At 42.1% G+C, this 72089-nt stretch overlaps 1 protein-coding gene across 1 annotated transcript; it reads right to left on the reverse strand.

Annotated features, from left to right (window-relative positions):
* Positions 1 to 18951: 18951 nt before the first annotated feature.
* CCR3 (C-C motif chemokine receptor 3) lies at positions 18952 to 20197 on the reverse strand (the record flags this gene model as incomplete). The annotated part of the gene is made up of 1 exon (XM_081246259.1): positions 18952 to 20197. One exon carries the CDS (start codon positions 20195 to 20197, stop codon positions 19127 to 19129), a length of 1071 nt encoding a protein of 356 aa, XP_081102385.1. The 3' UTR covers positions 18952 to 19126.
* Positions 20198 to 72089: the final 51892 nt, after the last annotated feature.

Genomic DNA, 72089 nt, shown 5'->3' on the forward strand with positions numbered 1-72089 from the left:
TCCCCATCATATAAATGTATGAAACACAAGAACAAGTTTATTATAAATAATTGAATTCAGTTCCAAACATACATAAGCATTTGGAAGTAACTTAGAGTGAAAAATCTCTTTGTGTGCTGTATATGTTGAAATTCTATCAACCGGTTGAAATATAAATGTACATTGAATATTGCAAGTGTAAGATGCTGCAAAAACTGATGGTAATAAGCTGTCAATTTTATGTACAAAAATTAAGATGTTTCAAATAGTTAAATAAATAGAAAAATTAGACTGGAGTTAAAACAAGAAATCAGGGAGAATTTGTTTTATTTGGATACTGTAGGAAGTACATTGTGTCAGTTTTAGGCTGAGAAATGTTTATAAACATATAAATAACATTAAAAGGTAGAACAGAAAAAAAGAATAGAGATTATGGAGAGTCAGTTATATAATTTGATATTTGTAGTTGTTGACTTCCTAGAATTATTCATAAAATTAAACAAAATAAGCTTTAAGAACTGTAATTGATTCTTAGTTTAGTTAATTCAATTTTAGCCAAGAATCTTTCCATAAGGTTTTTGTGTATTTGTTTTTAATTAATTTATTTATTTTGTTTATTTTATTTTTGGCTGCGTTGGGTCTTCATTGCTGCATACAGGCTTTCTCTAGTTGCGGCGAGCAGGGGCTACTCTTCGTTGCGGTGCACGGGCTTCTCATTGCAGTGGCTTCTCTTATTGTGGAGCATGGGATCTAGGCGCGTGGACCTCAGTAGTTGTGGCGCGGGCTCGGTAGTTGTGGCTCATGGGCTCTAGAGCTCAGGCTCAGTAGTTGTGGCACACGGGCTTAGTTGCTCTGCGGCATGTGGGATCTTCCCGGACCAGGGGTCGAACCTGTATCCCCTGCTTTGGCAGGCAGATTCTTAACCACTATGCTACCAGGGAAGCCCCTCCATAAGGTTTTCTATTTGAGAATTCTTCTCATCCTGTGAAGATGAATTAAAAGCAAAATGTGAAGATTTTTACCTTAAAATTTCCTGAAAGAACTTCAGAAGAATGTATGAAAATATCCATGATAAATTTTCTTTGATCCAGACATAAAAAAGAATATGAGGTATTTTTTAAAAAGAAAATGTTGAAGGGAAAGGGAAACATTCTATTTTATTAATCAAACTTTGAAACAATCTACTTCACAAGATTGTTTTACAAAGGCACAATCTTTGTTTTCAAAAGACAATTGAAAACAGAGGCTAAAATTTAAACAAAAACCTTGGCAAAAAGATTGCTAGAGGTTCCCAACCATTTTCAGAAGTTGAAGAATTTTGAGAAATGTCCAGGCTGTGAATTCTAGATGCAAATATCCTTCTAGAAAACATGGATTACTGACAATCCTAAATTTTGCGTATGATGCACCTGATATTTGGGCGTGCAGAGACAACCAGATAGCTTTTTTTTTTTTTAAGTTTGAGAGCACCATGGAATCAGACGGAATTCTATTATGTTCTACTTTATTTGCTTGTCAAGAGATTTCTAAGTCTCATGCGGATAACAACTTAGTGAATCTGAAGGAAAGAAAAAACACGTATTGAATGGAAAATCAACAATGCAAAATGTTCTATAATTGTCATTGATAATGGAAAACACATGGTGAAACTATGAGTGATTTAGGGATCACAGGCATGCAGTGTTTTGTTCACACCTTTCAGCTGTGTTTTCAGAAAGTACCTATGACACTGCATAATGTAGCAGAATTGCTGGTCATAAGCAAAAAAGGTAGACGGCCGCTAGTATTATTCAGTGTTTAGCCAAAGGTAAACTATATGACATACATGAGATAGTAAAACTGCTTTGATACACAATTCTCCAAAATGCTCAAATGGCATAGCATCCTTGATGTGTTAGAAAGGCTGTTTGACCAAAAGAAAGTGGACTAATACACTTCACAAATAACAGTGCTGACACAGTAAAACTTGGTAACAACCAATAGGTCCTTGTGGAAAAATAACTGATTTACTGGAACCTGTTGAAGAAGTCATCTTGAAAGCACAAGTATTTCTTTCTGGCGCCATACTGCTGTGAAGATCCTGCTATCCTTCCATTCCAGAGGTGTGCCTGCAATGAGAGCTGAGGTGCAGGTGGAATCTGAGACAGTTTTTAAAAATATTTAATGCCAATCGGATTGCTTATGGCATATTATTAGATTCAAGGCTTAAGAACAACCCTTTCTCGAGTGCTTATATGGAACAAGCATGGGTAAATATTAGAAATTTAAAATGAAGGTGAAGGCAATAATCGTAATCCCTTGTCTTCACTTGGGTTTCCCAGAAGGCAGAGCTCAAGATCAAGATCAAGGTTTATGTGCCACAACTTCATCAGGGTATGTGATCTCAGGCAGCAGAGGTGAAGGATGGGGTAGTAAAGCAGGGAAAGAGTAAGGGCCAGTACAAGGATGCATTGTGACCACTGCCATGCTTGCTGGAAGCTATGAGATGCTTCTCAGGATTGTCTATCTGGGGGTGGAGGCAGACACATTTCCCCATCAGCTCCTATCTTCCATTGGTCAAGGCTTTGCCCCACTGGACATCAAGTCGCCTGCACTCCCAGCTTGCACATGCATGGTGCTGAGTGTCAGTGGAGGAGTCCTGGGGTAGGTGGTGAGAGGCATGGTCCGAGCCCAGACCAGGTGCCGTCAGGCTGCACCTGTGAGAGGCTGACAGGCGCCCCAGCAGAAAAGGCTGAGAGGATTGGAAATGGCTCCTAAGAGGTGTCCAAATAGTCAGCTTTTAAGAACGTTCTTCAGAGGCATCCTCTTCAAGCAGTGCACTAATAGTGAAATTGGATTATCAATCAGTGATGGTATCTTTAATTCCAAGAGTTGAAGAGGAGACTGTCACCTTAGTTGATTACCATGAGAGATAAGGAAAGGAAAGCTTAGTGAGTCTGTGACAACATCACTGTGAGCACTTCCCCACACTGGTACAGTGAGCACAAGACCTTGCTCCTCCGCCAGCCTCGGCTGGAAGCCATAACTATGTAGGATCTTACATGTGCCGCGTGGTGACCACTGGAGCCGCTGAATGCTGACAGTGCAGAAAAGTGATTGTCTCTGCACCATGATGTCAATCTTTAAAAATGAGAGCACTCACCTTTACTAATACAACTGCAATTATAATTAAATTTTAAAATAAGATTTCAGATTTATGTAAATCCCAGCAATTTTTTTCTGTGATAGTGACCATCAGTTTTGGACTTAGCTGTGGCCAGGTATTTTAGCCAATGTTATACCATTCAGCATTTACCAGAAATGTGTAGTTGATTAGCCTCTAATTTAATATTGTTCTGATAATCTAATTATGTTTTAGTTACTGTTCTGGACAGTGTTTTGTTCTTTGTTTGGGTTACTAAGAAGTGAGGGCATGGTCAGGTTTGAGCTCAACTCTTCCACCTGTCAGAGCCTTACTTACATGCAGTAAGGGATTCTGTGTATGGCTTAATCTCACTCTCCTATTCTTATTTTCTGTTTGCACTTGCTTTCTCATATAATAACATCAAAAATTTTAAATTTGTTTTTATGAAGGTTATAAGAGTGCATAGTTAAGAAAATTAGATCCTGGCCTACAGAGGACAGAAAAAGAAAGAAATTAGAAATAGCATCTCCTGCTCCACCTCTCCCCATCTCTGCCCACTCTTCCCAGGCAGCCACTTTGATTTCTACTGGCCATTTCTCTTGCTGCTTACCTACATGTTGTTAAGTAATATGCTTATGTTGCTTCCTCATGGTGTACCAGTTTTAGGCGTTATTATTGATTTCCTGTTCTTGTAGGTGAGGACTAACTCACTCACACTTCTTCCCCTCTCTACATCTCAGTCTGGTTATTTTCTGGTTTCTGGTTAAATCACTAATTAGTGTTCATGCCATGATAAATAGTATTCACTGTGAAGCCAGTGTGTTGTGTTCCTGCAGTTTATTGGCTCCCCACACCCTCCATCTCCTTAGTTGTTTTTACACCTATCACCAATTTTCCAAAATGCTCCAATTTGATCTGTCAGTTATTACCCAACGATAAGTTTTCAGAATGTTCAAAACCCACACGTTCTATGTTTCATCCTCGAGACTAATCTGGACTGTCTCTGGGGGTCCTGGAGTTCCTTTTGCTGCTCACCTGTATTAAACCCTGTTTTTAGGATCCTGGGACCCCCTCTTTCTTGCTAACCCCTCATTTTACTGAAGCATATCTCTTGTCTCTTCCTGAGAAAAAGGGTAAATTGGAGGAAAAGTTTAAAGTCCTCTCATGCCTAGAGGTACTCATATTATACCTTCATACTTGATCAAAACTCTGGTTCTGTATAGATTTCCAGGTTGAATGTAGTGTTTTATCAAAACTGTGCAGCTGCTGCCCCACTGTCTTTTTTTTTTTTTTTTTTGTGGTACGCGGGCCTCTCACTGTTGTGGCCTCTCCCGTTGTGGAGCAGAGGCTCCGGATGCACAGGCTCAGCGGCCATGGCTCACGGGCCCAGCCGCTCTTCAGCATGTGGGATCTTCCCGGACTGGGGCACGAACCTGCGTCCCCTGGTGGACTCTCAACCACTGCGCCACCAGGGAAGCCCTGCCCCACTGTCTTTTATCAGTCAGTGTTGTGTCGATGTTTGGTCTATTTCTGTTCCTTCCTGTTTTTTTTTTTTTCTTGTTTTTTTAAATTATTTTTTTTATTAGTTTCTGCTTTATAACAAAGTGAATCCGTCATACATATACATCTGTTCCCACATCCCTTCCCTCATGCATCTCCCTCCCTCCCACCCTCCCCATCCCACCCCTCCAGGTGGTCACAAAGCACTGAGCTGATCTCCCTGTGCTCTGCGGCTGCTTCCCACTATCTATCTACCTTACGTTTGATAGTGTATATATGTCCATGCCTCTCTTTCGCTTTGTCACAGCTTACCCTTCCCCCCCCCCCCATATCCTCAAGTCCATTCTCAAGTAGGTCTGGAATAAAGACACAGACCTACTTGAGAATGTTCCTTCCTGTTGCCCATTTTTTTCTCCTTGAAAGCTCTCAATATACTTATTTATCCCTGCAGTTATGAAAGTTCATAAGGATGTGTTATGGAGGGGATTTCTACATAAGAGGATTGTTATGAGGATTAAATGAGTTAATATATATAAAACTCTTAGACCAGCTCCTGGGAAAATAATAAAAGTTGTATTATGGTCTATTACCTATTAGTTTTTCTATTCACCTTTATCTTTCAAACCCTCTTAACTTTTCTTTAAAATTTATATTTTTAATTTCCAAGAGTTTTTTTCCTCTTCTCTGAGTGTTCTCTCTCTCTTTCCCTTTTCTGCTTTCTTCCGGGAGCCATACTTTTCTTTATCTCTCTGAGAATTGATTACATGTTTGGTGGGTTTTTTTTTGTTTTTTTCATGCTCCCATATTTCTCTTGACTCTGAGTTCCTTTTCTCCTAGACTCATTCCAGATGCTGTCTTCCATGTAGGCAGTTGTCCTCAGAGTCTGGCAGTTCTTGACATTCCATTTATATTTAAGAGTGAGATACCAAAGCTGATGGGAGGCCCTGAGTGGGCAGGACTTGTCCGCTGGTGGCTTGTCACAGGTGTTTAGTGAGCTGGTCCTTATGTTGGGGGACCCCTAAACTGCAGAACCTGTAGGTATCTTTCTCTGGGGTCATTTGTTTCTGCAAAGAAGACTCTTATCTCCTCCGCTGCCTGGCTGCAGAGTTTTTGAAAGTGGTATTTTTGAAGTGGGGCTAGCAGTCTCAATATTTGGCACAAGCCAGTGTGCTAAATCCCTTTGGTTTGAGTCCAGCACTCACCCCTGCCCTCTACTGTGTGCCTCTGAATGTGGAGAACCTTGGGTTTAGTTACTCTTGGAGATACACGAGTGTCTCCTATGGGGATGGGTAAGATAGTCACCTGGCCTGGCAGGGTGGAGAAGGGTGTGGGGCATCTAACTACTCCTTTTGCAGAGTGTGGGGCATCTAACTACTCCTTTTGCAGACTTTTAACTAACTGTCCTGTTTTCAGCCTTGAGATTCAATCCCAACTTCCACAGTACTTGGTACCCCTGAGTCTCAAAAATGGCTAAAGTTCTGAAGGGCTCAACTGGCTTGCTTCTCATTGTTCTTAGCAAATTCTTCAGTAGGCCTTCCCACCATTCTGCAGGTCCAATTGATTCTAAATGAATGTGGGTTCATACCAGAACCAAGACCAAGAGGCCACATCAGGCATCAGCCTAAACCCTCCACCTTATGCTGTGAAATAAACTCCTTGCCTGCGGTTAGGATACTGTGATGATGTATAAGGCCTTCAGAAGGTGTGGGGATAGATGGAGTTAGCAGAGGCACGACGAGTAAGGGAAGCAGTTCAATTATAGAATATTTAGTCCACTGAGGGCAAATCCCATCTCCCTCCTTGATACATCTAGAAGCTGGCTGGTCTGCTCTGAGCAGCTGCCATATTGTAGTTTTATCAGTCAATCAAATTGGTTGGTTTTTCCTGAAGGAAAATTGGCATACAGCCAAGGTAGAAACCAAGATAGCCTCAACCAATAGAAGTCCGCGCTTTTAAGTCTGTGCTTTGTCTCCTTCCTTGTACCATTGTTTACTTTCTTCATGAGCCCATGGTAAATCATCTGGCTGCTATAGGGAGGGCAACCAGCATACCATATTATCAGAGCCGCTTCCACTATGAGAGTCTTTTATTGAGCGTTTACATGAGATATGAATATTTTTAGGTTTGGAGCTCATTCCAAGACATCTATTGACATGGTCCTCTGTACTTTCTTGACCAGAATTTTTAAATCTTATTCCTTCCTTTTTCAACATTTGGCCAGATCGTAAGCTACTGTCTAGGAATAGGTGTAGATTCTGACCCTAGATAATCTCTCCTTCCAGGCAAAGTGGGTGATATCGTAAACTTGTCGAATTCTACCACCTGGGAGGCGTCTCTCCTTTACTGTCCTTTAGGGCTACCCTGAGAGGGCCTGTGACTGACGCAGTTTACTTCATGCTCATTCAAGCAAAGTGCAGGGCCGTCTGTTCCTGGGCCAGGAATAGATGGCCCAGGAATAAGGATTTCCATCCTAAGTCAGCCAGTCAGAGGGGACACCCTGTGAGGTCACAGGTCCAGATTGAGGGACGGTGGTGGCAGGTTGTTGGGGTTAGGGATGCTATGGGTGTGAGCAACCTGCCCATATTTCCTTCAGCACCTGCTTGGATTAGATCCTGTATACATCACTTCCACTTTCCGAGGCAGTGTTCATAGGTCTCCCTACTTTGTTGCTAATTGGGTCAGATGGCAGTTAGTTCAAAATAAACAACTTGAGTGTCATGGTAACCTGGTGTTCTGTAGTCAAAAACTCTTAGTCTCCCCTGGAGTCCAGTAGCAGTCCAGGAGTTCTTTCTTGCAGTTGGGGACATGGCCTTACTCCACTCCCCTAGGAGCTGCTGCCATTTTCATTCAAGGCTGGCTGCAGGCTCCACACAATATCCTGATATGCTCTGTACACTGCCCACAGCATTTCACCTGATGGGTTGTCACAGTGGTGACAAAGCCACTAGACTTGCACCCCTGGTTATCTTTAGAACTTTCTCTTGCTCTGGACCCCAAAAATGGAAGTTTTAGGGGTAACCCAGTAATTGGGTAGAGCAGAACACACAAATATGGTATATGCTCCTCCATCATCCAAAAGACCCCTCAATTATTGATATTCCTTTATTGGTGGAATAAAGGTATATGTGGCAATTTGAAAACATATCTACACATTCTTTAGCATACTTCCCTTCAAGGCTAATCATCCTCCCCTAGAATGTGGGCTGGAAGTGATGCTTTGTGACTCATGAGGCCAGTTTAGAAAGAGGGGACAGCTTCTGCCTGACTCACTCTCTCCTGGGATGTTTGCCCTTGGAATCTGGTCACCATGTTGTGAGGAAACCCAGGTCACATGGAGAGAGCACATGTGGGTGTTCTGGCCAACAGTTCCAGTTAGACCCTAAGCCAGTGGAAGCTGCCATCAGCTGCCAGACATATGAGTGAGTGAGCCTTCAGATGATTCCAGCTACAGCCTTTGAGTCTTCTGAGGACCCAGACATCATGGAGCAGATCTAAGCTGTTTTCCCATTGTGCCGTGTCCAAATTCCTGACCCTGAAATAATAAATGAGTGCTATTGTTTTAAGCCACTGTGTTTTGGGGTAATTTGTTTTGCAGCCATAGATAACCAACACAATGCAGCAACTTGTCCTTCAGAAATATTTGACAGCCCCTATTCTAGATAAATATCTACATGCTAATTACCAGGACTGTAATGATTTGCTTCAGCAACAGAACCAAACTTAAAAGAACACATACAGTTAAAGGCACTATCTGATTTAGTTGTAATATTCCACTGTTCTTCTCTAAGACCCACTGGTTTTTTATGTCGGCCAACTGGAGAATTATAAGGAGCTACTATCATAGGAATCGGTATGTCTGCACCTTTCTTATCTGTGATGGGACACTGATTTCTGCTCTTTTCCTCATAGGGTAGTGTTCTGGTCTTGATTGGGAGGACAGGATGCCTGTAATGGCTTCCACTTGGACCATCCTCTCATAGTAACCTTTCCGTACTGTCTGAAAGCCAGTGTGGGAATCCCACCCTTCGCTGAGTATATTTCTTCCTGCACTGCACTTGAGGTCTGGTGAAAAAATCGCAAGGTAGGTTCAGGGCTCTATCCAGTCCACAGTGATACAAAATCACATCAAAACTCTGCCACCTGACTCTCATGAGCACCTACTCTGAGGCTGACTTCAGTGATTCCTTGGGTCTTTTGGAATTACTGTAATTTACAACTGGCATCCACTAAAAAGTGTATTCCTTTTCCCAGTGCCTGTTATTCCAGCAAAATTGGCTGTGGGTCCACTTGAGAAAGGCTAGGGCAAAGGTTTTCATGACTGGCAATATTTTAAAGTTCTTCCTCAAAGATGTGTGTTTTCCTTTTCATTCAAGAGGCCCTGGTTTTGTGAAATGACTCACTTCTGAGAATTTGGACAGTGGCCGCATTCTCTACCAGAGCAATCAGGACAGGTCTGATTTTTGCCATACTTGAAATTTTCTTAAGTAAGACATTTAATTCCTGGGATACCCATGATGAATGAACACAGAGTTTTCTGGATGTCAGATCACTCCTTGGGCCCAGATCACCGTCCTTTTCCTGTTGGCTTCCATAATGGCCACACCTGTGTCGTTTCTGGCAGGTAAAACATCCACACTTAATATACTCCCTACTCATTGAGGTCAAGGATTGTATTTCAGTTATAGCCCCTCCTACCACCATTCCAGATGACCTTCCCTCTCCAATCTTGTCTTCAAGACAAAAGAGAGAAGGGTCTTCTCTGCTCTAGAGAGGAAGAGAGTGAGGTAGACTAGTCAGAACCCACGTGATAGAGGTAGTATAATGTTCAGTCTTCCTCTAGGTTATTCCAGAGGATCCCTGGCCCTTCACACTTGCCTAGCATGGACAGGCATTTGGTCTAAGTCTGTATCCGCCCAATCAGCAAACTCATAGAACTTTAGCCATCCAGTTCACTATTTCTAATGAGTGCACGTATCAGTAAATTCAGCCGAGTCCAAAATTCACTTCTCACTTTTATTAAGCGCTCTCAAAATCCAAACTCAGATTTTTGTTAATATGTATTGAACAATTTCTGTAATTCCTTATGAAATTTTCTTCCCTTCTCTGATTCTGCATTTTATCTTCTGGCTCATGTTGAATTTGAATCCTGTTTATTAGGTGAGCAGCCTTGAAGAGTGGGACATGGGGTGAACTGTTAACTTTGTCATACTAAGGAAAAATGGTTTCCTTCGGAAAGAAAGGTATAGATGAGAGTGTGCCAGAGAGCAATGAGGATCAGGGTTTCCCAGGTCCTCTGCGTCCATCCAGATAGCCCCATTCCTGCTGGTTCTTGGTCTGTCTCAATTAATGCCTTAACATTCATACATGCTTTTTGGCAAATGTGTGAATTCAACTCATATTATAATTAAGGCACCTGCCAATTCGGGCTCTGAATTGGTTTCCAACAGTCGTAACCTGGCAACTTCAAGTAATAAGAGTTTTGTTTTGTTTTTCCTCCCGACTTGGTCACAGAAAGGCTCTGTTTCACTCCAACTTGAAGATGAAAACTTCAGTATTTGAGTGTTTGTTATTTTTTTCCCTTGCTTTAAGTTGCTCAGTGCCTTTGGAAGCAGCCATCCTACCCTCTGGTTCTGGCATCCCTCATCCTTTTAGGTTGGTAAATAGCAGCACCTTCCTGCCACCTGCCCTCACCCCTGGCCAGGCTCTGTCCTCAGTGGGCACATAGTGCAAGGTGATAGCCTGACTAATTGTTCGATTGCTCTATCCCATGGGCTGCTCTTTTCCCATTCTGGGATATGGATGTGAGTCTCATTTCCCTGGAAGTCTGATGCCTGCAGCCTGCTTTCTAGCACTCATTTCCACATCAGTTTATCTTGATTTATAAACGACCCCAACTTTAGCCAAGAATGACTGTATGCACGTGGTTTGGACAGCTCACAGAATGTGAGAAGGACCTCAGGAGGAGGTCATGGAGCCCCTCTCTAGGCCACAGCCACAGGATCAATCAATGCCACCCATCCATCTCTATGTGTCTTCATTTGAGTTTTCAAATTCCAGTTGGCCTAGCTTAGGTCAGGCTAGGATCTATCACTCTTGGATCAAACAAGTCAAGAGGAGCGTGGTGATGGCCACTGTAGGAATCATTATGAAACAAGCAACACCCCCCCCCACCCCGCCCTGGTTTGTATCTATAGCAGTGTTACTTCCCATTGCCAATAGGGTACATCCGAACCCTTGGCACGTTCTTAATTCAGGCATCAAAGTGCCCTTGCTTCTTCACCTGCTGATTTCTCCCATCCACATCGACTGTTAGTCTGTATTCCTTAAACATCCTCTGTTCATTTTCAACTCTGCCTTTGTATAACCCCTTCCTACAGCTTTACTCAGAGGTGTAGTTTCCTGTCCTTAGGACCCATCCTCACCCCTCCTCTTTCAGGAGGGCTTCCCTGAACACTTACTTGACAGTTTCCTTATTTTTTCTTTTGTTGCCAACTTGTTTTCCTGTGCCATATACTGTCTCCTCATGTCACTCAGGGTCCCAGCAGGAAATGACACACTCAAATTGGGCAGTCTGAGGAGAGTTTAATCAGGGGACCATATACAAAGATGATAGCAGGGTGGAGGGAGAATGCAGTCCCCTGAGATGAGTAACAGAGTTTATTACCAGCCCTAGGTTGAAAGGGGCTAGGGGTGGGAGGATGTGGCAAGGTCCGGAACTCAGAGTTGGGACCTGCTGTTTCATCAGCCCCCAGTGCTGCTGCAGGGAGGGGGCTGGGGGAATAAATACTCTGATCTCACTCTCCTCCCTTCTTCCAGTCTCCTGCAAGTGTTCCACATGGACCTAGTCCAGAGAACAAGGGAGAAAACTGGTGTGGTCCATACAGGGCAGCTTTTCAGGCACAGAGCAGGGCAGAGCAGGGCGGAGAGTGGATCTGGGTGGAGCAGCAGAATATCCCACACACTCCCTAATTTGATAAATTCTCGTCTTCTTGAGGCTAGCAACCATGTTTTTCTTTTACCATCCCCTTTACCTCCCTGCATAAAGACTAGGACAGTTATAGATGTTCAATAAGTGTGACCAGTTGGGGTTCGACTGATGAACAGCATCCTGATTGAACAACAGTAGGATGAGCAGAACATCTGTCTCTGTCCATCTGTCCATCCTCACTCGTCCTGGGTCAGAGGAGTGGCTGTTCTGATTTACAGATTTCAGAAAATGGATTGGGCCACACTTATTAGCAGTTGGGGGTTTTGTGTGTTAAAAAGTCCCACATATGCACTAGCAAGTCTAGTCTATTTCCACCCTCCAAGCAGCAGTATGTGGAATCAGGGTGGGCCCCATGGAGTCAGGTTCTGCCATCCTGCATCTCTCTTCTGGTGGCACATGTTTTCAGCCTACCCATTGCTTGTGTGTGGCCCTCTGGAATTAGATTTGAATTTTTGTTTAAGAGGAGATGAGGTAATTTCATAGGCTTTGAACTATAAACAGCTTTACCAAAGCCCTACACCTGGGAACTAGGAATTAGCCCTGGTACTAACAAAGTGAAACCATGTTTCCTATCCTCTGTTCCTCCCTCCTGTGGCCACTGTATTGCACAATTCCTAGGGATATAAATGGCATCCCCTAGAGTTTTGCAACCCAGTTGGACAAGATCAGATATAGGCATTCCTGATTTCTTGCTGTGATATCATCAAAACCTCACCTCCCACCTAGCATATGGGCATATTTTCTGCTTCACTATTTTCTTGAATGACTGCACAGGGCTAGCTGCAGCTCTAGCATGCAAAGGCCCCCTTGTGTTCACATTTCCCTCTACACCTGTAACTAAAGCAGGTGTTAGCAAGGGACAGTCTTAGGCTTGGGGTCAATTTCCCAGGACCCAAACTAAGCCGGGAAGAATCTTGTCCTATCTGAAAACTGAGAGGCTTTCCTCAGTTCAGAAAGTCTAGATTGCAAGAGGCAACCACTCTTCTTATGGCATTGGGAAGTGGCCAGTGGACTAGCTCTTGCTTAGCCAGGGAAGGTTAACTTTGAAAATAGGCAAAATCTAGGTATGTAGAACTTTACAGGCATTAATAAGTATTTCTCTATTCAAGCCCATATTAATATCCATATATATATTTATATCTCTCTATATATTAAATATCATTGCTTTTTTCCCCCCTCTGCCTTATTTCTCAGCCAGGATCTGGGGCTCTAACATCCATTTCAGTCCTGCAGGACAGTCCTGCAAATTCATGTAAGCTGTCTGTGGACCTCAAGAGCTGAAATTTGGGGACTTTAATTTGCCACCAGTACATTAAACCAACAGGGCTTATGAGGTATTAACAGAAAGAATCTACTTTTGTGTCTCACATCTCTTCAAAATGAATTAAAGGCTGAAGTTCTTCCAGCCACAGTGAAAAGTTGGGCAGTCCCATGACTTTTATCATCACGCTTAGGTACAAAAAAGTCCCATGATCATTTGAACTCACTAAAAGGGGAGAGTTTCAGTTCAGAAATTGAAGGGTTGATCCCCATAAGAATATCAAAACTCAACTTGACTTGACATTTAAATCTTCCCGCCACCTCCCAGCTGGCCGAGGGATGAACCACGTTCAGGAGAGAGGAGTGAGGGGTGCTGTCCTACTTGTCTCTCTTCTTCCCTGGCATTTCTACTCCTTCCCCTACTTGCTAAGCATGGTTTCTAGTCCCCTGACTGGTAGGCACTGGGAAAGGAAGGAAAGTTTTTGCTTGACTGGCCCTGTCATAAAATGATGACTTCACCTCCAGCTCCACCCCTGGGGCCAGCAGGTGTAAAAGTTGATTCTGTCTCTCAAGGACTGCTTTTGTGGAGTAATTGGAGACATCCCTAGGAATATTCATATTCAACATAACAGGGATACCCTGCTGTTTCGGCAGTCTACTGCACACATTTTTCTCATCCTACAGACAAGCTCCATCCAGGCAGTCTTCTTGGGCAAGGTTAGAAATCCTCCATTCAGCTCTTTCTCATCTGGCCCATGGAAAAGAATCCCACGTTCTTTGCCAAAATCAACTCTGAAAGCATAGATCCATCCCAAAGTAGTGGCAGTTTTTGTCTACTCCACCCCCAAAGCAGCTGACTGGCCTGTCTCTGTTCTCCTGATTTCCTGGGTGAGAGTCAGATCTTCTTTAACCTCAATGAGTTGTATCAAGCTCTTGGGTGGTCCCATTGGCATCACTCTTATCAGGCTTGAGGTGAGAGACACCACCCACCATGACTTCCTTCCTCCCATCCCTGGTGTAGAGGTGGCACCATCAGCCCTCGACAAACAGCTCCTATTCAAGTATCTCCCTAATTTTCACAGTCCAATCTCTTTGTCCCCAGTATAGGTGAGGGGTCTCAAGAGTTGTGAAATGTGTTTTAACTATTCCTGTGTCAATTCTGTGTATAGCCTAGTTTGGAATACAGCATCTGTGGGGTCCGGCTGCCCCAGTTAAAACTTCCAATGTGCTATGTTGGTACAGACTGATAGCATTTTGCATTAGTGAGCAGCATTTGACTACTACACAATCTAGCCCTATTTTGGTTGTTTAGAACTGCATCCAGGGTCAAGCTAGAACTAACCTGGGGATTTAAGCAGCTTCTCCACAGACCTCACATCCTTAGTTTCCCCCTGCCCCTGTCAAATCTGGTCTCCCTCATCATGGCTATGCATATCAGAGCCCCACATCCTGTAGGGCATGGGTTATCAGGGATCAGGAAACTTCTGTAAAGATAAGAAAGTAAATACTTGGGGCTTCCCTGGTGGTGCAGTGGTTGAGAGTCCGCCTGCTGATGCAGGGGACATGGGTTCGTGCCCCGGTCCGGGAAGATCCCACATGCCGCGGAGCGGCTGGGCCCGTGAGCCATGGCCGCTGAGCCTGCGCGTCTGGAGCCTGTGCTCCGCAATGGGAGAGGCCACAACAGTGAGAGGCCCGCGTAACGCAAAAAAAAAAAAAAAAAAAGAAAGAAAGAAAGAAAGAAAGTAAATACTTGAGGATTTGTGGGCTGTACGGTCTCTGTCACAGTTACTCAACTCTGTTGTAACACAAAAGCAGCCAGACAATTCATAAACAAACAAGCATGGCTGTGCTCCAGTGAAACGCTATTTACAGAGCAGGCAGTGGGCTGCATTTGGCCCATGGGTCACAGTTCACTGACCCTTGGATTAGATCCGTGAATAGAGAAAGAGGGAAATGGTGACCTTAACTATACTGGGGATTTATCTGGGCAGAAAGGGAAGAAAATCTCAGTGATTGAAAACCCATAGCCTGTGGAGGACATAAACCTGCTTTGTCCAGAAGATGTGAAGACTTTAGAATTTTACCCTTGGAATTCTGAAAACCTCAGAAACTCAAGCTGGAAAAAGATGATATTTTTTAAACCAGCAGATTATGATGCACAACAAAAAAGAGCAGCAGGGAAGTCAACACTGAGGTGTGTTCAAGGTCACCTGCCACTGTCAAGGTCACCCTAGTTTTCACCACAGCAGGCTCTCTCTAGTGCAGACACTGCTCTCACTTTCACCCTTTGGTTCATGAAAAAGTTGTTCAAACATGTAGCAAATGCTTTATCCCTCAAGCCTTAACTGAGTGTGCCTAGCTGGCGTCCAACATCCAGTATCTGTATCTTGTTGCTGGGGAGCTTTCCTCAAAGCTGGAAGGCCTCTTGAGAACCAGGCAGGCTGGAAATCCTGAGGAATTGAGCGCCAATCAGCCAATGACCAACAGGAGTGGAGTGTTAATACCCCAACTGTCTTCCCCCTTGAATGGGATAACTGAGGAGTGTGAGTTACCCTGTTTCCCAGAGTTTTCTAGTGGTTTTGAACTCCAGTCACCCCTCAGTGGAAGGTACTTCGTAATGTACCCTTTGTTGGCATCTTCCTCTTCTGTTGTACTTCCCCACTCCCTCCTGGAGTTTCCTTTCGACTAAACTCTTTGCTCTCCACTTCTTGCTCAGGAACTGCTTTTGGGGGAACCCAACCTAAGCAGAATATCACTTTCTCTGTGTAACTTTCTTCAATGACTCCATTCTACTTTCTGCTGAGGGGACTTTGGGCACCTGTCACATTTCGTTATAGTCATTTGAGTCAGATGGATCTTTTCCACTGAATGGTGAGTTTTCTAGAAATGAATCTTATTCATCTTTACGTCACTGGCATTTTCTTCAGCTCGTTGCACAGTGTTCAAGACATGATTGCTGACTACAGGAAGCTTGATGCATAGGCAGAATTGATATGAAGAGGCAAGTTTGAAGGGGCTAGTGCTGTACCACTAACCACATGCACTAGCCACTAGCCACATGTTAGCTATTTCAATTAAAATTGAATCGGAGTGAAAAATTCAGTTCCTCAATCTCACTAGCCACATTTCACGTGCTCAATAGCTGCATATGATCAGTGGTGATTATATTGGACAGCATAGATGTAGAACTTTTCTATCATTGTAGATGGTTCCATCGGACAGCATGGGGCTGGGGAGCACGGTGGAGCACACTGAATCTGTGATTTGGTTATGTGCAGTTTTGTGTCGGTCACAGAGCTCCTAAAAGCTTTCAGGGATCAGGGGAGTGTGAACTAGTACCTATATCCTGCACTTGTGATTACCTAAGGGCAAACAGTACTTCGCAATGCAAGAGAGAACCAGTGATGTATAGTTTTTAAATGATTGCCTTATTTACATTTTGGCTGAACCACAAAAAAGAGAAAAAGTAACTTCAGAGTTTCCTAGCCAAATTGAGATTCATGTTGCGTGGTTTAGTGTTCCAGAGTTCACATCCTGTGCTGCCCATGTAGGGTTGGATTGAGGTAAGACCTTTCAGACAGGGGTGAAGGTAAGAAAAATTAAGGCCACTCACTAGCAGTCGAGGCTGGATGGCATGGAAGGCCAAGAGCAGGTACATCCCTTCTCCAAGCATTTGATTAGGATGTGCAATGTTCTGGAAATGGAATGTTTTCTGGTCTTCACAGTGGAAGTCTCTCTCATTTGGGTTGAATTTAGGTATTGGCAGTTTTCTTTATAAGACATGATTTTGATCTTGGGCAGTGTAGGACAGAACAGTGTCCAATTCAGTCTGACAGTGAGCTTCCTGAGGGACTTAGCTGAGAACATGGCAGGTGCTTAGCAAATGTTTACTGAATGAATGGGTGATAAGTGACCAGATGGATGAATGAACACATGAAACTTGAGTATACCTTAGTGAACGATGGAAAATGCACTTGGTCTCATGGCCAGTAGGAGGTGATGCTGTGGAATTGTCTATCATGCCCCAACCTCCTTTTTTTTTACAATATATTTTGTAGACTTTGAGCATCCAGCTCCTAAAACTTTAGCAAGATCAGAGTTTACTTGGGCTGTAAGGGGGCTTAGAGATAATCTAACCAGGTCACAGAGTTAGTTCATGGCAGAAGGCTTCTAATCTCTTTATGGCTAGAATGGATACCACATCTGAGTAGTAGTCTAGCCTTTTATTTTTTTATATAATTCTAAAGTGCTGTTTATTTTTTGAAAAATGTGTTTCCATGTTTCAAAATCTAAAAGACGCAGAAGGGTATTCAGAGAAATATCCCTCCTTCTATTCTCTACGCACACCCCTCCCTAAAGATGACCTCTGTTACTTCTTTCTTTTGTATCCTTAAAGAGGATGGTCAGTGCATCTAAGCACAACGAAAAAAGTGTCTCCTTTTTTTTTTTTTTTAAACATACATTCTGTTTTGTCCTTTGTTTTTTTCAATCAACCATATACTGCTCCTGGTGCTTTAACTCTTCCTTCACACTGTCTCTTGGCCAAATTCTTCTTGGCATGCTCTTGGCACCTCTCTTGATCAGCCATTAATCTTTTTTTTTTTTCTTTTTTGCGGTATGTGGGCCTCTCACTGTTGCGGCCTCTCCCATTGCAGAGCACAGGCTCCGGACGCGCAGGCCCAGCGGCCATGGCTCATGGGCCCAGCCGCTCAGCGGCACGTTGGATCCTCCCGGACCGGGGCACGAACCCACGTCCCCTGCATCGGCAGGCGGACCCTCAACCACTGCGCCACCAGGGAAGTCCAGCCATTAATCTTTCCTTGCCTCCACACTTCCATTTGTCTCCTAACTTACCTCCCTGACTGGTTCTGGGGCCTCTACTCCAGTGGTCCCCAACCTTGTTGGCACAAGGGACCGGTTTCGTGGAAGACAATTTTTCTATGGACCAGTGGCGGGGAAGGGGGAGGAGTGGTTCAGGCAGTAATGTGAGCGATACAGAGCTGCTCACCTCTTGCTTGCAGCCGGGTTCCTAACAGGCCGTGGACTGGTACCGGTCCATGGCCCGGGGGTTGGGGACCCCTGCTCTACTCCTTCCTCTGTGTGATACCACATTTATCTTCCTGACACACCATTTTGACTGCTTTGTTCCCCTTGCCTTCCCAATAAAGCCCAAGATGCTCTGTCTGAAAATCACCCCCATCCCAGCCTTCCCACCTCACCCTGCCATCCACACATGTTGGTGCCTTCCCCACTCACCTTTGTATTGGGCGTACATTAGCTCAGGGTGCCTTTTCCCCAACCCTCTCCCTTTCTAAATCCTGCCCCTCCTTCAGAGACCTACTCAAAAGCCACTTCCTCCATGAAGTCTTCCTCCCTCAGATTCCAGCTGGAAATGGTCTTTTTCTTCCTGGCCCAGGCGTAGCATCGAGTGTGTTCCTCTTTGCACTAAAGTTATTTGTTTCTCTCTTAAACATCCTCTACTACAGGGAAAGTTTCATGGGGGCAAGGATTGTGTTTGTCTTACACAGTTTTGCATCCTTCACTTAACCTAAGGCAGTGTTTGTGAATCCTGTCTGTGTCACCTAACGCACAGTTACTGGATGAACAGTGAGACTGGTGTAAAAGAGGACAGTGTCTGCACATTTCAGGACTCTTGAGAAGTTTCTATGAGCAGGGCCTTTATTCTCTATACTGAAAATACCAAATTGCTCTTCTTCTATCGAGTAGCTCATGGGAAATGTGGTCATTCAGTGTGAATAGGAGATCTGTTCATTATTAAGAATATTCAAAACAGGTGTGACATGGCATTATGGTGCTTGAGAGTACATATGCATAAATTTTTTACAAGTCTTTTCATCAAGCAAGGAAAGAGCTAGGCACATTAAGAAGTAATGTAATTGATTTATTGTATTTTGTGAAGTATGTTTCATTTATATCAATAACTGGCTGAAGTTAAGGTTTAAGATATAAAAAGCTTTACCTGTGTGTAGCTGCACATAGTAACTGTGTAACATTCAGGTGCGTTAAAATATATGTAACTCTTGAAAGAATCAAGAAAAGCTCTACTTCTCAGGTTTGACAATAAGTCACTGCCCAGCTGCTGACCTTTGATAATGCCTTTGGGGTGCATAGATATACTGCTACTATTGGGTATATATTTTAATGTCTTTAAGAACTTCAGTGTTGCGCTGGAAGTTCAGAGGACTGGTTCAGAGGTTGATGTGTTTGCTTCATCTGCCCCGTCCATCTTCTTTAGGCAGTATGCTGCATCTGACCTAAAATACAGCAGAGAGTTCCTGCTCCCCTGTTGATGGGGAGACAGAGCTGGCTCTTTCCAGTTTTTCACTAGGAAGAAATGGGATGAATTTGCCCAGGTAGATGGCCACATGCCTGTGGAAAAAGTGGCGGAGGTGCTTCTGGAACCTCTCACCAACGAAGGCGTAGATCACGGGGTTGACACAGCAGTGGGTGTAGGCGATCACCTCCGTCACCATCAAGGCCACGTCCAGCTGTCTGCTCTGCTCACACTCAGTCTCCAGGTGCATTTGAAAAGTTGAGAGGAGGACAACCAGGTTGTAGGGTGTCCAGAAAATAAAGAAGACCACCATGATGACAAAAATGAGCCGGATGGCCTTGTATTTTTTTTTACCGGGGCATCTCAGCAGTGTTTTAACGATTCCTGAGTAGCAGATGGCCATAACGAGCAGAGGCAGAGCGAGACCCAAGATATTCATCCTCAGAGCATGGAAACACTTCCAGGCATTTTCTCCATTCTTTGGGTAAAGAGGACTGCAGAAAGTCTGTTCAAACTCCTCTTGGGACTCATGGAAGATAAATTCAGGGAGGGCTGCTAACCCTGCCAGGCCCCAGGTGAAGATGCTGGTGATGATACCAAAAGTGACGGTCCGGGCTCGAAGGGCAAACACGGCGTGAACGATGGCCAGATACCGGTCTATGGTCAGGAGTATGATGAAGAAGATCTCACTGTACAAGCCCATGTAATAGAGCCCAGAGAGCAACTTACACATATGGTGGCCAAAAACCCACTCATTCCACCCAACATAGTGAATCCAGAACGGCAGAGTGAATAAGGAGAGCAAGTCGGAAATGGCCAAGTTGAGCAGGTAGATGTTGGTCATAACCCGGAGCTTATTGTACTTTGTGAGGATCACCACCACCACTGCATTGCCCAGCAGGCCAACTGTGAACACCAGGGAATACAGTGGGGGCAGGAACTGAGCCCCCAGCTCCTTGATGTTGCTTTTTTCACATGGCCGTGCCCCCTCATAGTCATAGGGTGTGGTCCCAGCAGCTTCACCCACAGTCTCATCGACTGAAGTCGCCATTTCCCTTGTCCCTGTGATAGAAGAAGGAAAAAGCAACCCCACGATTAGCCATGATCACCCCTTGTGACCCACACCAGTTGGTTTATACGTTTACTCAATAAAACCACATGGGATAAACAGCCTATACATTCCTCAGCATGTATTTCCAAAGGTATATCAGAGATGCTATGGGGGGAGATGCCAGGAGTGAAAGATCTAACGTTTTGAAAGTCAGCATGATCCGGGATGGGAAAGGAAACAGAAGAGTTGTGGGTGGTGGTGAAGAGTGGGCGTGTTGCTTTCAGAAAGCATTTGAAGGAAGAAATACAAAACGGGAAGAGACAGGTCAGGTAATGATAACAATAATATTATACTAATTTTATTATTACTGTATCTTTTAAGGTATTTTGCATTTTATGTGTTATGGTTTATATATGACTCTCAAAATCATCTTACCTATTTAAAAACCAAATGCTAATAATAATAGTGGTAATAATGATAATAGTGATTATTATCATTAGAAATATCTACCCACTCTCCATGGCCCCATAACAATGTGCTGTTCATCATAGCTAATGAGGAGATTGAACCTTAAAGAAATTTGATAATTAGCCTAAAATCCTCTAGTAAGCAATTGTAAAAGTTCAAGCTAGATCTTCAGTGTCTATGTCCAGTTCTTTCATCCCTGGATTCAAGTGCAGTGATTTTTAACTTTTTTTTTCTTACATCTTTATTGGAGTATAATTGTTGTACATTGTTGTGTTAGTTTCTGCTGTATAACAAAGTGAATCAGCTATACGTATACATATATCCCCATATCCCCTCCCTCTTGAGTCTCCCTCCCACCCTCCCTATCCCACCCCTCTAGGTGGTCACAAAGCACCGAGCTGATCTCCCTGTGCTATGCGGCTGCTTCCCACTAGCTATCTATTTTACATTTGGTAGTGTATATATGTCATTGCCACTCTCTATGACCCAACAATCCCACTATTGGGCATATACCCCGAGAAAACCATAATTCAAAAAGAGTCATGAGCCATAGTGTTCATTGCAGCACTATTTACAATAGCTAGGACACGGAACCAACCTAAGTGTCCATTGACAGATGAGTAGATAAAGAAGATGTGGCACATATATACAATGGAGTATTACTCAGCCATAAAAAGAAACGAAATTGAGTTATTTGTAGTGAGGTGGATGGACCTAGAGTCTGTCATACAGAGTAAATTGAGTCAGAAAGAGAAAAACAAATACCGTATGCTAACACATATATATGGAATCTTAAAAAAAAAAAAAAGGTCTGAAGAACCTAGGGACAGGATAGGAATAAAGATGCAGACGTAGAGAGTGGACTTGAGGACATGAGGAGGGGGAAGGGTAAGCTGGGATGATCTTTAACTTTTGAAGACTTAGCTATTATAATAGTTACTAACTATTTTAATAATTATAAGCAGCATTCCCTTTTCCTGTTAGTGACAATGCTGACATAAGCCAGTCATGTGCCAAGAGCAAACCCCTTAGAGCTTCTCCTTCATAAAGGAGCTGAGCATAGGCCAATGGGACTTCACATTAGATTTGTTATTTTTTAGAGCAGGGTCCCTAGGGCCAGTGCCTGCTTTTCTTAAGATTACAGACTTGGCTGGAGAAGAAGGAAAAACAGACAAGGGAGGAGTCCATGAAGGGCAGTTAATCCCTGCACTGCCTCCTCAGAAGGAGTCCTACTGACTTTCTCCTTTCTATGAAGGCACAAATGTGAGGTCATGAATGTCAGCAGGCATTTCTCAAGATAGGTCTTCGAACTGCAATAATTGGAGCCAATGTCAAGGACTGTCTTTGCTTCTTAAGAGAATACTGGGACCCCAGAGGTCAGCACCTGTCAGGGTTCTGTATAGTCCATGTGAGAGTAGAGACACAGGAGCTGTTCCTGGCTGTTCTGCTCGCCAGCGACAGGACTCGGACAGGCCTTTAACTCTGAGCCTCGTTTACTCATCTCTAAAATAAGGATCATGGTAGCACCCAAGGTTGTGGTGAGCATCAAATCAGACAGTCTACATGAGATCACATTTTAAATTAGAAAAAACCTGTAAAATTGGTAGGAAGCAGAAGTGAAAGAAAGACAATGAGAAGCCATTTCATATGAAATCAGGAAAAAGTAGGGGCTGTTGGATAGAACTTGATCTATTTTCATAGCTCTGTCCTGGTACATCATCTACTGATAAGTGACACCTTCAGGCTTTTGAGGTGAAAAATGGAATTGAGGAACAACTGATTTGTATGATCTTATCAGCATTCTTATTCCTAATGGCAAAATCCACAGCAGCTGAGAAAAAAATACCCGTCACTTTGTCTGTTATGCATTTTCAATCATGAGTGTCTCTCTAAATCTTAATGTCTAAAGCAAGAAAGGAAGAGAGCCTCTACTCACCATTAATTATTTGTATATTCTTTCCTTTTCTCCCAGACTGATCTAAAAACACGTCAGACTTCTAAAAAAATTTCACTGAAGTTTCGTTCAACTTGAGGATTGTCTTTAATTCATGTGTCACTTCCATAAATCCAACATGATCAGTATAAGATTATAGAATCTTGGTGGGGGGGAGGGTGTCTATACTGCAAAGCACAGGGAAGCAAGCAGGTTCTGTAGAGTCAGAAGCCAAGTCGCTGATTACTAGTTACATGGGGTCAGAGACACAAAAACAGATAGGGTTTTTACTTGTCTGCAGTCCTAATCACAGTCCTTGCAGTTTGGACAAATGATACAGTAATAGTAAACAACATCAACAATAAAGAAAGGTGCATGCGCGCGCGCGCACACACACACACACACACACACACAGTAAAAAACACCCCAAATCTCACCATGATGAGTTTACCACCAATAACATTTCTCTATGTAGATATGCATACGCGGATACAAAGTTTTACAAAAATTGACATCATATTTCTTTAGCTGGTTCACTAAAATTGCTCACAGTACAACTCAACCGTGCACTGTAAATGAAGTTTCTTTAGTCCAAAACTATTTGGATCTCTGTTACTAGCTTCCCACCTGCTGGGTAGCAGGAAAAAGTATTCACAAATTTTAGTCCTAAGTGGTTTAAATTTAGTCTGATCCATCCATTGATTTGAATGATGACTAGGTTTTACTCATCCTCTGTTGCCAGCTTCTAATTTCGGTTCCTTGTCTTCTCTCATTGGTTCTTTCTAAGATGGCAGTGGAGATATGGGGGAAGGGGCAGCATGACTCGATTTGTGGGCGGAGGGAGAAGGGGGTACCCTAGTCTCCTGTTGGTTCTTGATTTACGTGGCTTGTGTCTGCTGAGGCGGGTCAACCTAGTCCCAACCCTGAGCCTTGTGCTGGCATCTGCTGCAATGGTTTGTAGCTAATGGCTTCAGGATCGATTCATTCTCAGTCCTTCCCAGGCACAGTGACCTCTCCCAGGTGATGGAGTGTTCCCTCGGCTCTGGCTGAAATGGAGAACCACATCTCCATCAGGTTTCTGGCCCAGGCTATTCTCTTTCTTCTGAACTGGCAGGTGCCCAGGCAGACATGCTCCTCCTTGACTCCATGTCCATGCCATGTACAAACCAAGGGACATGCAAGACTGCAAACCAGATCTTTTTTCTGCCTGACCACCAGCTTAACTGCGCTAGCCACCCCATGTGGGTAAGGAGGTGCCTTGCAGAGAGACATCCTTTGGGGGTACCTCCAATTTATCAAACAGCCCTCCACACCCCCCAACTCTGGTCAAAGCCTGGATGGGAGAGATAGGGATACACAGATGTGACTGCTTCCTTCCATAGTCTCTTTTCTCACAATTCCTGGACTCAGAAGGAGAGGAGCCCTCTCCCTGCCATTCTTTTCTGGCCAGGTCCAACTAAATATATATGCAACCCTCGTTTATACTGTGGTAAATGGTATGAGGTAATGGATACCTCATAATTTCACATTCACCAGTGTAAAATTTTAATGAGTGTTGCAAAACTGAATTGAAAAGAAATATTTAGAATTGGAGACCCTTCTTTAGAAAATATATTTAAGTTTGAAATGCCATTTTAATTATCAAAAAAATGTAATGATGATACTCAATGCTAGTGAGTTTTCAGTGAACCTTATTCATTGCTGGAACGCTTATTCATTGATGATGCAATGTAACTTGTTTTAATAAATTCTGTATATAACAGGAACCATCAAGCTACACATGGCTTTGATCCAGTAGTTCTAATACTGGGAATTTACCCTAAGGGGAAAAGGTCCAATACATAATGTGCACAAAGGTGTTCACTGTGGCTTTGTTTTTGTAGTAGAAAAAGAAGAAATGGGAACAATCTAAATGTTTGACACATGAAGGATATTTTGAATAAATTGTAGTCCATTTACACAATAGATTATTATGTAGTCATAAAAACTAGTTTTGGATACCAGATAGAATCACAGACAAATGTTCATAAAAATGAAGAGAATGTAAAGTGTGTAAACGAAGATTGAAACAGCATGAAATTATATGTACATGTAAAAGGCAACAGGCAAATAATCGAAATAGCTGTGGAGGGTAGGTGGATTATCATTTTCAAAGCTGTAAAATTAAAAAATTTTCTATATCCCCTTATCAATTAAACTGTCGTTGAAAGCTAGTGTTTTTAGGCAGGGACTGCTGGAAGATTTGGCAGACACATTTTCTAAAGGTAATTGGGTTGAAAACCCAGGCAAATTAAAAGATGAAGGGTTTCCTCATCAGAACTTGAATCCACAAACTGAGATCTAAGAAACTTGAAGAAGAGGGCACACTAGGTAAAGCATTTGAATTTTGTTTTGAAATTTGGAGATCTTAGTAGCCAGGTTCTCCCCTTTGATCTTGGGTGGAGCTGACCTACAACCCCCAGACTGGGGTAGGGGAGGCGGCTTTTAGGGTCTTGAGACCTGCTTTGGCTGGGGCTCAGCGGGCCTCCACGGGAAGAGTGAGAAGGCCTTTCGGATGACCACGGTGGGCACCTTCGTGTGGACAGGTGGGCCGTGAGGACACCAGCTCCCAGGATGCCTCCAAATTATTCAGTGTGTGATACTCTCATGCCCACATTTTCTCTTCTTCCCACTCTACGATTCTTAGCGCTTTTGGCAAATTCTGAACTTGGAGGATATTCACGGGGCTCCTGCTCTTCTCTTGCTGGGCCAGCCTTTCAGCCTGTATAGCTGGACACTGTGCTTAAATATCCAGAGTGCACATCAGAAGGCCACCCTCCAGGGTTTACAGTAATTCAAACCTTCCTGTCTTTGAAGACGTGGAGACCATTTCTCTGGACCCTCCCCAAATGCAAGCCAGAGCCCCTCCTAATGAGAACCCACTCAAAGAATCTTACTAAATTCTAAAGACACCCCAAATCAAACCAGTGCACTGGGCCTCCAGCTCCTTGGTCCTGAGCCCCAGCCAGCACAGTGCCTCTGACTGAAAGAAATATTTATTTCTCAGCATGGATCAAATAATGCATGATATCGTCAGAAGCTTTCTTTGTATGATGTAGTTTTTTTCCCCTTATTGTCAGCAACCACCTGGGAAGGAAAAAATACTGAGAAGAAAATGGCCTCTGAGTTCAGGAAGTTTACGTTCTTTACACATAACCAGTGTGAGACAAGAGTGAGTAATAACTGTGCCTTCCTTAGGCCAGCACTTTATACAGGCTTGTTTGTCTTCACAGCTTTGCAAGGTAGGTTTTTATATCCCCATTTTACAGATGAGCAAACAGAGGCTTGGCAAGGCTCAGTCACTATTCGTTGATGCACGGTAGGGCTGGGACTCTGTGTCTCCAAAGACCACACTGTTATATCTTAGGGTTCCATTTAGTAAGGGCCGCCACACCCCAAGATTACATAAATGTTTATATATATTCTAGTATCTTTATGGTTCCATTTTTATACATGCAGATCACTAATATGTTTTAGTTTGGTTTGATATATGGCGTGAAGTGCATTTCTATTTTATTTCTCTCTGAATGGTTGACCAATTTAAAGACACCATATGTTGAGTAACTACCCTCTCCTCCGTGGGCTGGAAACATCACCTTTGCCATATGTTCCCTCAAGTTCCTGATTCTGCTTGTGTGCTTTACATTCCATTGATTTCTGTGCCTGAAACACTCTTTTAATTACTGTAGATTTATTAGATTATTTATATAGATTATCCGATTATACAACTGCCTTTCATTATTCATTTTGCAGTATGTCTTATCTGTTAGAGCCATTTGTCCTATTAGGTAAACTTTTGGATCACTTGGTCAGTTACTTACAAAAACATAATTTTGAGTGGAATTTTGTTACATTTGTAAATAAGTTTAGGAAGAATTGATAAGTTTATATATCAAACGTTTATATCTGGGAACATGCTATGTCTGCTTACCATAGGGCTTTGTTATTGGTCTTGCACATTTCTTTTTAAATTTTTATCTGCCTTTATATTTCTGAGGTTACTGTGAATGATATATTTTTCCCTAACAAATTTTCTAACCAATCATTGGTAGTATAAAAAAATTATTTTACATGTTTTAAGCTGATTACCTTAGTGATTTTTTTTTAATTTTTTAATGTTTTAATTTTTTGCTTTATAACAAATTTAATCAGTTATACATATACATATGTTCCCATATCCCCTCCCTTTTGCGTCTCCCTCCCACCCTCCCTATCCCACCCCTCCAGGCGGTCACAAAGCACCGAGCTGATCTCCCTGTGCTCTGCGGCTGCTTCCCACTAGCTATCTACCTTACGTTTGGTAGTGTATATATGTCCATGCCGCTCTTTCACTTTGTCACAGCTTACCCTTCCCCCTCCCCATATCCTCAAGTCCATTCTCTAGTAGGTCTGTGTCTTTATTCCTGTCTTACCCCTATGTTCTTCATGACATTTTTTTTTCTTAAATTCCATATATATGTGTCAGCATACAGTATTTGTCTTTCTCTTTCTGACTTACTTCACTCTGTATGACAGACTCTAGGTCCATCCACCTCATTACAAATAGCTCAATTTCATTTCTTTTTATGGCTGAGTAATATTCCATTGTATATATGTGCCACATCTTCTTTACCCATTCATCTGACGATGGACACTTAGGTTGTTTCCATCTCTGGGCTATTGTAAATAGGGCTGCTATGAACATTTTGGTACATGTCTCTTTTTGAATTATGGTTTTCTCAGGGTATATGCCCAGTAGTGGGATTGCTGGGTCATATGGTAGCTCTATTTGTAGTTTTTTAAGGAACCTCCATACCGTTCTCCATAGTGGCTGTACCAATTCACATTCCCACCAGCAGTACAAGAGTGTTCCTTTTTTTCCACACCCTCTCCAGCATTTATTGTTTCTAGATTTTTTGATGATGGCCATTCTGACTGGTGTGAGATGATATCTCATTGTAGTTTTGATTTGCATTTCTCTAATGAGCAAAGATGTTGAGCATCCTTTCATGTGTTTGTTGGCAGTCTGTATATCTTCTGTGGAGAAATGTCTATTTAGGTCTTCTGCCCATTTTTGGATTGGGTTGTTTGTTTTTTTGTTATTGAGCTGCATGAGCTGCTTATAAATTTTGGAGATTAATCCTTTGTCAGTTGCTTCATTTACAAATAGTTTCTCCCATTCTGAGGGTTGTCTTTTGGTCTTGTTTATGGTTTCCTTTGCTGTGCAAAAGCTTTTAAGTTTCATTAGGTCCCATGTGTTTATTTTTGTCTTTATTTCCATTTCTCTAGGAGGTGGGTCAAAAAGGATCTTGCTGTGATTTATGTCATAGAGTGTTCTGCCTATGTTTTCCTCTAAGAGTTTGATAGTGTCTGGCCTTACATTTAGGTCTTTAATCCATTTTGAGCTTATTTTTGTGTATGGTGTTAGGGAGTGATCTAATCTTATACTTTTACATGTCCCTATCCAGTTTTCCCAGCACCACTTATTGAAGAGACTGTCCTTTCTCCACTGTACATTCCTGCCTCCTTTATCAAAGATAAGGTGACCATATGTCCGTGGGTTTATCTCTGGGCTTTCTATCCTGTTCCATTGATCTATCTTTCTGTTTTTGTGCCAGTACCATACTGTGTTGATTACTGTAGCTTTGTAGTATAGTCTGAAGTCAGGGAGCCTGATTCCTCCAGCTCCATTTTTTGTTCTCAAGATTGCTTTGGCTATTCGGGGTCTTTTGTGTTTCCATACAAATTGTGAAATTTTTTGTTCTAGTTCTGTGAAAAATGCCAGTGGTAGTTTGATAGGGATTGCATTGAATCTGTAGATTGCTTTGGGTAGTAGAGTCATTTTCACAATGTTGATTCTTCCAATCCAAGAACATGGTACATCTCTCCATCTATTTGTATCATCTTTAATTTCTTTCATCAGTGTCTTATAATTTTCTGCATACAGGTCTTTTGTCTCCTTAGGTAGGTTTATTCCTAGATATTTTATTCTTTTTGTTGCAATGGTAAATGGGAGTGTTTTCTTGATTTCACTTTCAGATTTTTCATCATTAGTATATAGGAATGCCAGAGATTTCTGTGCATTAATTTTGTATCCTGCAACTTTACCAAATTCATTGATTAGCTCTAGTAGTTTTCTGGTAGCATCTTTAGGATTCTCTATGTATAGTATCATGTCATCTGCAAACAGTGACAGCTTTACTTCTTCTTTTCCGATTTGGATTCCTTTTATTTCCTTTTCTTCTCTGATTGCTATGGCTAAAACTTCCAAAACTATGTTGAATAAGAGTGGTGAGAGTGGGCAACCTTGTCTTGTTCCTGATCTTAGTGGAAATGGTTTCAGTTTTTCACCATTGAGGACGATGCTGGCTGTGGGTTTGTCATATATGGCCTTTATTATGTTGAGGAAAGTTCCCTCTATGCCTACTTTCTGCAGGGTTTTTATCATAAGTGGGTGTTGAATTTTGTCAAAAGCTTTCTCTGCATCTATTGAGATGATCATATGGTTTTTCTCCTTCAATTTGTTAATATGGTGTATCACATTGATTGATTTGCGTATATTGAAGAATCCTTGCATTCCTGGAATAAACCCCACTTGATCATGGTGTATGATCCTTTTAATGTGCTCTTGGATTCTGTTTGCTAGTATTTTGTTGAGGATTTTTGCATCTATGTTCATCAGTGATATTGGCCTGTAGTTTTCTTTCTTTGTGACATCCTTGTCTGGTTTTGGTATCAAGGTGATGGTGGCCTCGTAGAATGAGTTTGGGAGTGTTCCTCCCTCTGCTATATTTTGGAAGAGTTTGAGAAGGATAGGTGTTAGCTCTTCTCTAAATGCTTGATAGAATTCACCTGTGAAGCCATCTGGTCCTGGGCTTTTGTTTGTTGGAAGATTTTTTATCACAGTTTCAATTTCAGTGCTTGTGATTGGTCTGTTCATATTTTCTATTTCTTCCTGATTCAGTCTTGGCAGGTTGTGCATTTCTAAGAATTTGTCCATTTCTTCCAGGTTGTCCATTTTATTGGCATATAGTTGCTTGTAGTAATCTCTCATGATCTTTTGTATTTCTGCAGTGTCAGTTGTTACTTCTCCTTTTTCATTTCTAATTCTATTGATTTGAGTCTTCTCCCTTTTTTTCTTGATGAGTCTGGCTAATGGTTTATCAATTTTGTTTATCTTCTCAAAGAACCAGCTTTTAGTTTTATTGATCTTTGCTATCGTTTCCTTCATTTCTTTTTCATTTATTTCTGATCTGATTTTTATGATTTCTTTCCTTCTGCTAACTTTGGGATGTTTTTGTTCTTCTTTCTCTAGTTGCTTTAGGTGCAAGGTTAGGTTGTTTATTCGAGATGTTTCCTGTTTCTTAAGGTGGGATTGTATTGCTATAAACTTCCCTCTTAGAACTGCTTTTGCTGTATCCTAGGTTTTGGGTCGTCGTGTCTCCATTGTCATTTGTTTCTAGGTATTTTTTAATTTCCCCTTTGATTTCTTCAGTGATCACTCTGTTATTAAGTAGTGTATTGTTTAGCCTCCATGTGTTTGTATCTTTTACAGCTCTTTTCCTGTAATTGATATCTAGTCTCATAGCATTGTGGTCGGAAAAGATACTTGATACAATTTCAATTTTCTTAAATTTACCAAGGCTTGATTTGTGACCCAAGATATGATCTATCCTGGAGAACGTTCCATGAGCACTTGAGAAAAATGTGTATTCTGTTGTTTTTGGATGGAATGTCCTATAGATATCAATTAAGTCCATCTTGTTTAATGTATCATTTAAAGCTTGTGTTTCCTTATTTATTTTCATTTTGGATGATCTGTCCATTGGTGAAAGTGGGGTGTTAAAGTCCCCTACTATGATTGTGTTACTGTTGATTTCTCCTTTTATGGCTGTTAGTATTTGCCTTATGTATTGAGGTGCTCCTATGTTGGGTGCATAAATATTTACAATTGTTATATCTTCTTCTTGGATCGATCCCTTGATCATTATGTAGTGTCCTTCTTTGTCTCTTCTAGTAGTCTTTATTTTAAAGTCTATTTTGTCTGATATGAGAATTGCTACTCCAGCTTTCTTTTGGTTTCCATTTGCATGGAATATCTTTTTCCATCCCCTTACTTTCAGTCTGTATGTGTCTCTAGGTCTGAAGTGGGTCTCTTGTAGACAGCATATATATGGGTCTTGTTTTTGTATCCATTCAGCCAATCTGTGTCTTTTGGTGGGAGCATTTAGTCCATTTACATTTAAGGTAATTATCGATATGTATGTTCCTATTCCCATTTTCTTAATTGTTTTGGGTTCGTTATTGTAGGTCTTTTCCTTCTGTTGTGTTTCTTGCCTAGAGAAGTTCCTTTAGCATTTGTTGTATAGCTGGTTTGGTGGTGCTGAACTCTCTCAGCTTTTGCTTGTCTGTAAAGGTTTTAATTTCTCCATCAAATCTGAATGAGATCCTTGCTGGGTAGAGTAATCTTGGTTGCAGGTTTTTCTCCTTCATCACTTTAAATATGTCCTGCCAGTCCCTTCTGGCTTGCAGAGTTTCTGCTGAAAGATCAGCTGTTAACCTGATGGGGATTCCCTTGTGTGTTATTTGTTGTTTTTCCCTTGCTGCTTTTAATATGTTTTCTTTGTATTTAACTTTTGACAGTTTGATTAATATGTGTCTTGGCGTGTTTCTCCTTGGATTTATCCTGTATGGGACTCTGTGCCTCCTGGACTTGATTAACTATTCCTTTCCCATATTAGGGAAGTTTTCAACTATAATCTCTTCAAATATTTTCTCAGTCCCTTTCTTTTTCTCTTCTTCTTCTGGAACCCCTATAATTCGAATGTTGGTGCGTTTAATGTTGTCCCAGAGGTCTCTGAGACTGTCCTCAGTTCTTTTTTTTTTTTTTTTTTTTTTTTCGGTACGCGGGCCTCTCACTGTTGTGGCCTCTCCCGTTGCGGAGCGCAGGCTCCGGATGCGCAGGCTCAGCAGCCATGGCTCACGGGCCCAGCCGCTCCGTGGCATGTGGGATCTTCCCAGACCGGGGCACGAACCCGTATCCCCTGCATCGGCAGGCGGACTCTCAACCACTGCGCCACCAGGGAAGCCCTGTCCTCAGTTCTTTTCATTCTTTTTTCTTTATTCTGCTCTGCAGTAGTTATTTCCACTATTTTATCTTCCACGTCACTTATCCGTTCTTCTGCCTCAGTTATTCTGCTATTGATCCCATCTAGAGTATTTTTCATTTCATTTATTGTGTTTTGAATCGATGCTTGATTCATCTTTAGTTCTTCTAGGTCCTTGTTAACTGTTTCTTGCATTTTGTCTATTCTATTTCCAAGATTTTGGATCTGGGAAATAGAATCTTGGATCATCTTTACCATCATTATTCTGAATTCTTTTTCAGGTAGACTGCCTATTACCTCTTCATTTGTTAGGTCTGGTGGGTTTTTATCTTGCTCCTTCTCCTGCTGTGTGTTTTTCTGTCTTCTCATTTTGCTTATGTTACTGTGTTTGGGGTCTCCTTTTTGCAGGCTGCAGGTTCGTAGTTCCCGTTGTTTTTGGTGTCTGTCCCCAGTGGCTAAGGTTGGTTTAGTGGGTTGTGTAGGCTTCCTGGTGGAGGGGACTAGTGCCTGTGTTCTGGTGGATGAGGCTGGATCTTGTCTTTCTGGTGGGCAGGTCCACGTCTGGTTGTGTATTTTGGGGTGTCTGCGGACTTTTTATGATTTTAGGCCACCTCTCTGCTAATGGGTGGCGTTGTGTTCCTGTCTTGCTAGTTGTTTGGCATAGGGTGTCCAGCACTGTAGCTTGCTGGTCGTTGAGTGAAGCTGGGTGCTGGTGTTGAGATGGAGATCTCTGGAAGATTTTCGCCGTTTGATATTATGTGGAGCTGGGAGGTCTCTTGTGGACCGGTGTCCTGAAGTTGGCTCTCCCACCTCAGAGGCACAGCACTGACTCCTGGCTCCTCAATTTGGGATGATTTGTTGTCCATTCATGTATTCCACAGATGCAGGGTACATCAAGTTGATTGTGGAGCTTTAATCCGCTGCTTCTGAGGCTGCTGGGAGAGGTTTCCCTTTCTCTTCTTTGTTCTCACAGCTCCTGGGTCTCAGCTTTGGATTTGGCCCCGCCTCTGCGTATAGGTCGCCGGAGGGCGTCTGTTCTTCACTCAGACAGGACAGGGTTAAAGGAGCAGCCTCTTCGGTGACTCTGGCTCACTCAGGCCGGGCGGGAGGGAGGGGCACGGAGTGCGGGGCGAGCCTGCAACGGCAGAGGCCGGCGTGACGTTGCACCAGCCCGAGGCGCGCCGTGCGTTCTCCCAGGGAAGCCGCCTCTGGATCCCGGGACCCCGGCAGTGGCGGGCTGCACAGGCTCACGGAAGGGCGGTGTGGACAGTGACCTGCGCTTGCACACAGCCTTCTTGGCGGCGGCAGCAGCAGCCCCAGCGTCCCACGCCCGTCACTGGGCTCCGCTCTTTCAGTCGTGACTCGCGCCCGTCTGTGGAGCCCCTTTAAGCAGCGCTCTTAATCCCCTCTCCTCGCGCACCAGGAAACCAAGAGGGAAGAAAAAGTCTCTTGCCTCTTCGGCAGCTCCAGAGTTTTCCCGGACTCCCTGCCGGCTAGCTGTGGCACATTAGCCCCCTTCCGGCTGAGTTCTCGCCACCAGCCCCAGTCCTCTCCCTGCGCTCTGACCGAAGCCCGAGCCTCAGCTTCCAGCGCCGCCGGGGCGAGCAAACCTCTCGGGCTGGTGAGTGCCACTCGGCACCGATCCTCTGTGCGGGAATCTCTCCGCTTTGCCCTACCCAGGTATGTGGGGAGTTTCTTGCCTTTTGGGAGGTCTGGGGTCTTCTGCCAGCGTTCAGTAGGTGTTCTGTAGGAGTTGTTCCACGTGTAGCTGTATTTCTGGTGTATCCGTGGGGAGGACGGTGATCTCCGCCTACCTTAGTGATTTTTAAAAATAAATTCCTTTAGGACTCCTAGATAGATAACCATATTATCTGTGACGCAGTGATAAGATTATATCCTCCTTTCTGGTATTTCTTATTTGTTTCTCTCACCTTATTGCTTTGGCTGGAACTTCCACAGTGATGTTAAATAATAGTGGTGTTAGTACGTTTGTCTGGTTCCTGATTGTAATTGGACATCCTACCCCCCAACTTTTCAAAGTCCCCAAAGTACAAGAAAGATGCTATTAATTTGAAATCCGTTTTATTCTAAAACTTTGCTAAAGTGGAAAACTGTCAGGCCTATGATGAAGAGTGCTGATCCTTGACAGTAGCGGGAGTTTGGTTAAAACCAGACATGTCTGATAGAAGGCCACATGCTGAATGATATCCCAGTTTAGTAACATCACTAATCGTGTGTGTGTGTGTGTGTATGTGTGTGCAAGTGCTTAGTCTCCTTGAGGGGATCCGCCTCTCAGGTGAACTTGATAAATCATCTAAAGAATATAGAGAAGAGAGCAGGTGTGAAGTCAGTGCTTACCATCCTGAAACTGCCTGTCCATCTGGAAGAGCTCTGCCTACAGGTGACTCCCAGTGGCGATCACTCCTGTAGGACCACCTGCTGTTAAGATCAGGTTCCATGCCTAAGGCCCTAGATACTTTTGGTTTCATGGGTATTTGGTGCCAAGGAATCATAGTTGTAAGATTTTCTTGCTTATATATTCTTGGTCCTCCTCAGTCTAGGATAATTATTCAATTCCTGAGTCTGAAGAAATGACTGTGTGACCTAGAGCAAGTAGGTTAACCTCTCTGTGCTTCAGAATCTTTATGTGTAACTTGGTGATAAGAAGAGTTACTGCCTCATGGGGTTCTCCAGTCATTCATTCAGCAAATACTTAGTAGCACCTATGATATGCCAGGCACTATTCCAGGGACACAGGCATATCAGTGAACAGAATAGACAAAACTCTCTGACCTCATGAAGCTTATATTCTAGTTGGGGAATAATATATAACTAAAATCTACAGTGTCTCAGATGGTCATGAGTGCTACAGAGAAAGATAAAGTAGGAGATGAGGAAAGGCAGTAGGATGGGGTTGGAGAGGTGCAGTTTAAATTGCAGGGGGTCAACAAGGAGCTCGTGAGATGACATTTGAGAAAAGTCTTGAGGAAGGTGAGGGAGTGAGGTTATAGAAAACACAGTGATTGGTATCCAGTAATGTTTTAACAAGACATTTCAGCCTTCATTAAAATCTTTAGTTACAGTAAATGAGGATTTTGAATTTCCACAAATGGTTTTGGATCTCAAGCAAATTAAATAACCTAATGGGAACCCAAGATTATATTAATCCATTTACTGACTGACATTACAATGAAGAATCATCGAGGTTAGATTATCTTTCACAAAGATGACAGGAATAGATAGGTACGTAGGTAGGTAGATAGATAGATATATGATACACTGCACCCTCCTAAATTTTTTGAATCTCTTTACTGTCTCTGAGTTACATCCCTCCAACCTCCTTAAGCTTAAGTGAGAAGAAAAGAGGAAATTTAGGGGTTGAACTAAGAGTATCCTCAGTTGCAGGCTCTTTAGAAGCCAACCCCAAGAGCTAATTCAGTCTTCGTCTATGTTAATAGGTCATCCAGAACAAAGGAAATCTACCCATCTGATTCTCCATGTTCCTCTCTACCCAGCTAGCCCTTCATTTATTCATCCAGTTACCTATCCATCTAGCTCCTCAAATTGCTTCCCACTTACACAGTTTTAAACCAGTCCCCCTCCCCTTGCACTTCTTTCCACAGCAAACCTGGGATAGTCAGAAAAAATAATGATCTGGTACAGCAGTATCCAATAGAACTTTTCTGCAGTGATAGAATGTTCTGTATCTGTGCTGTTCAATAAAGCACTTACAAGGTACATGGCTATTGAGCACTTGGAATGTGGCTACTGCTGCTGAAGAACTGAGCTTTTCATGTTATTTAAATTTAATTAAGTTCAGTTGGAATAGCCACATGTGGCAAGTAGCCACCATATTGGACAGTGCAGGACTAGTGCCCCGTATAATGCCTGACAGGTAGTAGCTGCTTAATAAATGCTTCTTAAATGAATACAAGGATGGAGCAGAGTAATTTTACCTTGCTTTTCACTTTTCAGACTATACATTTGAAATATTAGGTACTGTCCCAGGTACCACATTTTAAGAGGGAGCATAGGATCAACCTGGAGCATAGGACAGGCTAGGATGATAAAGGTCCAGAATCATCAGCTGTAGTTGGCAGAACTTGAATGTTTTGTATGAAAAAGTCTTCAGATTTATTTTAGTTTCTTTTCTTTTCTTTTTTATCCCAATATTTATACATCTTTGATCTGGACCAAAGTTTTCTAATCTTTTTTTATTAAAGAATTGGATTAGGCGATGTTTTGGATTCCTTTGAGAAGGGAAAGCCTGTAATGGAATAGCTTTTCCTGTAGAGGAGGGAGTAGACTCTCCAGAGAACAGGAATCTGATGGTATTGGAAGAAACTACATTCAGTCACATATGGGGAAGAACTGGCTGAGAACCAAGTTGTGCAGGAACAGAATGGGCTGTCTTGCGAGCCAGTAAGCTCCCTCCCTAGAAATACACAAGAACCTCTCAAGGTTGAAATCATGAATAAATGCAGTCTTCTTCCCAGCTGCAGACATCTCCCAGCCTTTATGTTTTAGAGCAGCACATGGGCTTGCACAGCTGCCACTCATTAGTTACTAGAGCAAAGTTTACATGCTCTTCTTGGAGTATAGTCAGTTAAGTGACTTGGTTTCATCCACCTGCCAAGTGACTTTGGATATTTTTACCAACTTCCTTGTTCAAAGATTAGATTTACACGTTATATTCCAGTAGCAGGTGTTTCCAATGTGGCTGATTTTTAGTGTTTGTATACAGGCTGATATGTTACTTAGTTGAAAGAGATGATCATGAAGAAATGTTTTATGGGGAAATTATGCCTATGCAGTCAAAATAACATGGTTGGGATGTTCAGCATACTGGAGGGTCAGCTTCCTGGCCCCTGGTATTTCCACCTCCACCTGTGCCTTGGAGAGAGAACCACTGCCTCTTTTCTAGGCCCCATGTTTGTTACAGTTGATATCACACTTGTATGCCCTTTTGTATTCTGACACTTAAAATTTTATACACTGCCCCTAGTTCCATGTGGTTAAAAATTATTTGAAAATATAATTTGTAAGAACTTCAACATATTGTATATTTATGGTTATTTAGTCATTGTCTTACTGTTGTGTGATTAAGTTGTTTCCAATTTGCACCTTTACAAATAATGCTGCAGTAAACATCTTTGTCTGTATTTTTATTATTTCCTTAAAGTAGATTTCCCAAAGCACAGTTTCTACTGCTAGTCATATTTCTAAGACTCTTGATGCATTTTGCCAAATTGCTTCCAGAAGGTGTGTAACAATATATATACTAGTAGGTGATGGTGCCAGGCTCAGCAAGCATCCATCAATACGGAGATCTAAGAGAAAAAAATTCCTCAGCCAATTTTACAGGCAACAAGGATGTCATTAATTATGTAACTAACACTTATTGAATTACTGAGGTTTTTTTTTTTTTTGCGTTACGTGGGCCTCTCACTGTCGTGGCCTCTCCCGTTGCGGAGCACAGGCTCCGGACGCACAGGCCCAGCGGCCATGGCTCACGGGCCCAGCTGCTTCATGGCATGTGGGATCTTCCCGGACTGGGGCACTAACCCGTGTCCCCCGCATCAGCAGACGGACTCTCAACCACTGCGCCACCAGGGAAGCCCCGAGAGGTGTTTTTTTTTTTAGCTGTTATTATTAATCATTTGTATTTCCTTTTCTGCGAATTATCTGTTTGTGCCCTTTACCCATTTTATTCTGCTGGGTATATCTGCTTTTTTCTTATTAAGTCATGCAGTTATTCCTCTAGGAGAAATAACTCTGCCTGCATAGTTCACAGTAATCATCACCATTTTCTGAAAAGAGCTTCAGATACGCTCCAACTCCTATCACTTCCATGTACCAAAGGCCCCATAATCCCACCGCCTCCCCTCGAAACACTTATCACACAACAGTTAACTTTCATCCCCAACCAATTGAAGGTTTCCCAGAAAATTAGGAAGGCTTTCTTTTCCTACCCTCTAATATAGATCCAGGAAAAGCAAACAGTCAACTTTGTAGATCCAGATAAAAAGACACCAAATCAGCCGAACAACTGATCCATCTAATAGCCAGAGTTAGAGTGGATTTTCAATGAAAAATTGAAATACATATGTATATATACAGATGTAATGTATGAAAGTATGTACACACATATGTCAATTATACTTTCACTGAATGTTTCTTATAAATCAATATCAATAACCCAAAGCTACTAAGTATAACCCTTTTGGAGTGGTCATCCTCTCAATAGTTGAGAATTTATGAAAGCCCAGGGAAGGCAGCATGGACACAGCCTTGGGCATGTTGACCAAAGAGGATAAAAGGCCAAGTTTGGATGAGTGGAAGGGGCAAACACATCATGGTATGGGTGAGAGAAAGGCAGAATGGGAGAAAGCAAGAAGAAAATGGATATATTTCACAATCTGCTCTCCCACTTTGGTCCCACACTACCTACTGCATTGCAGCAGGCCTCCCTCTCTACCTCCTCCATCCAAGAGTATTCCTGGGAGGAACTGCTTCCGCCTGGCTACACCCCTTGCTCCATCTCCTTTCTCCTAGGAACCTGACGATCTACCTGGAAACCTCTCCTGAATAAACAACTTCTGTTGCATTTAATAAGTTCTTGCCCAGATGAGAACAAAAAGAAGACAGTGGTACCTGCCAATTTAGCAAAGTCCTTTATGCGTCCAGGGATAGCTTAGGTCTTGCTACTCATGAAACGGAGATACTATCTGATACCACCAGAGACATTAGTAAGGTAGGAAGGAACACAGCTTCTTGTTTCAAACGGACTTAGCTTCTACGGTTTTGCAAAATTTTAAAAAGATAATCAAGCTTAAGAGCAGTTCTTCTTTTCTGTGATTGAGATCACACACTAAGCACTCAGTTGAGTAATCCTTGAGATGAACGCCATTGATGTTTAGCAGCTATTTTAGGGCTTCTGCCTTCCCTTGGAATTGCTCATTGTTTTGGAAGGGGGGATAATTCTTGAATAAGCATGGCTTTGACCTTTGAGGAGACAGGATAAAAAATGAAATCGGGATTTCCTTGTAAAGAAAAACTGATGGCTAGGGGATAACCTAATTATTCTTCAGAGCTCAATGGGAGACTTTGATGAGGTGAGTTGTAGTATGGGTTTATACAACCCAAGAAGACTTGAGCTTGAGTTTCAGTTGGGGCGCCCACAGCTGCATGACCTTGGGTTAATCATTTAATCCTGCTGGACCTCAGCTTTCTCATCTGTCAACTGGGAATAATAATAACTACATCATAGGGTTGCCATGGAACCAACTAAGATAAATATGTAAAAAGTCTTTGTGGACTCTCCATGGCTAAGCAACCGTAACGGGTGGGTAGAACGCCACTATTACAGAAGCCTCATAGGGCAGAGCCATGTGCCTGCTGTATGTGCTGATGTGTCCACAAGACCTGGTATGGTCCTGGGCACAAACCAGTGTTCACCCAATATTTGTGGGGAGAGATCTGACCATGGATGGTGTGATCTGTGATACACTGGCTAAGTGGACAAGACAGTGAAATTCACCAAGTATTTATCAAGCGTCTGCTGTGTATGCAGGACTGTGCTATATGCTTCAAATGATAAAGAAAAGATAGGGAAAAAAGACAAAGACTCTGCTGGGAGGGCTCACAGGCATACTGGGGGCTCCAGTTTGAGGGAGCTTGACAGCCAGCATTCAACCTCAGGTGGTCAGTAGAACCCCCGTCAGAGAAGAGTTAGGAGAACTGCAAGCCTCTGCTCTGAATAAGAGAAAGAAAACAAGAAGTCTTCCATTGCTTTCTGTTATTATAGGGTTGGCCTTTCCCATGGGCCGATTCTCCAAGAATCACGATCACATAGTATTCTTTTTAGAAACGTGACTTAGGAGCCTGTGTGGACTCTGGAAGGGCCCTGGTGACCCTGGGAGATCTTGGTCAGATTCGTCACGCATGTCAGGGATTTCTCCTGGGCTTTTTTTTTTTTTTGGTATCAAGAGCATTCGGTCTGTCAGGTTATAGCCCCATATCAACTCTCCGTTGGTTAAATGAACTCATCTGTCTTTCAAGTTTCTTATGATCCAAGCATCAACATGGGGGCTGGCACCAAGTCTGACACCTGCGTCCTCCACTCAGGGACCATCATGTTATCTAATACGGCATTTCCAACAGAGGGTGTGGCGTGGGAGCCCACAGGTTTGCACAGAAAGCATATCCTCTCAGACACTGTGTGGAAACACTCATGGAGATTCATAGGATGTTAAAGTCTCTGAGAAATCCACAATGAGGAACAGGTTTAAACATGGTTAACCTTACATTCCTCAAACGTTTTTTAAGGTAGAAAAACCTTTTTTTTTCAAATAACACCTGTTATCATCCCTCAAGACTAAGGTTGGGTAGGAGAACTCTGTGGGGTGCTCGTCTGATGACTGGTCATCACATAGGCACAGCACAGTACAGTTGCCAACTGCCTTTCTGGCCTATCCTCTCATTTTGACAAGGGTCTCCATAGCAGCCCCACGAGGTTGACAGGGATGCTGTTGATACCCCATGTTGTAGATGAGGAAACTGAGATTCAACAAGGGACTTGGCAAACACCACAGAGAGGCTGAAAGGCAGAGCTGGGCTCCACCCCAGAGTTTAGACTGTTCACTGGTGGTCATTTTTCCTGCACTGTACCACCATCTGAAGGACTGGTGCCTTCAGCTGAAGATGAGGATGGCAAAATGTAAAGGCAGAACCCAAATTGGTTTCCCCAAGGTCCAGAGCGGCTTGTTCTGTCTGGCTCTTCCCAGGATAGGCAGGAGATATTTGGTGCTCCTTTCAGGCTACTCAAGGCATTCAACTCACAGGTTCCCAAGGTACACAGGAAAACCTGACACCAAACACTGATACCTCTGATCTTTCAGATTCTCAATGCACATAAGAAACATTTTGGAGGAAAAACCACCAAATGACAACAACAACAACAAACCAAACAGAAGACAGCTTAGGAATATGGGAGCATCTGAGGGGAAAACAAACAAACAAACAAGCAAAAGATGTTCAGGAGCTATGAAGGGGCCAGAAATTTCTCACGGAAGACTCAGGTCAGCCATGGCCTTGAGCGTGTGAAAGGAAGTGCTTGCCAGAGCAGCAGGGGGAAGTACGCGGCTTCCTTTAATTACCCCCGTCTTCGACACCAGCTCTTGGGTGCAGGGTCCTGGGGCAGGAAGGTGGGCTCCAGCCATTTACCTCCTCTTACTAACATGTTCCCAGTGGAGTTAAGGGAAAGATTCACGCAGCCAGCGGCGCCTGCCTCTGGCACGTGGTGGTCCAGTGTATTTCTGAGTTCCCTCCATCGACAGCACCCTGCCCTCTGTAAAGCCCCAAAATCAACAGAAGCAAGCCTGTACAAAAAGGACTGTCCCCCGTCATAGACTCCTCTGCAAGACAAATTGGAGTGACCACGTGGAAGCTGTGTTATTTGGGGAGGCAGTGGGTGTCTCAAGATTTGAACAGAAGAGCAGAGTCTAGACTCAGTATTGGCTTTCAACTGCCATCTAGAATTAAACCAACGATGCAACAAACCACCCACTGGGCGGCCGTGAGCATGCACCTGGCACACCTCCAACTGCAGGGTGTGTGACTGACCAAGCCCCGCTGCTGGGCTCTGAAACCAATGCTCTGTTTGCCCCAAGGCCACGCTTCCTGTGGCCTTCACCACTCCTGACCCAGCCCACAAGGAACCGAGCATGCCCACTCCTGGGAGACATGGCCTCCTCTGATGGCCAGCTTTAGTTCGAGGGCTCCCCAGTGGACATGCCAAACTCCCCTTAGTCTACACAACAGGCAGGGAGTCCTGCCATCCTTCCCTTGGTCCCTGCTTCACTTGGGGCCTGACAGCACCCGCTCATTTTCCCTCACAGGTGCCTCCTCTAATAAAGGTATAAAACTACTGGGCATATACCCTGAGAAAACCATAATTCAAAAAGAGTCATGTACCAAAATGTTCATTGCAACTCTATTTACAATAGCCAGGAGATGGAAACAACCTAAGTGTCCATCGTCGGATGAATGGATAAAGAAGATGTGGCACATATATACAATGGAATATTACTCAGCCATAAAAAGAAACGAAATTGAGCTATTTGTAATGAGGTGGTTGGACCTAGAGTCTGTCATACAGAGTGAAGTAAGTCAGAAAGAGAAAGACAAATACCGTATGCTAACACATATATATGGAATTTAAGAAAAAAAATGTCATGAAGAACCTAGGGGTAAGACAGGAATAAAGACACAGACCTACTAGAGAATGGACTTGAGGATATGGAGAGGAGGAAGGATAAGCTGTGACAAAGCGAGAGAGAGGCATGGACATATATACACTACCAAATGTAAGGTAGATAGTGGGAAGCAGCTGCATAGCACAGGGAGATTAGATCAGTGCTTTGTGACCGCCTGGAGGGGTGGGATAGGGAGGATGGGAGGGAGGGAGACGCAAGAGGGAAGAGATATGGGAACATATGTATATGTATAACTGATTCACTTTGTTATAAAGCAGAAACTAACACACCATTGTAAAGCAATTATACTCCAATAAAGATGTAAAAAAAAAAAACAAACCTGCTGGGTGTCTGCTTTTCAGAGATCTGGACTAACGCAACCTGCATATTCAAACTAGCTTCAAAACAGAGCCCAGGTCCCTTTAGGCCATTCCCATGAGAAATTGGGTTGTTGCTGTTGTTGCTCTCACTATTCTGTATGTTTTATTTTGCTCTGTTTCATTCTGTTATGTCAATATTGAAGAAAAAATCTAGTATCAAAATTAGCAAATATAATGATGAAGAGAAAAGTGAACAACGATTTAGAAGTGATGTAGAAAATAGTTTTCTCCCCGAGGTATGGTAAGTACCTCTGCATGAACAGGGAAAACCTGCATAATATCTGTCAAGTAGAATAAGTGATGTCCTTTCTTCCTTGGTTTCTGAAACTATGAGATGGGCCCTTGGAAATGTACGAGAGGAGAGAGAGAAAAGGGATAGGTAAACAGACAAGCGAAACCGGAGATATGAGGGATGGGGACATACTAGATCTTTAAGCTAATCTCTTCCGTTTTCCCAAATGTCAGCCAGAAATGTTTCCACCAAATGAGAAAATTTAATTTCTGTTTTGTTCACAACTAAGTAATACGGTGTTTTGGAGGTTTCTGTAAACCCCAGTGGCTAGAAGGACACCTAGAAGTGTAACTTGGGGTAGAGAGGACTGGATGGTTAGTTTTCCTATGGGGTGTTGTTTTGCATCCCACCCTCAAGATTAATCTGGGTACTTTCTAAACATGTCAAACCTCTGTTTTGACCCGTACAAATTCTGAATGAATCCTAAAATGTGCCAGAGCCTCTGCTCTGGAAAAGCTAAAAGAGCTAGCATGAGGGTTGGAGGGAAGGTGTGTCAGTCCTGAGCGCCAGACGGCATCAGCGGACACAGATGGTGACCAGGAGTGGCGGGGTGGGGCCTGCCGTGGACGGCGGGGAAGTTGTGGGGGGAGGAGAGAAATGATTGTTCAGGGATATAAGCAGTTCTTCCTGAGCACTTGTGTCGCATGTCACACCAGGGACCTGCTACGGGCTTTACGTGTTTTGTCTCTTTAAACCTCTCGGTGACCCTGTAAGGTAAATGAGTATGTTTTCACCATTTCTCAGAGGAGGAAGTAAGGCGAGTGGGTTAAGCAACAGCTGCAGGACCACACAACCAGAAAATGGTCGGGCTCGTCCTGGAACCCACATCTGTCTGCTTCCAGCCCCTCTTCCAACCACTGTGTCTGCTCTCCCCCCAGGGGTCTGTGGATGTGGCCCAAGCAGGTGGGCTGCTGCCATGGGTCAGTTGGTGCTGGCCCTTCATCCCACTCCAGTGGTCCGTGCCCAAGAGTCTGCAGATGATTTTCATGTCTGAACACCTTTGCTTTAGTAATTCAACTTTTAGAAAACAGTCTGAAGAAAGCAGGCATATTATACTTCATCATAATAAGGAACGAGTTCTTCTAGGAGGGTGTAATGGATATTGGTGGTGCTCTGCTGGATCCCCTTGAATCCCTTTCCCATTTCTGTCTCTCATTCCCCAGCTTCTGTGCTCTTTTGTTTCCAGCCGCTGCACCTGTGACTCACTGTGGAGGATCGTCCTCAGGCTCTGGGAGGAATCTCTCCTACTGCCTTGTCTTGAAACAGGACACACTGTGAGGCTCATCCCCATAGCCCCCCTCAGGATCAGGTGGAGGCCACTGGGGGGAACTCTGCCTGATACCACAGTCCTGCTGCTTCCTCCCTCCTTGTCTTGCTCTCTCACTCCCTTGCTGTTGTCTTCTGGGAGCACTCACTGAGTAAATCACTCACACATGAATCCTCACCTCAGGGTCTGGGAACCTGATGCTAGTAAGATAGGTCGTTTAACATAGATGGGAGTTGGGTTTTTTTCAACAACTTATTGAGATATAATTTTTGGACAATAAATTATATCCATTTAATGTCTACAATTTGATGAATTTTGACAGTTGTATACATCTGGGATACAACTCCCATAGTCAAGATACGAATGTTTCCATCCCCTCCAAGAGACTCCCTGTGCCCCTTTGAAATCCATCCCTTCCTCCACCTCCCAACTCAAGGCAACCACGTCTTTCCAGTTCTTAAGATCAGTTTCTTTGCAGCCCATTGCGTGAACATTAAGCCAGTGCTATATGTTTTAGATTTTTGTATGGCACCACTTCAAGGTACCAATTTTTATGTTAGTTTAGAAAATGCTAGCTAGTAACACACAAACTCTAAAATGTACAGTGAGGTTTAACATGTAGAAGTGTTTCTTGATCACCTATAGCTAATCAGGATTGTTAATTCATGGCAGTTGGTCTCCAGTCATTCATTCAGGGACCTAGGCACCTACATACTGTGTCTGCTATCACTAAACCTGGCATTCAAGACCCAGACATATACAGCTGCATCACCTAAGAGGAAGGGGAAGAGTATGAAGGAATGCTCCTGGAAGGGTCTTATGAGCGAGCTGGTGGAGAAATTGCTCACATCATTTCTGTCCACATTCCATCGGCTAGAACTCAGTCATATGACCACACCTAATTGCAAGAGAGGCTAGAATATAGTCTGTCTGTGTGCCCAGAAATTACTAATGCTCACCGTATGCATGTAGTTATCTGACCAGAAAAGGAGAAGCTCAAAAGAGGAAGATAAAAGAGATACTGACATATAATGCCATTATCATCAGTAACAGCAACAACATAACAACAAAATAACACACAATAAGAATAACTATCATCTTTTGACGAGTTTCATACCAAGTGCTTTATCACATTTATCCTTACGATTCTATAGGTGTGCAATTTCCAGATGAGGATTAAAGTCATGGGAGATTATGTGACCCACCGTGGTTGCCAAATGACTACCAACTGAATGACAGAGGATAAATTTGTGCCCACGTCTTTCTTGACTCCTAAGCTTCTGTGGTTAGCATGAGGCAGAACAAATCAATTACAGGATTTTCCCACTTTGATGAGAGCTGTGAATTATCAGCGGCAGATTTCAACATAACCCGGGGCATCAAGAATATCAAGAACCTATCATTATTCAGAGATTCTAGAAGGACCAGTGAATAAGCTTCCCACAACTTAGACCTCTGGGCCTATGGCCAACAAGACACCTGCACCACAGATACAAGGGGGGGTCACACTTAGCCCTGTCAGAGCAAGAAAGTTATTTGCTGTTTACCATCCCCCCTGCATTCTAAGGAGGGTGAATCACAAAGAAAATTCTTAATGAGCTGATGGCAGGGGTGCAGAGAAGAGCCACATGTTTTAATTTGAGAGAGAAGAAAACAATTCTTTAGGTAAGAAAGGAGATAGAGTGGGATGGGAAGTGGGTGTGTGACGTGAGATCTGGAAAGAAAGATGAAGCTGGCACCAGGGAGACTGGAATGGCCACGTGGGGCCAGGAGGGAGAAAGGAAGACACCCAACAAGGGGGCAGCAGATGAGAAAGGATTTAGGGAAAGAAGACAAAGTTCAGCAGGATTTCAGGATGGGTTGCCGTGTAATGTCGGGTGTAACCTTCTATCTTAGTTAGGGTTTGGTCGTGAAAAAGGCTTCTGTAGGTATTTTGGCCAGGAGGGGAATTTATATAGGATTCCAGTACCTTGACAACGAGCAAATGTTTTCAAGTGTTCATGGAGCATTCACCAAGATAAACTATATCCAGGACCTCAGAAAGTTTTTAAATTTTAAATTCTACAGAATATGTTCTCAGACCAAAATGCAGTATTAAAAACAGATAACAAACACTTCTAAACGTGAAAAATTTTAAACACTTCTAAATAATCCACGGGTCAAAGAGGAAGTCTCAAAGGAAATAAAAAAAAAACTTTGAACTAAGTGAAAACAAAAATACAGCATATCAAGATACGTGGGGTGCAGCTAAGGCAGTTCTGAGAGGAAAATATTGCCACATTGAATGCTTGCATTAGAAAAGAAGAACAGACTCAATAGTCTAAGTTTCTTCCTCTGGAAGCTAGAGAAAGGGCAAAATAAACCCAAATGAAGCAGAAAGAAGGAAAAACGAAAATAAGAGCACAGATTAATAAAATTTAAAACAGAAACAACAGACCAAAGTAATGAAACAATAAGCTGGTTCTTCAAAAAGTCATTAACAGTGAATGATAAACCTTTAGCAAGACCTGAGAGAGAGAGAGGTGACAAATCAGCAATGTCAGGAATGAAACGGGATATCACTACAGATTCTGCAGCCATTAAAAGAGATCAGAAAATACTGTGAACAACTTTATGCTCATAAATGCAACAATTTAGAAGAAATAGACCAATTTGTTGATTATTAACACAGATAAGACATTTGACAAAAAATTTCACCCACTCATGATAAAAAACGCTCAGCAAACTGATAACTTGGTAAACAGCATCTACAAGGAGCCTAGAGATGGCATCATACTTAACAATGAAAGATGAATGCTTTCCTCCAGGATCATGAACAAAGCAAGGATTTCCGCTCAACCACTCCTATCCAACCATAAGTCCTAGCTAGTGCAGTGAGGAAGAAAACAAAATAAAAGGCATACAGATTGGAAAGGAGGAAATAAACTGTCCCTATTTGAGGATGACATTGTTGTCTACAGAGAAGATCCCAAGGGATCCACCCAAAAACTCTTGGAGCTAACAAGTTCAGCTAGGTTGCGGGGAAAAAACCAACAAACAAAAATCAATCACATTTTTTTGTATCAGTGAACACTTGGAAACCAAAATTAAAAACAAAATACCATTTACAATTGCTCCCCAAAGCTTTCAGATTATACCTAGGTACAAATCTAACAAAACATGGGTGGGACTTATATACTGAAAACTACAAAATGAAACAAATCAAAGAAGACCTAAATAAATGTACTATGTTCATGGGTTGGAAGACTCAACATATAGTAAAGATGTCCGTTTTTCCCCAGATTGATCTGTTAAGGCAATTTATATCAAAATCCCATCAAGGTTTTTTGTAGATACAGATAAGCTTATTATTCTTAACTTTATATGGAAAGTCACAGGACTTGGCATAGCTAAAACATTTTTGAAGCAAAATAAAGTAGGAGGAATCATTTTATCTGATTTCAGGACTTATTATATAGCTAGAGTAATCTAGACAGTATCGCTTTGGCAGAAGGATAGACACATAGATTAATGGAACAAAATAGAGAATTACAGAACTAGATTCACGAATATATCCAACTGCTCTCTGACAAAGGTGCAGTGCCATTCAACAGAAGAGCAATAGCCTTTTCCACAAATAGTGCTGGAGCAATTAGATGTCCACAGACAGAAAAAAAAAAAAGTAAACCTCAACCTAAACTTCACATTTATCAACTATACTTCAATAAAAAAAATTAATAAATATCAACTATACTTCAATGAAAAATAAAACTTAACCCATCTTATACAAAAATTAACTCAAAGTTTATTACAGAGTTAATCGTAAAATGTAAAACTATAAAACTTTAGAAGATAACAAAGGAGAAATCTTTGGGATCTAAAATTTGGCGAAGAGTTCTTAGACTTGATGCCAAAAGTGCTATCCATAAAAAGAAGGATCGATAAATTTGGCTTCATCAAAATTAAAAACTCCTCTCTGTGAAAGACCCTGTTAAGCAGGTGAAAATATAAGCCAGAGTCTCAGAGAAAATATTTGTAAAGGACATATCCAATAAAATATTTGTATCTAAAATATAAAGCACTCTCAAAATTCAAAAACAAAGAACCAATCTGATTAAAAAATGGGCAAAGAGGGGCTTCCCTGGTGGCGCAGTGGTTGAGAGTCCGCCTGCCGATGCGGGGGACACGGGTTCGTGCCCCTGTCTGGGAGGATCCCACGTGCTACGGAGTGACTGGGCCCGTGAGCCATGGCCGCTGAGCCTGCACATCCGGAGCCTGTGCTCCGCAGCGGGAGAGGCCACAGCAGTGAGAGGCCCGCGTACGGCAAAAAAAAAAAAAGGGCAAAGATTATTTTCCAACAAGGTGGAAATTTTAAAAGGACTTATCTCGAATAAAGAAATCTTCATATGGTTTAAAAACAAAAAAAAGAAAAAATGGGCAAAGACACGATCAGATATTTCACTGAAGAAGACATACAGATAGCAACTAAACACATGAAGACATGTTTAATATCATTAGCTGTTAGGAAAATGCAAATTAAAACTATCATGAGATGTTATTACACACATTTCAGAATGGCTGAAATAAAAAGTAGTGACAAAACCAAATGCTGGAGAGGATAGGGAGAAACTAGATCACTCCTACCTTGATGTTGGGGATATAAAATTATACAGCCACTCTGGAAAAGAGTATGGCAATTTCTTATAAAACTAAAACGTGCTTAGAATACAATCCAGCAATCACATTCTTGGGCAATTTATCTCAAGATAATTTTTTTAAAGATTTTTAAATTGAAATGTAGCATGCATATGTTAAAATGTCTGAAGTACAGTAATCTTAAGTTTTTACATGTATATACACCCGTGTAACCACCAGTCAGGACATTGCCAGAACGCTAGACCATTCCTTAGTGCTTCTTCCCAGTCTGTATTCACAGAGTAACTGTTATTTTGTTTCTATCACTATAGACTAGTTTTGACTGTTCTTGAACTCAGTATAAATGGAGTTGTACAGTATGTAGTAGTAGTAGATTGTTCTTTTATATTGTTGTATAGTGCTTTATTACATGAAGATACTATAATTTACCCATTTTATTGCTGATAAAAATTTGGGATTTTCAGTTTGAGACTGTTAATGAATAAAATTACTAGCTACATTCTTGTGCATATCTTGTGGGTTCACATACACTTCTTTCTCCGGAGTATATACCTTGAAATAGAATTTTTGGGTCACAGAGAAAGCATGGTTAGCTTTTCATACCACTAAACAGTTTTCTAAGTGGTTGTACCAGTTTATGCTTCCACCAGCAATGTGTGAGAACTCAAGTTGATCCCCATTCTCATCAACCCTTGGTATTGTCTGTTGTTAGAGATTTTCCTTTTACACTTTAGTGTAAAACTATACTTTTACACTGAAGTAAAGTGTACCACTTTACTCTGGTGGGTATGTGCTGCTCTCTTATTGTGGTTTTAATTTGCATTTCTCAAATGATTAATGATATTGATCACCTTTTTGCATATGTGTTGGTTATTTGGTTATCACTTTCTGTGAGGTGGCTAATCAGATCTTTTGCTGATGTAAAATAATTAGGTTGTTTGTCATTTTCATACTGACTTGTAGGAGTTTGTAATCTATTCTGTATATGAGCTCTTTATCCAAGAGAGGTATCTCTGACCTATTTCTGGCTATAGGCACTTCTGCTTTTTTCTACCCAGCTCCTGCCTACCTCCCCCCAATAATTCCTGATAGTGATTCTATTTGTAAACATCTCTAGGCTTAAGTTTCCAAATCCTGCTGGAGTCACCAACCATTCTCCATTACCTCCATCGGTGTCTCAGACTCACACCAGCACACTGCCTGCCCCTGCCCAGGTTCTGGGCCAGCCGTAGCATACAAAATCACTGTCTCATTGGTCCCTTCACCTCTCACTTATTTCTCAGGAGCAGGAAGATTTCTTGTTCACTGAGGCCGGATGAAAAGGGGAAACGAATTTATTCAAGCAGATACATGATAATGTCACTCTGAATAAAAGATGTCAGACTATACTCTCGCCTTTGGTCACACACACACAGAAGGCACCAAACTTAATCAACAGGTCTTCATATCAGCTGCCTCTTATGCATGCAGCTCAGTGCTGAGCACTGTGGAAAACCCACGAAGAAGGACTGGACATGGGTCCAGCTGTCAAGAAACTTACAATCGAGTTGGAGAGAAAAGACGTAATACAGGTTATGTGATATAATAAAATAGTGCATGTTAGATAGTACATAACTCTTCAGAATCAAAGAGTTTTAGAACTGGGCATGCAAGACCATAAGTGCTAATTCAGCCTGGCCCTGGACAGGAAGTTTTTAGAGCACTTCCTTGAGATACTCTCTCCTTCCCCTTTTCAGCATGGGTGTGTGGGGAGGGGTTTCTTGGACAGCTTTTTTGCACATAGGAGACATTCAGCACATGTTGGCGGGTTTGATTGAGGCTTGGGTTGAAGAAATAGATAGCTACATGGCTCCCATCAGCCGAACACCTACCAAGTACCAGGCACGTAGTAAATAACATTTAATTCTTGCCATAATTTTGAGAAGGCAGTATTATTGCTCCTATTTTACAGGTGGGGAAACCGAGGCTCAGGTATGTGGTAAAGAAAAAACATGGCATCTGGTGGAGCCATGATTCAAAGCAGGTCTGACATGCTGGGGTGCTTTGCTGCTTGCTGTGAGACACTGCCGTTGCATGTTGCTTGGTTAAAGGGAAGGGAACAGTGGGCCTGGCCACTCATGATGTCAGAGATTAAAGCCCAGGCCCTGGGGTACCACGTCTCTGAGGCAGGGCCCAATAGAAGGGGCAGACCCTTCAAGGCAGGCCTAAGGCTGCCTGACTGGTGGCTTTGGATAGCAAGGCAGGAGCAAGAAGGAAGCAAATTAGATAAGAGAAAGTAACGCCGCCAGGCTGTCTGTCAGCACCCACCCTGTAACTTCCCAAATTATAATGCTCGATCCCTCACATGCCCAGTTTGGCTGGAATTCTATCTGTCTCGTGAAATCCCCCTCTCCTCACCTCCATCTTGCCCATTCAGGAGTGCCCTATCCATGCCATATACCATGGAGCCGTAGCGTGTGGAGCCATGGCTGCTGGGCTGCTGTGGACTGGCAGTGGCATGTGGCACTTGGTCCTCCTTCCTCTCATCTCATTGTTCCGAAACAGGAGTTCAGACATCAGCCCTTTGAGCTGGAGACTGCCAACACCCATCCCCCAGAGAGGGGGACGGCCTGGGAGGCCCTGCCTATATGGACACTGCCCAGACCCAGGAGGAGTCTTCAGGGTCAGGGCCTGGAGGAAGCCTTTGCCACGGCCCAAGGCCTCATTCTGGAGGACCAGGTCATGGCCCTTCAAACCTGGAGCCATGGTCCTTTCTGCTCAGTGCACAGCTCTGAGAGGGGCAGGCCACTGACTCTGTCTCTCCCTCGTGGGGTCATTTGTTTAGTGGTCAGACCCCAGTGGGCCCTACTGACAGACCACCCTCCTTGAGCTTGTGGAGGAAGGATCAGAGCTCTTTGTCCCTTCTCCCAGGAATCATCCCTCCCCATCCCTCTGTTTAACTAAAGCCACTGAAAACTGAAAGTCCAGGGTGAGGGGGCTCAATTGACTTCAAGTTTACCCAACCCGTGGAGGCTCCGAAATGACTATCTTTGTGAAGACCTTTGTAGGGTCCCCTTTACAGCAACATTGTTGTGGAACAGGCATGACTGGAAAGCATCAGAAAGAGAAAAGGATGCTCAAAATGGGAATTAAAGATGAGAAAGGAGCACTGTCCTCAGAACAGTGAAGAGGGAGGGAGGCACCGGAGGAGAGTGGGGGCACATGGTGGTGGTGGGCGCTTCAGGAGGAAAAGCTGACAGAGTTAAGCACGCGACAGAGGCCAGAGGCCCCAGAAGATGCATCCCGTTGGGGATCCAGCCCCTCCTTGTCTTCAGTGGCCTTGGGTAGGTCTGGTCTGCAAGGGGTAAAAGGATAGAAGATTATCACGTGAAAATTTGAACATCCCTTTCAGTGGCAGGGAAACTGCCAGGGGGTGCCTGGCAGAGAGTAAACATCAAAAATGAAGGCCAATTTGCAGCAACATGGATGGACCTAGAGGTGATCATACTAAGTGAAGTAAGTCAGACACAGAAAGAGAAATATCATATGATATCATTTGTATGTGGAATCTAAAATATGGTACAAATGAACTTACTTACAAAACAGAAATAGATTCGCAGATGTACAAAACAAACTTGTGGTTACCAAAGGGGAAGCGGGGGAGGGAGAAATTAGGAGTTTATGATTAGCCGATATACACTACTATATATAAAATAGATAAACAATAAAGTCGTACTGTATAGCACAGGGAGCTATATTCAGTATGCTGTAATAAACTGTAATGGAAAAGAATATGAAAAAGAATATATGTGTGTGTGTGTGTATATATATATATATATATATATATATATATATATATATATATATATATATAAATGAGTCACTTTGCTCTACACCAGAAACTAACATTGTAAATCAACTATGCTTCAATTAAAAAAAAAAAAAGGGCTCCCCTGGTGGCGCAGTGGCTGAGAGTCCGCCTGCCAATGCAGGGGACACGGGTTTGTGCCCCGGTCCGGGAGGATCCCACATGCCGCAGAGCAGCTGGGCCCGTGAGCCATGGCCGCTGGGCCTGCGTGTCCGGAGCCTGTGCTCCGCAACGGGAGAGGCCACAACAGTGAGAGGCCCGTGTACCGCAAAAAAAAATAAATAAATAAAGGCCAGAAAACAGAAGAAAATACCACCAACCCCACCTCACTCCCCCCAAAAAACCCACAGAGGGAAAAGGAAGATAGTAACGAGACTAGGAAGTCCAGAAAAGGGGAAGTATGAACTGGGTACAAGATGCCTCGCCCCTAGGCACAAACCCATGGTTTGAACTTCTGTTTGTGTGTCATGAAACAGAGCCCACCCAAGATGGCCGTGGGGCAAAACCCGCACATCCCTCCAGGGAGAGAACTGGTCTAGTGGAGGTCTCGTAAGCTGGTGCATCTCGAATGTAAGGAATTCCCCCTGCAAATAGGGAATTGAGCCCCAGCTAGCTGTATGAAGGGCAGGCATTTAAGTAAAAACTAGTTTCTGCCCAAACCAAAGACTTGTGGACTCAGACACAAAACCTGTTATGTTATCAGATCACTTTGCTCTTGCAGATTTAAGATTAAAGAGATGCGAACATCTGTCCTGTACATTCACGGCCTGTAGGTAGCAGTAATGTGCTGGTAAATGTTTAACAATCCACAGGGGAAAAAAAAAAAAGTCATTGACATGTGGTGTTTGCTGATTTCCAGTTTCACTGGTGTAAAGACTGACCCCGTGGTCGAGTTCAGGCTGCCAACCTAACGTCACTGAAGGTGGAGCTGGGTAGCCGGAGCCTACCACAGTGTTAAATAACCATAGTGTTGAGTTTACCTTTTGTGCTAAATGCTATCTATATGTGCATCCTTGTATTAATGTTCATAGATGAGAAAAGTGAGGCTCAGAAAAATAGTTAATTAACCCTGGGTTATTAGCTACTAATTGGTGGAAACAGGAGTTTAAAATAAATTAGAATTGGGACTTCCCTGTGGCACAGTGGTTAGGAGGGGACACGGGTTCAAGCCCTGGTTGGGGAACTAAGATCCCACATGCCGCAGAGCAGCTGAGCCCGTGTACCACAGCTACTGAGCCTGCGCTCTAGAGTCTGTGAGCCACAACTACTGAGCCTGCACGCCTAGAGCCCGTGCACCGCAACGAAGAGTGGCTCCCGCTCGCTGCAGCTAGAGAAGACCTTTGTCCAGCAATGAAGACCCTGTGCAGCCAAGAATAAATAAGTTTAAAATATTATTAATTAATTAGAATTGGTCTGCCCTCGATCAGTAGTTCTCAAGATTTTCCTCAGGAACTTTTATCCTCTAAGGTATAATTGCAGATGTCAAAGAACTTTTTGTTTTTGTGGATGACTAATATTTACTGCAGTAGAAATTAAAACTGTCAAATTTTTAAAATTCAGTAATTCACTTAAAATAACTAATAAAAATGATACATATTATCAAAAATAATGCTTTCCTAGAACAATTATATTTTCCAAAACGAAAACATTTTAGGGAGAAAAGTGGCTGGATCCCCACAGCTGCTTCTGCATCGGGTCTGCTGTGATGTGTTGCTTTGGTTGAAATCTATGCAGAAAAACCAGCCTCACATAGATACATAATTGGAAAAAGGAAGATAGTTGGGACCCCTTGAATGGGTTTTGGAAATCCCCAGAAGTCCTTGGACCACATTTTGAGAACTGCTAGGCAGATAATAGTTGCACTTGGTTCAAAAACCAAATGATGCAAAATAACATACAGTGAAAAATAAGACTGCCTCTTTCCCAGGCATCCAGTTCTCTCACCAGATACCACAAATATTAGCCTTTCACTGTACCGCCTTCCAGAGACACGGCACCTTCACAGCCAGCGCCTCCCCAGTTCCCCCGCCTGTGGCATCCTGCATGAGGCATACTGCCTTTGCCTGTTCACTCCAGCCTGGGGCTGTTTTGTACCAACACAGAAGGTTGCCCAGTATTCCCTGGAATCTTAATCAGTCCCCACAACACAGGGAACATTCTTGTAACCTGTATCTTCTACATGTGCAAATGTTTGAATGATAATTCCTCGAAGTAGAATTGGAACCGAAGCTGCACACATTTAGAGTTCTGATAGGGCCAAACGACCCTCCGTGGAGGGGGACCGATTCCACTCCCACCAGCATTGGTAGGCATGACTTCCTCTGCAGCCTCACCAACTCAGCATGGGAGCCACATGTGAGGTCGGGGGTCTGCCTCCAGGACCCAGGCATCCCCACTAAACTTTAGGGTGAGTCTCAGAGGCCACCGTCTATCTGGGCAGCCCAGTGAGTGAGCGCCCTCTGTCCAGTAACCGATCAACCAGTGTGTGCTGAATACCTACGTTCCGAAAGGTGCTGGGGTGTGCCAGGTTGTTTGTTCACCCATCTCCTACTGAAACAGTGTACAAGCCCCTGTGTCCTTGCCTTTTGAAGCAAAATGCTGATTCAAGAGCATTTGGCACCAGCAAAAAAACAATGATTTTTTCTGATGTTTAAAGGTCGTGTTCTTAGAAGAATTAGAATTGTTAGTCATTTTAGATGCTTAATGAGTATGTTTTAATTTGAAAACCGTTATGTAATTCAGTTTGTTTCTTTTATTGGATAAATTTAAACGTATTTCAAAGGGATGGATTAATGCAGACTTTTTCAGGGATAATGGTTTTTCTGTCAGCAGTAGTGTTAGGCTAATCTCTCCATATAGAACATATATACTAGAATAAATTGTCCCTAATATTAGTTCTACAAATTCTTAAATTAAGATCTGTTTCTACTGTAATAGTACTATGCCTGGGGTTTTTGAAAGTTGAGTTAGATTTATCCAAACTAATAGTAGTAATATTGAATAGATGGCTACAGTGTAAAAGTACTATATTAAGTGCTTTACAAATATTAATGCATTAATACCAACCAGAGCCTGATGAGTTAGGTAAGTATTATTATCCCCATTTTACATTTGAGGAAAGCGAGCCACAGAGAGTTTAAGAAACTGTCCCAAATCACAGAGCTGGTAGAGAATGGGAGCAAAACTGAGATGCAAAACTAGGCAACCTGACTCAACAGCATGGAGTCCGGACCATGTCTCCATGCTGCCCCCAGAAGAACTCCATCACTACAGATCACTGTGGCAAGGACCTCATTTATCTGAGATTTCCTGTCTTCTTTTGTAAAATGACAAGGTCTGCTTTCCAGATCAGTAGGGTTCCTGACAGATTTGAATTTATAGAATCTTTTAAATCCTGGGATGTCTGCATAAAAATGACAGGTTGACCACACATATTCGATTTATACTCTCCACTAAAATGACAGTAATATATTTTATATACACTATATATAACATGACACATTGAACAGGAGATGAGATAATAGTGCCAGGGATAATGGACATAATGGCACAGGGTGAGTAGGACCCAAATGCCTGCAGGAATGACACGCAGAGCGAGTGAAGCAGGGTCTTGAGAGACTCAGGACTCCAGAGGTGTCAGTGCAGCAGACAGTAAGCTGATGTCTGTACAGACCATTTGGACTTCCTGGTTCCCCTACACCACCTCCATAGTTTGAAGTCAGGTGACTACTCTCTTCCCCTTCCAACCCACCCTCATCTACCTCTTCTGATGTTGCAGAAAATTGAAGATTAAATTTTCAAAAAAAATGAACCAAAAGGTGTCAAAAGTGTGGACATCAAGTAAATCAGAGGCCTGGAGGAATTCAGCTAAAATTTCTGTATGAGATTTTGGGACCATCAACCGCTTCCTTGGCAGTCAGGTGTATTACCACTCCCACCCCCATCAGTGAGACAGGTTTGAGAGTGAATGTTCTTTGGACAAACTGAATGGTTCTAAAGAAAAGACCTCTACCTATTGCATTTGGGAGTCCCCCCAACCCCAGAAAAGGACAGAGGAACCCTCTAGTAAATATGTCACCACTCTCTGCCCCCAGTGGACACATAACTCTTTACAATTGACTTTTTTTGTGTCTCACTTTTAAATATGAAAAGACAAACAAGCAAAACAGTCTCTAACATGAAAGAGAAAGACTACACAACACAAAACAAAATAAAAGCAAAAAAACATACAAAGGGAACTCCAAGAAAATAGAGATAAATCAGGGAATAGAAGAAAACTTCAAGATATTATGTTTAATAATATTGAACTTAAGTCAGAAATAAGATATTGTATCTCTAAAGCAAGAACAAGACTTTGTAACAGAAAAAGAGAAGACAATTAAGAGGGGAAGAAAAGTTCTTGGAAGTCAAAAATACTTGCACAGGAGCAGATGCTCTTGCTTGCCTGTCCAAAAACCATTCCTACCCCGACCATAACTTCTCTGCCTCCCATTACAGAGGGTGCTGGTGCCGGCACCTCGCTTTCCTGGCCTTCCTTGCACTAAGAAATGGGCATTTGGGGATTTCCCTGGTGGTGCAGTGGCTAAGAATCCACCTGCCAATGCAGGGGACATGGGTTCGAGCCCTGGTCTGGGAAGATCCCACATGCTTCGTAGCAGTTAAGCCCGTGCACCACAACTACTGAGCCTGTGCTCTAGAGCCTGCGAGCCACAACTAGTGATGGCTGTGCACCTAGATCCCGTGCTCCACAACAAGAGAAGCCACCGCAATGAGAAGCCCGCGCACCACAACGAAGAGCAGCCCCCGCTGTCCGCAACTAGAGAAAGCCTGCGTGTAGCAACAAAGACCCAACGCAGCCAAAAATAAATTAGTTAATTTAAGGTCTTAATTAGTTTAGGTGAAGGAGACAGCCTTGTCAGGAAGTAGGAGATGATGCTTTTAGGGGTTCTCTGAGCACAAAATTGCCATAGGCTAGTCATTCAGCAAATCATTGTATTATGGGTCAAGCCCTGTTCTAGGTACTAGGGAGACAGGCGTGAACAAAACAAATTCCTTGCCATTCTGCAGCTTATGTTCTAGGTAAAACAGGGACTTTAAAACAAAAACAAGAAAATATGAAATGTATCAAATAGTGAGAAGTACCGTAGGGAAAAATAAAGCTGGGTCAGAGACGTAGGGTGAGTTGAAGAGGGTCAAGGGAGGAGTGGTCAGGGAAGATGGATTCTAAGTGGGGGTCACTTGAAGCAGAGACTGGAAGGAAACCAGAGGGCAAACCATATGGATAAGGGAAGTAAGCTCCAGGCAGAGGAACAGCAAGTGTAATAACTCTTCAGTGAGAATGTGCTCGGCACCTTTGAAGAAAAGCAAAGGAGGCCAGAGAAGAGTAAAAGAGGGGAGGTTAAGTCAAAGGAGTAACAGAAGTAGAATCTGGCAGGCCATTGTGTGGACTTTGCATTTTGTTTTGAACAAGCGAGAAGACTTGGGTTTTGAGCAGAGTGACACGATCTTATATTTTAAAAGATAAGTCTGTTTTATTGAGAATAGAATGAATGGGGTAAAGGTTGAAGCAGGGAGACATTTGGAAGGCCATTGAGTAATTTGAGAGATGATAATAGTTTGAACAAGGCTGGTTTCAGAAAACATGGTGAAATGTGTTTGGATTCAGTATATGTCTTAGAGTAAAGCCAAAACCGTCAGCCAAATTTGCTGCTGATGGATTTGACGTGTTTCAAGAGTGACTCCCAGGTTTTGAGCCTGAGCAGTAGTAAGAACTGACCTGCTGTTTGCCTAAAATGAGGAAGAGTATGAAAAGAGGAGGTTTGGAAAGGAAACCAGGAGTCTGATTTCAAGCTGTTTTTCCTCTTGAACATGCGAAATGAGCAGCAGCTGGATATGCCAGTCTGGAGTTCAGAGAAAAGGTTGAGGATGAAGAGGTCAGTGTATAGAAGGGATTAAAAGCCATGACAAAGGAAGAGGTCACCCAGGGAGTAGGTGGAGAACAGATCCAAGGACTGAGCCCCAGGGCATCCCAATATTTAGAAACCAGAGGACAAGAAGAAACTAGCCCAGGAGTCGAAGGAAAAGCAGTCAGGGAATCATGTCTTGGAAGCCAAGTGAAGGTGGGGCTGATCAAAAATGCAACTGATGGAACAAGTAAGAAGATTGAAAATTGAACACCAGATTTAGCAAGATGGAACTTGTCAGTGGGCTTGACAAGAGCCTAAGTGTCTTTAGGAACAAAGAGAGAAGGACAGGTTCAGCAAATGATGCTGTCAGCAATAGCAGCTAACCTAGACAACCAGTCGTAGGAAGTGGGGTGCAACATTGAAAATGCTTCCTTGTCTAGGAGGCGTGTGCAATTCTAACATTGCCTTTGGGGAAATAGAAGCCAAATGTTGGACAGAGTCATTAAGAGGAAAATAAGAAGCTCTGGTTTTACCATTTAAGTTGAGTAGTAATTCTCTCTGAAGCTCTTATTTATTTGGAAACATGGCTAAGGAAGCTAGAAAACCCATTTCCCTGTCCAAATGTCAGAGGTCTTTGAAAAGGCAGGCATAATAAAAAAAGGATATGGAAGCCATAAGCACAAACTTTAGAATAAAGATGCATCTGATGCAAATTCCAGTATCACATACTAATTTTTGGTACCGAGTTACTAAACCTTTCTGAATCTGAGTGTTCTCATCTATAAGGCTGTTCATGCCTATCTCATGAGAGGATTTTATGAGCAATAAATTGGATGACCTAGAGAAGAACTCTAGTACAGATTCATGCAAATTGATGATCAGTAAATAACTATGCATTATTATCATCGTAATTATTATTGTTATTATTGTATTAGGTCTGAGGTAGAGGCCCCTTGCTTTGATGTGGAAAAAATGAAGCATTTGTTGATATGAACTTACTTGGAGAAGGAGTTGGCTGTGCCTGCAGTTTCAATAAAATTCTTTGAAAAGCATTTCTCATGGCCCAGACCTTATAAGAATCAGAGCAGGGCTCAAGGCCATATTTTTTTGATATATTCCAAAACAAATTTCTCTGACTTCTCTTAAGCTCTGCTCTTTAAACCAGATCATAGCATGTGTTGTTGAGGTTAAGATAATACCACATCCCTGGGATGCTGAGGGCAGAAACCTTGAGCAGGAGAGAACACCTTGCTGCCTAAGGACGTTGCCAGGCCAAGAAGTACATCTTCATGAGGCACTCAGTGGCCATAAACTCACCTTCTCTCTATGCTTTCCTCTTACCCTTATGTATTTTTACTTTAGAACACTGTGTACACATGGGTGTTGGTTCTATTCTCACTGGTTCACAATATAGAAAGCAGATAGCAAATGCCTAAGAAATAATTTTGTGAAAGAACATTATGACTTTCTTTTTATTTTCACAGTAACTCAGACCAAACTGGAATCTCTATAGTAGAAAGTGTCACATTCCTCACACTTGAGTAAAATATTTAGAAATTTAGCAAATGGGTTCTCTGTCCTAAAACAGTGTAGCTATTATTGGCTTCATTTTTTAATTTAAATATGTAATTTTGAGTCCTGGCTCTACAATTTGTTTTTTCTAACTGACTTGACTCTGCAGCTTTATAGCATTGAAACACTTGAGCCAAGAGGTTCACAGGGTAGTGTTGGTTTTGGATTTTGTTTTTGTATTACAGTTTGTGGTCATTTAATTTATCAACAAAGAAATTCAAACAAATGGATATTCCCAGAAGTCAAGTGATTTCCCCAGAGGGAAAATAAAATGCCATTAGTTCCTAAAGTTTAAAATCTCCTAACTCTCTTTAATAATAATGGTGGAAATCCTATTTCTTCACATGTGGCTCAAAAAAAGATTTGTTTGTATATCCTGAATGCACAGCTGCTTTGTATGTTTCCTGACCTTCACTTACATGCATTCTAGTCCCTATATGAGAGGTAAATAGATTCTAAAAATCTATTTTAAATGATTGCCTGAGTGACCTTTACCCTTATTAGCATCTGACTATAATCTAAATGAAAATACATTTTAATAGGGGCATTAGAAATCATTTAGGCTAACTCAAAAGGGTCATTTCTGGCAGAAATGACACAAGTTTATTATAATTAAAAATTGCATTAAGCATCTCATAAACCTAATGTAACACATGAAGTTGCTTAATGGGTCAAGCTTAAAGGAACCTTAATATTGCTTGATGTCATTGCCTGACAGCATTACACTCCCCTCTCTTTTCTAACCTGACTTTGAACTAACAAGAGGAAGCCAATTACAAGGTTATCCCTTTTTTAGCATAGAGTTCCTCTACTGGGTGACTCCGCCTTGGAAGCTGGGCAGCCCTAGGAAAGATAGTGTTTTCTCCATAAAGTGGCTGAAATTTCAATGGCAAATGGTATTAGACTCATTTGAGAGGCTGTACTTGAAATCCTTCATATTTGATTTAGTGAAAAAATTTTATTATACTGTGTTGTCAAGCCTAATTTTAAAAAATGTGAATGGGAAATATTTTCTGAAATGAAAATGTAAACATTTTTTCTGTTTTTATAACTAGTTTTTGACTTAGTAAAGGGAAGATTTTAGAGAGTTTTGAGTGGAAAAAGTGTCAGGATCTGACTTTTGGCTTAAAAGGATCGCTCAGGATGCTCTGTTTAGAATAGAATCAAGGGGCAAGGGAGACCAGTTAAGAGGTTGCTGGAGTAATCCCAGTGAGAGACGGTGGAGCAGAGTGGAAGCGGTGGAGGTGGTGAGAGGTGTCAGATTCTGGATACATGTTAAGATAGAGCCAGGAGGATTGGATTGTGCCAGGAAAGAGAATGAGAGGCGTCAAGGCTGACCCTAAGGTTTGGTGCTTAGACACCAACTGGAGGAAAATATCTGCAAAACACATATCTGATACAGGTCTTATATGCAAACATATGAAGAATTCTTATAACTCATTAATATGAGGACACATAACCCAATTTTTAAAAATAGCAAAAGATTTGAATAGGCTGTCCACCAAAAAAGATATACAAGTAGCAAATGAGAATACAGGAAGATTCCCAGCATCATTAGCCATCAGAGAAATGCATCTCAAAACCACAATGAGATACCACTTCACACTCACTAGGATACCTATAATCAGAGTGAGAAGATGGTGTCAAGAAATTGGAACCCTCAAACACTGCAGATGGGAATGTAAAATGGCATAACCACTTTTAAAAACTCTTCAGTAGTTTCTTATAAAGTTAAATATACACTTGCCATATGTAATACAGCAGTTGCTCCTAAGAACTTATCCAAGTGAAATTAAAACATGTTTCATACAAAGACTTGTATACAAATATTCATAGCAACTTTATTTATAATAACTCAAACTAGAAATAACTCAAGTGCCCGTGAACCAGAGAAGGGATAAACTGTGGTACATCCATGAATAGAATACTACTCAGCAGTAAAAAAGAATGAACTATATGCAGAGAATAATACATACAGCAACTTGGATGCATCTCGAATGCAGTATGCTAAGTAAAAGAACCAGACTAGAAAAGCTACATACTGTATGATTCCATTTCAGTGAAATTCTAAAGAAAAAAACCCCAAACTACTACAACAGCAAGCAGAACAATGTTTTCCAAAGGCTGCAGGTAGAAGGGAGGGAAAAAGAAGGGGCACAGGGAGCTTTTGGGGTGATAGACGTATTCTATATCATGATTGTGGTGATGGGGACATAGCTGTATAGCTCTGTGAACATCTATTAAATAAGTACCTGAGGGGCTTCCCTGGTGATGCAGTGGTTAAGAATCCACCTGCCAATGCAGGGGACATGGGTTCGCGCCCTGGTCTGGGGAGATGCCACATGCCGCAGAGCAACTCAGCCCGTGCGCCACAACTACTGAGCCTGCGCTCTAGAGCCTGCGAGCCACAACTACTGAGCCCGAGTGCCACAACTACTGTAGCCCGCATGCGTAGAGCCCATGTTCTGCAACAAGAGAAGCCACCACAATGAGAAGCCTGTGCACCACAACAAAGAGTAACCCCCACTCACTGCAACTAGAGAAAGCCTGCGCACAGCAACGAAGACCCAACACAGCCAAAAATAAATAAATAAAATTAAAAAAATGGCCAGTCAACAAGCATTGTTACAGGCACACGTGGGCACAGCACACTTAGCACAGGATCCTGTATGCACATCCACTCATCCACTTGCCGGTGTGAGGCATTTCTGTTTCCTAGTGCACAGCACCCTCCTCTGAGCCCACCTCCTTGGCACCTGTTGATGGACATGGAGGCAGTTTTCAGTTTGGGGCTGTTAAAGATACAGCTGCTATGAACATCTGTAACAGGTCTTTGTATAAACATAAGCTTTCTTTTCTCTTGGGTAAATACCTAGTGGTGAATGCCTGGACTTTATAGTAGATGCGTATTTAACTTTCTTAAAAATTGCTCAACTATTTCCCAACGTGGCTGTACCATTTTATATCCCCATCAGCAGTGTGTGAGAGTTACAGTTGCTCTACATCCTCACCAACATTGGTATGGTTTTTAATTTTAGCCATTCAAAGGAATAGAGGTATCTCACTGTATTTTAATTTGTATTTCTTTAATGAATACTGATGTTATATGTTTCTCTTTCCTTCTTCTTTTAACCAGTTTGTTTCTTAATATATGAAGTTGGTGTCTGAAGGCAGCATATATCCAAATATCTTCATACTAACTTTGCAGCTTTTCTGTAAGTCTGAAATTATTCCAAAATTAAAAGTTTATGTTTTAAAAAAGACTTAAATACTAAGAGAAAAAATATTTTATATTTACTCATGTAGTTACCATTTCCACTGCTCTTCATTTCTTTGTGCAGATCCACATTCCCTTCTCATATCATTTTCTTCCTGTATGAAGTTCTTCCTTTAATGTTTTTTGTAGTGCAGCTCTGCTGGTGATGAATTATTTCAGGTTTTGTTTGTCTGAAACCATCTTTATTTCACCCTCAGTTTTTGAATGATAATTTTTTGGGGTATAGACTTCCAGGTTGGCAGTCTTTTTTCAGTACTTTAAATGTGTTGTTTTATTATTTCCTCACTTGATTTATTTCTGATCAGGAATATATCATTTTTATGCTTTTTGCTTTCTTCGTGTTACTTGTACCCGGATTTCATTGAGCTTCTTAGATCTGTGGATTTATACTTTTCATCAAACATGGAAGTTTTTCAGCCATTATTTCTTCTAATTGCTTCTTCCCCCACTCCTCATTTTCAGGGACTCTAATTATGTGTCTATTAGGCCATGTCTTAAAATTGTCCCACAGCTCATTGATGATTCTTTTTTTAAATTCTTTTTTCTCTGTTCCATTTTGGATACTCTCTACTGCTGTCATCAATTTCACTAATCATTTCTTCTGCAATGTCCTGTCTGCCATTAATCCTATTCAGCTGTATGACTTCTCCATTGCTGCATGACAAATTACTACAGATTTAACAGATTAAAACAACATACAGGCATACCTCATTTTACTGTGTTTCACTTTATTTACTTTTGCAAATACTGTGTTCTTTACAAATTGAAGTTTGTGTCAAGCAAGTCTGTTGCTGCCATTTTTCCAACAGCGTTTGCTCCCTTTGTGTCTCTGTGTTACATTTTAGTAAGTCTCACAATATTTCAAACCTTTTCATATTATTATACTTGTTATGATGATCTGTGATCAGTGATCTTTGATGTTACTGTTGTAATTGTTTTGAAGTGCCATGAACCACACCCATGTAAGATGGCAAACTTAATCAATTGTTGAAATGACAACAAAGGATTTAGAATAGTCCATAAAGCTAGTTGGTAAAGCAGCAACAGGGTTTGAGAGGATTGTCTCTAGTTTTGAAAGAATTTCTACTGTGGGTAAAATGCTGTCAATCAGCATTGCACGCTCCAGAGAAATTGTTCTTGAAAGGAAGAGTCTGTTGATGCAGCAGACTTCAGTGCTGTCTTATATATATATTTTTAACATCTTTATTGGAGTATAATTGCTTTACAGTGGTATGTTAGTTTCTGCTTTATAACAAAGTGAATCAGTTATACATATACATATGTTCCCATATCTCGTCCCTCTTGCATCTCCCTCCCTGCCACCCTTCCTATCCCACCCCTCTAGGTGGTCACAAACCACCTAGCTGGTCTCCCTGTGCTATACGGCTGCTTCCCACTAACTATCTGTTTTACGTTTGGTAGTGTATATATGTCCATGCCACTTTCTCACTTTGTCCCAGCTTACCCTTCCCCCTCCCCATATCCTCAAGTCCATTCTCTGGTAGGTCTGTGGCTTTTATTCCCGTCTTAACCCTAGGTTCTTCATGACCTTTTGTTTTTCCCCTTAGATTCCATATATATGTGTTAGCATATGGTATTTGTTTTTCTCTTTCTGACTTACTTCACTCTGTATGACAGACTCTAGGTCCATCCACCTCACTAAAAATAACTCAATTTCATTTCTTTTTATGGCTGAGTAATATTCCATTGTATATATGTGCCACATCTTCTTTATCCATTCAACTATTGATGGACACTTAGGTTGCTTCCATGTCCTGGCTGTTGTAAATAGGGATGCAATGAACATTTTGGTACATGACTCTTTTTGAATTACGGTTATTTCAGGGTATATGCCCAGTAGTGGGATTGCTGGGTCATATGGTAATTCTATTTGTAGTTTTTAAGGAACCTCCATACCGTTCTCCATAGTGGCTGTATCAATTTACATTCCCACCAACAGTGCAAGAGTGTTCCCTTTTCTCTATACCCTCTCCAGCATTTATTGTTTCTAGATTTTTTGATAATGGCCATTCTGACTGGTGTGAGATGATATCTCATTGTAGTTTTGATTTGCATTTCTCTAATGATTAATGATGTTGAGCATTCTTTCATGTGTTTGTTGGCAAACTGTGTATATCTTCTTTGGAGAAATGTCTATTTAGGTCTTCTGCCCATTTTTGGCTTGGGTTGGTTGTTTTTTTGTTATTGAGCTGCATGAGCTGCTTGTAAGCTTTGGAAATTAATCCTTTGTCAGTTGCTTCATTTGCAAATATTTTCTCTGATTCTGAGGGTTGTCTTTTGGTCATGTTTATGGTTTCCTTTGCTGTGTAAAAGCTTTTAAGTTTCATTAGGTTGCATTTGTTTATTTTTGTTTTTATTTCCATTACTCTAGGAGGTGGGTCCAAAAGGATCTTGCTGTGATTTATGTCATAGAGTGTTCTGCCTATGTTTTCCTCTAGGAGTTTTATAGTGTATGTCCTTACATTTAGGTCTTTAATCCATTTTGAGTTTATTTTTGTGTATGGTGTTAGGGAGTGTTCTAATTTCAGTCTTTCACATGTAGCTGTCCAGTTTTCCCAGCACCACTTATTGAAGAGGCTGTCTTTTCTCCATTGTATATTCTTGCCTCCTTTATCAAAAATAAGGTGACCATATGTGCGTGGGTTTATTTCTGGGCTTTCTGTCCTGTTCCATTGATCTATATTTCTGTTTTTGTGCCAGCACCATACTGTTTTGATTACTGTAGCTTTGTAGTATAGTCAGAAGTCCGGGAGCCTGATTCCTCCAGCTCTGTTTTTCTTTCTCAAGATTTCTTTGGCTATTTGGGGTCTTTTGTGTTTGCATAGAAATTGTGACATTTTTTGTTCTAGTTCTGTGAAAAATGCCATTGGTAGTTTGATAGGGATTGCATTGAATCTGTAGATTGCTTTGGGTAGCATAGTCTTTTTCACAATGTTGTTTCTTCCAATCCAAGAACATGGCATATCTCTCCATCTCTTTGTATCATCTTTAATTTCTTTCATCAGTGTCTTATAGTTTTCTGCACATAGGTCTTTTGTCTCCCTAGGTAGGTTTATTTCTAGGTATTTTATTCTTTTTGTTGCAGTGGTAAATGGGACTGTTTCCTTAATTTCTCTTTCAGATTTTTCATCATTAATGTATAGGAATGCAAGAGATTTCTGTGCATTAATTTTGTATCCTGCTACTTTACCAAATTCATTGATTAGCTCTAGTAGTTTTCTAGAGCTATTTCTGGTAGCATCTTTAGGAGTCTCTGTATAGTATCATGTCATCTGCAAAGAGTGACAGCTTTACTTCATCTTTTCCGATTTGGATTCATTTTATTTCTTTTTCTTCTCTGATTGCTGTGGCTAAGAGTTCCAAAACTATGTTGAATAATAGTGGTGTGAATGGACAGCGTTGTCTTGTTCCTGATCTTAAGGGAAATGATTTCAGTTTTTCACCACTGAAAACAATGTTGGCTGTGGGTTTGTCATATATGGCCTTTATTATGTTGAGTTAAGTTCCCTCTATGCCTACTTTCTGGAGGGTTTTTAACATAAATGGGTGTTGAATTTTGTCCAAAGCTTTCTCTGCATCTGTTGAGATGATCATATGGTTTTTCTCCTTCAATTTGTTAATATGGTGTATCACATTGATAGATTTGTGTATATTGAAGAATCCTTGCATTCCTGGAATAAACCCCACTTGATCATGGTGTATGATCCTTTTAATGTGCTGTTGGATTCTGTTTGCTAGTATTTTGTTGAGGATTTTTGTATCTGTATTCATCAGTGGTATTGGTCTGTAACTTTCTTTTTTTGTAGTATCTTTGTCTGGTTTTGGTGTCAGGGTGATGGTGTCCTCATAGAATGAGCTTGGGAGTGTTCCTTCCTCTGCATTTTTTTGGAAGAGTTTGAGAAGGTTGGGTGTTAGCTCTTCTCTAAATGTTTGATAGAATTCACCTGTGAAGCCATCTGTTCCTGGACTTTTGTTTGTTGGAACATTTTAAATCACAGTTTCAATTTCATTACTTGTGATTGGTCTGTTCATATTTTCTATTTCTTCCTGATTCAGTCTTGGAAGGTCATACCTTTCTAAGAATTTGTCCATTTCTTTGAGGTTGTCCATTTTATTGGTGTAGAGTTGCTTGTAGTAGTCTCTTAGGATGCTTTGTATTTCTGCAGTATCTGTTGTAACTTCTCCTTTTTCATTTCTAATTTTATTGATTTGAGTCCTCTTCCGCTTTTTCTTGATGAGCCTGGCTTATCAATTTTGTTTATCTTCTCAAAGAACCAGCTTTTAGTTTTATTGATCTTTGCCATTGTTTTCTTCATTTCTTTTTCATTTATTTCTGATCTGATCTTTATGATTTCTTTCCTTCTGCTAACTTTGGGGTTTTTTTTCTTCTTTCTTTAATTGCTTTAATTGTAAGTTTAGGTTGTTATTTGAGATGTTTCTTGAGGTAGGATTGTATTGCTATTAACTTCCCTCTTAGAACTGCTTTTGCTGCATCCCATAGGTTTTGGGTAGTCGTGTTTTCATTGTCATTTGTTTCTAGGTATTTTTTGATTTTCTCTTTGATTTCTTCAGTGTTGTCTTTGTTATTAAGTAGTGTATTGTTTAGCCTCCATGTGTTTATATTTTTTACATATTTTTTTATGTAATTGATATCTAGTCTCATAGCATTGTGGTCGGAAAACATAGTTGATATAATTTCAATTTTCTTAAATTTACCAAGGCTTGATTTGTGACCCAAGATATGATCTATCCTGGTGAATGTTCCATGAGCACTTGAGAAGAAAGTGTATTCTGTTGTTTTTGGATGGAATGTCCTATAAATATCAATTAAGTCCATCTTGTTTAATGTGTTATTTAAAGCTTGTGTTTCCTTATTTATTTTCATTTTGGATGATCTGTCCATTTGTGAAAGTGGTGTGTTAAAGTCCCCTACTATGATTGTGTTACTGTCGATTTCCCCTTTTATGGCTTTAACTTTTGCCTTATGTATTGAGGTGCTCCTATGTTGGGTGCATAAATATTTACAATTGTTATATCTTCTTCTTGGATTGATCCCTTGGTTATTATGTAGTGTCCTTCTTTGTCTCTTGTAATAGTCTTTATATTAAAGTCTATTTTTTCTGATATGAGAATTGCTACTCCAGCTTTCTTTTGGTTTCCATTTGCATGGAATATCTTTTGACATCCCCTCAGTTTCAGTCTGTATGTGTCCCTAGGTCTAAAGTGGGTCTCTTGTAGGCAGCATATATATATGGGTCTTGTTTTTGTATCCATTTAGCCAGTCTATGTCTTTTGGTTGGAGCATTTAATCCATTTACATTTAAGGTAATTATCAATAGGTATGTTCCTATTACCATTTTCTTAATTGTTTTGTGTTTGTTATTGTAGGTCTTTTCCTTCTCTTGTGTTTCCTGCATAGAGAAGTTCCTTTAGCATTTGTTGTAAAGATGGTTTGGTGGTGCTGAATTCTCTTAGCTTTTGCTTGCCTGTAAAGGTTTTAATTTCTCCGTCGAATGTGAATATGATCTTTGCTGGATAGAGTAATTTTGGTTGTAGGTTTTTCCCTTTCATCACTTTAAATATGTCCTGCCACTCCCTTCTGGCTGGCAGAGTTTCTCCTGAAAGATCAGCTGTTAACCTTACGGGGATTCCCTTGTGTGTTGTTTGTTGTTTTTCCCTTGCTGCTTTTAATACTTTTTCTTTGTATTTAAGTTTTGATAGTTTGGTTAATATGTGTCTTGGAGTGTTTCTCCTTGGATTTATCCTGTATGGGACTCTCTGCACTTCCTGGACTTGATTAACTATTTCCTTTTCCATATTAGGGAAGTTTTCAACTATATCTCTTCAAATATTTTCTCAGTCCCTTTCTTTTTCTATTCTTTTCCTGGGACTCCTATAATTCGAATGTTGGTGTGTTTAATGTTGTCCCAGAGGTCTCTGAGACTGTCCTCAGTTCTTTTCATTCTTTTTTCTTTATTCTGCTCTGCAGTAGTTATTTCCACTATTTTATCTTCCATGTCACTTATCCGTTCTTCTGCCTCAGTTTTTCTGCTATTGATTCCTTCTAGAGAATTTTTAATTTCATTTATGGTGTTGTTCATCAATGTTTGTTTGCTCTTTAGTTCTTCTAGGTCCTTGTTAAACATTTCTTGTATTTTCTCCATTTTATTTCCAAGATTTTGGATCATCTTTACTATCATTACTCTGAATTGTTTTTCAGTTAGACTGCCTATTTCCTCTTCATTTGTTTGGTGTGGTGGGTTTTTACCTTGCTTCTTCATCTGCTGTGTGTTTCTCTGTCTTCTCATTTTGCTTAACTTACTGTGTTTGGGGTCTCTTTTTCGCAGGCTGCAGGTTCATCTTTCCTGTTGTTTTTGGTGTCTGTCCCCAGTGGCTAAGGTTGGTTCAGTGGGTTGTGTACGCTTCCTGGTGGAGGGGACTGGTGCTCTGTTCTGGAGGGTGAGGCTGGATCTTGTCTTTCTGGTGGGCAGGGCCACGTCTGGTGGTGTGTTTTGGGGTGTCTGTGACCTTATTATGATTTTAGGCAGCCTCTCTGCTAATGGGTGGTGTTGTGTTCCTGTCTTGCTAGTTGTTTGTCATAGGGTGTCCAGCACTGTAGCTTACTGGTCTGTGAGTGAAGCTGGGTCTTAGCATTGAGTTGGAGATCTCTGGGAGAGCTTTCGCAGCTTAATATTACGTGGAGCCGGGAGGTCTCTGTTGGACCAATGTCCCTGAACTTGGCTCTCCCACCTCAGAGGCACAGGCCTGACACCCAGCCGGAGCACCAAGACCCTGTCAGCCACACGGCTCAGAAGAAAAGTGAGAAAAACAATGGAAAGAAAGAAAAAAATAAAATAAAGTTATTAAAATAAAAAATAATTGTTAAAAGTTAAAAAAATTAAAAAGTAATAAAAACTGTAAAAAAAAACGAAAGAAAGGAGAGAGCAACCAAACCAAAAAACAAATCCACCAATGATAACAAGTGCTACAAACTGTACTTAAAAAACCCAAAGAAACTGGACAGATGGAACCCTAGGACAAATGGTAAAAGCAAAGCTATACAGACAGAATCACACAAAGAAGCATACACATATACACTCAGGAAAAGCGAAAAAGGAAAAAATATCTTTGCTCCCAAAGTCCACCGCCTCAATTTTGGGATGATTCATTTTGTATTCAGGTATTCCACAGATGCAGGGTAATAAAGTTGATTGTGGAGATTTAATCTACTGCTCCGGAGACTGCTGCGAGAGACTTCTCTTTCTCTTCTTTGTTCGCACAGCTCTTGGGGTTCAGCTTTGGATTTGGCCCTGCCTCTGCGTGTAGGTAGCCTGAGCACATCTGTTCTTCACTCAGACAGGAAAGGGTTAAAGTAGCAGCTGATTAGGGGGCTCTGGCGCACTCAGGCCAGGGGGAGGTAGGAGTACGGAATGCATGGTGAGCCTGCGGTGGCAGAGGCCGATGTGACGTTGCAACAGCCTGAGGCACACAGTGTGTTCTCCCGGGGAAGTTGTCCCTGGATCACGCCCTGGCAGTGGCGGGCTGGACAGCCTTCCAGGATGGGAGGTGTGGATAGTGACCTGTGCTTGCACACAGGCTTCTTGGTGGCTGCAGCAGCAGCCTTCACGTTTCGTGCCCGTCTCTGGTGTCCACGCTGATAGCCGCGGTTTGCCTCCGTCTCTGGAGCTCATTTAGGCGGTGCTCTGAATCCCCTCTCCTTGCCCACCCCAAAACAATAGTCTGTTGCTTCTTATGCAAGTCCAGACTTTTTCTCGGACTCCCTCCTGGCTAGCTGTGGCACACTAGCCTCCTTCAGGCTGTGTGCACGCAGCCAACCCCATTCCTCTCCCTGGGATCTGACCTCCTAAGCCCGAGCCTCAGCTCCCAGCCCCCACCCACCCCAGCGGGTGAGCAGACAAGCCTCTCAGGCTGGTGAGTGCTGGTTGGCACCGATCCTCTTTGCGGGAATCTGTCTGCTTTGCCCTCTGCACCCCTGTTGCTGTGCTGCCCTCCGTGGCTCCGAAGCTTCCCCCCTGCCCTCCTCCAGTGAAGGGGCTTCCTAGTGTGTGGAAACTTTTCCTCCTTCACAGCTCCATCCCAGTGGTGCAGGTCCCGTCCCTTTCCTTTTGTCTGTGTTTTTTCTTTTTTCTTTTGTCCTACCCAGGTACGTGGGGAGTTTCTTGCCTTTTGAGATGTCTGAGGTCTTCGGCCAGCATTCAGTAGGTGTTCTGTAGGAGTTGTTCCACATGTAGATGTATTTCTGATGTATTTGTGGGGAGGAAGGCGATCTCCACGTCTCACTCCTCTGCCGTCTTGAAGGTCTCCCAGAACTGACTCTTAAATCCGTATTTCTCATTTAAGAAGGCCCTCTTCATTGGGCTGTTTATAGAAAAGACTGCTGACCACAAACGACACCCACACCAGAATGAGAAGACAACAGCAATGGAAGACAGCTGAAATAAAAATCTGGACCAGAAATTTAAGAAAATTGAAATTGTATCAAGTATCTTTTCTGACCAAAATGCTATGAGACTAGATATCAATTACAGGAAAATAACTGTAAAAAGTGCAAACACATGGAGGCTAAACTGTGCACTGCTAAGTAACCAAGATATCACTGAAGAAATCAAAGAGGAAAATCAGTGTTGTGTTTTCATTGTCATTGACAATGAAAACACGACAGCCCAAAGCCTATGGGATACAGCAAAAGCAGTTCTAAGAGGGAAGTTTATAGCAATACAGTCCTACCTCAGGAAACAAGAAACATCTCAAAGAAACAACCTAACCTTACACCTAAAGCAATTAGAGAAAGAAGAACAAAAGAACTCCCAAAGTTAGCAGAAGGAAAGAAATCATAAAGGTCAGATCAGAAATAAATGAAAAAGAAATGAAAGAAACAATAGCAAAGATCAA

The sequence above is a fragment of the Mesoplodon bidens genome, assembly GCF_964165515.1.
Source record: "Mesoplodon bidens genome assembly, chromosome: 10".
NCBI lineage: Eukaryota > Metazoa > Chordata > Mammalia > Artiodactyla > Ziphiidae > Mesoplodon > Mesoplodon bidens.